Raw genomic sequence first — 71,624 nt, 5'->3', positions numbered from 1 at the left:
CATGGCCAATAATTAAATGACTAAATATCCCAAGCAACTATGCAAATGTACCAAAGAAGTTTAAGCGTTCAGGAATTTTAATGAAGCACCAATGAAGAACCCAAGTTCACAATATTTTAACTCCATTAAGGGACTTCTTGATTGGCTAGTCATGATATGGTTAGTAGTCATGATTTTCTCATCTCATATAGGGACTTCGAATATGGTCTTATATATTAGATCATATGCAAGGGGAAGCTACACTCAACTGTGCTACATAAAGTTTTGCTTAGTGCTTTTAATCTTCTAGTATATATATTATATATATATATATATAGAAAGTATTAGGATATATGGAAGTACTCACGTCTGCATTATAGTCACAAAAGAACTGGCATAAATAGGACTACTCCCCCATATATAAGACTACATAAAATCTTACATATTTTAAAATTGATGGCTGTTCAGTGTTGAAACTCCCAACTAGACAGAACCAGCTAGTAACATAATGGAAAATGATTATATAAAACTATGTAAAGTTGGCTTAATACATGATTAAGTCACAGAAATGGCATAAAGTTACTTTGTATTTAAAGTATTTCTCTATGGAAGAAATCATATTTAGGTGGGAGTCGTGGGACTCATTTTCCTGGTTTTTACTGGAGGTAGAAACAAGAAGGTTAGGTGCACGAAATTTAAGCAAAAGTAAGAAGCTGCATGCCAGTGCATGCATGAGTCATAGTCCAGTCAAATATTGCAATTCAATATTCCCATGGAGTATTCATTTATTATAGTTGTTGTCATTAAGTTGCTGTTCTTTAAACAACTTTCATAAGCATTAGATGATCAGGAAAATATTTTGGTCTTTTGCGCCTTGATCTTTAATTATGTTCTTGGTCAAGCCAATATTTGCAATTCCATTTAATGTCTTATAGCATTCTCATTGAATTGGCTAAATACAAATTTAAATTTTAGCTAAGATCACTCAGAGTTTGTCGGTGTCTATTCCATTCAAATCTAATCCCTATATTGGATTTACTCTCTATATAATAATAAAATAAAAATAATTTAATAGTTTTTTTATTGAATACCTATTTTTATCACATTTTGTAGTTCTACCAATTAAATTTTAATTTAATTATATTCTAATTAAATTAAATCTTAATATTCTAGTTAATATTAACTAATTAATTTATTTTTATCACATATTACCTTTAATAATAATAAATTAAAGGTATTTTCTTAATTACAAAAAGCACCTACATATTTGGTGAGAGGAGTTCGAAATGAATTATATAGTGTTTGGCTAAGTTACTATACGAAAAACAATTTAGTGAGTTACTGTAATTAATGTCTAAATTTATCCAAACATGCTTAATTCAATGTGGGGTGTTTTAAATGTCTTGTTAGCTAAATTTAGTTGAAGTTAGATTTTATCCAAACCAATGAGGATGTTCTAATTAAGTGGCTAGTACTTGACAGGTTGAATGACATGACTACACCTTACCAAATATAAGATTCAACTTTCTTTTTGGAATTCAATGAAAAAAAATTTTACTATAATAATGCTATCGTTAGATTCGGTACAACAAAGTCTAAAGCTGGAATTTCTATGCTCAATGTCATTTATAATTCCATTTTTATGACTGTACGCGTTTAAATATCACAATATTATAAATGGAAATTAAATAGTATCGATGGCTTTTTGTTACATACTCTATTAGGCAACAGAAATATACACATGATCAAGATATCCAGCAGCAGATCAGGGTCCCAAAATTAGCAGCATCACACAGAGTACACCAACCAAAACCAACTAGCAACACCTATATATGGACCAAGCACCTAGCTAATCGAGTACATGATACATATCAAGATCTTTTCAAGTTTTTATCTAAATTTGAAGATCGGAAAAAACATAGATATACAATTTATCTTACGTGTCTATCTTTTCCCTCTTCTACATAAAAAATCAAGGAAACCAGAAATTAATATATCCATTTCCCAACATCGATCAATCATTAGCTCCTAATGATTGGTTGTAGGGGAGAAAAAGGAAGCCAAAAAAATAAATGATAATACTGAATAAATTATAATTTAAATATGGGGGCCATATAAACATGAAAATATCCTTAAATTAATCTGCTCTCTTACCAATTGAGCATAGGACCAATGTCCATATATATATAAAGTCTATATATATATATATGAATATAGACTTTATAATTGAGTAATAGGATATGATCGATTTTCATATATGGGGGGGTCTACCAAGCCTATATAATGAGATGAACTACACAAAAAAGCTTGAAGATGTAATCATTATTTAATATTTCATGAATAACATGAGTAACTAGTCTTATAAGTCGGTGACAAAGTTAGGGAATCACATCCAAATGATTATTAATTGGATCACCCTACGTACCAAGAGAGAGGGGAGAGAGAACTCTTTGGAGTACTGAAGATGTCCAGCAAAATGACGCTGACAGCTGGACACAGTAACCAATGGCATACGTGGGTCCCAAGTATATAGTGGTTCGGATGGTGGCTGTTACGTGGAAGGAATCTAGTGGCTCTTTGTCTCTATATATATGTTAGTGAAAATGGGACAAATACCAGTCCAAATTGACAAGGTTTTCGTCCATGATCATGATGTCAAGAACCAAAAATCAGTCTATTAAGTAATATCTAAACAGAATATGGGGAGAACCAAATATATATATATATATTAATTCATGAATTTAATATTTGTTTTTCATTAGTACTAATTAATTAGGAGGATGATCTCCTTATCATTTAGAGATTTAATTGGTGAATTTTTTAATTAATCATGTACATGTGTATCACACAAGTACTCATCATGTGAAGTTAGATGGAGTAGAATATTAACGTGAAAACAAAATCCATATATTCAATAGTGATTATATTTCATGCATTTCGATCATTTAATCCATATATACACACACCATATATGTTGCAAGATAATCCCCAATATTATCCCTTAGTATATCATGAATCTCAAAAGAAATTTGCGATAATTGAGGGAAAAACAGAAAATAAATTAACTCGAAACGATATGAATGTAATTCGGGGTTCCATTATTGAATTATGAGCTTTCTATACAAAGAAATGAGAGGGCTGTGGACTAACAATCATCATGCATGTAAGAGATCATGCATAAACAATGGGGCTAACATGAAAACAAATAGTAATAATAAGAAAAAAAATACTCCAATAGCATGATCATATTGGAAGTGCACTTAATTGCTCAATTAATATTTCAGAATGGACTTGATTAATATTTAGGGAGTACTATATAATTGATACATATACCCAAATGGAAGATAAAATCTGTTGTGGTGATATTTTTCTCCAAAAAAGAAGTCATTGTAAGCAAGTTATCAAACTCTCGACAAGATAATGTATTTCTAATTTTAAGAAAAATCTGATTGCTTCAGTCATATAAGAGCGAGCTTCTTAGTTATACCAAAAGAACTAGTCAAAGTTATAATTAGAGTTCCAAGCTCAAAGTGTCTCATTATGATTTCTAACTTAATTCAAACTATAGTTTGAATCCAATATTTCCAAACCACCACAATAGCATGCACTTTGTAACAAAAGTGAGAGAAGATCAGACTCAATACTCGTTCATCATGATCAGCTAATTAAAAAGCTAAAATAAGCTGGACAAAAAAATTAAATTAATTTTTCTAATAATTTTCACCGGCTGCGTCTTCACTTCTTAATTTTGTGGTTCTCTCACTTTGTTAACAGTACGTACAGTCGCCGCTAATAAAACATTAGAGATCAGATATGAAGGGACGAAAGACACTTAGATTACACGTTTGAAGCCACTAAGGGAGAAGCAGACAAGAAAAATCTCTTTTAATTGGTTGGTTTTTGAGCAGTAGGCATTAAAGCTCCCGAAAAACTAATATGCAATTAATTTCAGCATCATGTTTCCAAAACATGATTTATATCCAATCCATTAATCACGGAAAGCCATTATACTCATGTCACAGAATTAGGAGTTTGTACCCCCCATTAAAATCAGTGCCCCTTCATGATCATATAGTTCAGTACTCAGTATCAAACTTTTTTACACTAGAAGGAAAAAGGGTTAATCCAGTGCAATGATAATGTGAGCAAGATTCTTAGATTCTACCAAAAGAACTAATCAAAGTTATAATCAAAAATCCTAGTTAAAGTGTCTCATTATCTGATCAAACTTAATTAAGGCTGACAAATGAGATAGGTCTGATTAATTTAGAAATAATTAGATATATCTCAATATCTATATATATATATATATAGCATAATTTATTAAATCACATCTTAACAAGCACGAGTCATCCCTGTTCTTGATCATTAGTAGCATTAGGACTACATGCACTCAAACCAGTAAAAAGAACTCATTCTAGCACACAAGATGTATATGAAGTCTGTTGTGGGTAAATGAGGCATTTTCTATCTACATTTGGGCAGCAAAGTTTGCCCAAGAGGATTAAAGAAAAGAGGCCCTAGCTAGCACAAATCCAATTTCAAGAGCACAGAAAAATGAGAATATGTTCAGTCTATCAAGACAACATTTTTATCAGTTCATGAGAATTGGAAACTTGCTCAAAAAAGAACCAAATTCGTACAGGGTCATGCTTGGGGATCATACTTCTGAAAAATTTCCTCAAGCCTTGTCACTTATCCTTAAAAAAGTCTTGTTGTGTTAGCCCCACGAAAAGACACACGCACACACACATATATGCCAATCCATATTGTGGATGTACAAATTGTTCCCTGTTCTCTTCAGAAGGGCTGGAAATTTTTTACTCTAATGTCACTCTCTTGGTGACTGCACCAGGGAATAGTCCCAGAAGAACACAGCGTTTACTAATTACCGAAACACTAATCAATTAATATCTGTACATTCTGTTATGAGAACAGGTACACTCCAAAAACAAGTAGGACTATAAACTTGAGATTATCTATAATTTAGTAACAACTAATTAGTATAAGATGTATTGGCAAAATAGCAATTTTTTACTGGGTCATTCAATGTTCAAGCCACGGACATGAGTTCTGTGAAATAAAAAATGCAGATATTGAACGCAAAATTCGTGAAAAGAAACCCTAATTACTGGTACATTTCACAACTGCACAGATAGAAATTAGTCTAGCAACAAAAAACTCCTAATTTTGTAAAGAAACCCGCGCGCAAAATCGATTCATTACCAAACTCCAACTGAGTTGCAGCCATACCTGTGGTGACAGAAGGACCCACGCTATCCCTCAATTGAATCTCGACCAAGCTCAGTTGGAAGCAGCTGACCCAAATCCCACAGGTTCAAAGAGACGAATCGCACGGCTCCTAATTAGCTTCGGGGGTACTATCTCGACCGTAGCTTCCGCGGGAGGAAAATGTGGTAAAGGAGCAAACTTTGGGTGGTCGGGCGAAAGTGGAGATGAAATCGTTCGGGGGACGTGGGTGGAGTAGCAGCTGATCTCTCGGAAAGGCAAATGGAGATGGAATATTGCGGAAGAACAGAGAGAAGTGGAGGGGGAAAGAAATCGGGGGGAAAAACAAAATATCTTTAGGGGAATGGCGCCACTTACTATATTACGGCGAAATCGAGCGTTGCAACAGGTTTTTTCATTTACCGGCGAAATAAATTGCTGTTAAAAAGACTATTTTCGCTGCAACTCGATAAGTAACTTGATGAATCAGTTTTCTCAACGGAATTAAGTGGCGATTAAAAAATCGCCGCAAAAACTACTATAATGCGGCGTTCTATTTTGCAACACTAGAAAAATCGCCGGCAAAACCCTTTTTTCTTGTAGTGTGTTTTCAGTTTGTCTCTAGCCATCGTTCTTTTTCAAATGTGAATCTTGGCTCTTGATACAAATTGTTGTAAAACACACACCAACGATGACAAACAAATAAAGAAAAATGATCAAGTAATCACACGACACACAATCTATGCGGTTCGACAACGTGCCTACGTTCACAAAACTGTAGAAATTTTATTAATTTAGAGGAAATTACAATCACATAATCTCAACTCACTCTTAGGACTTTTTCTCTCTCACAAAATGCACTCACACTTTGTCTCTTTTTGTTCACTGTTAAGCTGTTGAAAAACGTGTACAAGAGATCAAAATATTACATATTTATAGAAAACAGCGTTGAAGACTCTAATTGGAAAAAACATACGTTCTTCGCTCGAGCGAACAACCAATGAATATTGACTTGAGCAGTGTGTTGAGCGCAGCTCGAACAAACACTAGGATTTGTGTCTTACTCAAGCCCATTGTTGTGCAAGACTCGAGCTTTCTGTTCACGAACTAGACTTTACATGCAACCCAAACAGGTTAATCCCAACGTATGATGACTTTTACGAGTTCACAATGAAAACGAGGGAGAATTTTGTGTGGAGTTTGAAGTTCTTACTTAGTAGGCGAGAAATCGAGAAGCGATAGATATTTGGATAATGCTAGTCCTCCCGCTCCTAGCTCCCGCTGGGAGCTACTGTTGGCAATTTTTTTTTTTACTTCGTGATTAATGAAATGTTTTTTAATGATGTTGTAAATTTTTTTTTAAAAAATATTTAAAAGTGTTAAAAAAATACATGTAAAAAAATGCCAAAAAAACCACACCAAAATAACAAGCAGGAACCAGCAGTGGTTGTAGTGCCGCCCTAAAAATTAAGGAAAATGATATTCTCACCATTGGTTCTTATAGCTCAGTGTTACCATTGAAATTTTTTATTTTTTATTTTTAATTAGTGATTAAGGAAGTATTTTTTAATAATAGACAACAAAAAAAAAAAGAGGAAAATGATAGGCTTACTACCTTCTTACTTCTTATTTATTACTTGATATACCCCGTATTTTAGTATATTTTTTTAATTGAATTATTTTTTTATTTAATTTAAATATTGGTTCTCTTGTTTTAAATTTACCGGATTTCTCGTTGGATTTATTTTATAATTTTTAAGTTGTGAAATTTACTTTGATGTGCTTTCTTGATATTAATTATCGTTTTTGTATTTAAATTGTTATGTACTTTAAATCAGTTTAATATTGGACTTTAAAATTTTTGTATTGTTGGATAATATATTATTATTTTATTTTAACTAGTCATTGCGTCTAAGTTATTTTATTTAAATTTACTGTTTTGAAATCATTTTCGTTAGATCAATTTTGTGACCCAAGTTGTGAGGATTGGCTTCATTTCTTTCCCTCACTTTTTCTTTTTCCCTTTTTCTTTTTCTTTTTCTCATCTTTTTCTTTTTCTTATTCTCTTTCTTTTTCTCCTCATTTTCTCCTCTGCTTCTTTCTTCTCCCGCACGCGACTTCTCCCTCTCTTCCCCATCCGTGCGCCTTCCACCACAGCGTTGCCGTGCGCCACCCATTGTCGTCACCACTCCTCCCATTTTCTTCCACTCCGGCCAGCGACCATACCCTCAAGTTTCCAGCTCCTCTTGCGCCGCTGTGAGCTCCCACGCGCAGCCTCAAGCAACGGCATTCCTTGCGTCCTTAAACTGTCGTCGTGCCACCATCTCTTCACCACATCATCATTGACCTCCTAGCAACCTAAACCATCCATCCTTAGCTCCGATCCGTCACCGGTGAAGCTCTACCATCTACTTTTCTGATTTGAGCCTTTTGGCCTCCAAACACCTCCCACGCCGCCACCCACGGCCAACCACCACCATCAGCTTCACCGACATCCCTAAGCACTTTCTTAAGGACTTCCCTAGTAATCTCAAGTCTTCGTTTGTCCCCGTTCAAAAGTTGGATTTTTTAGACCCACGACCATAGTGCATTTTGCACAGTTACGTTGTTGTGCCGCCACTTCTAGCATCTCCGTGATCATTCGAAAATTATATTATAGCATTGTAAGTATTTTCCCAAAGAACTTTTGAGATTTAAATGTATTTTTACACTAACTCATTTTTTACTGTGATTGGTTGGTTGTGCCGAACTGAGTCCAATGAGTAAGGGGGTCGGTTGGATTGGATGATGAAGTTGTTTGTATAATTGGTTTATGCTGTGAGATTTGTTGGTTGTTTTGGGTTTAAATATGAGTGTTTTGAGTTTGACACTGATTATGGTAAATATTGATAATTTTAGAAAGTGATAATATATTTTGGGATTATGAGGGTTTTAAGTTTTGAGGAATTAAAATAGGCTATTTTAGAAGCTTATGCTTAAATATCGAAATACGTGATTGATTGTAAACTTACAAAAATTACGTGATTATTCTTATAGGTAACGATTAATGTTTGTTCGGCATTGTTGAAGAAATTCTGAAAAGCTAAGAAATTCAGGTAAGCGGGGTTCCTATACTAGATTTGCATAAAAATAAAATGAGCTGAGGTTGATTTTTGAAAATATGCATGTTTTGTTATGAAAAGATATTTGAACTACCTCTGTTATTTGTTCTGCATTACTCATGACATTCTGTTTAAGAATAAAGTATTTTCTGGCATGACTGGTGTAGAGATGGGCTATTTTACATTTTGCTTATAAACTATGCCAAAGAGACCGAATATGAAAGTTTGTGCATAAAATTATGTTTTGTGATCTGATTATGTTCTGTTTTGAAGATGTTCTGTACTATGATATGGTGTGATTTATGAAAACTTTTGGCATGACATTCTGAATCGGGATATGGTTTGTGGATGGTGATCTATTTGACCTGCCACGGGTGCTAATAGTGGCTTCTGTTTGGGTTGGTACCAATTGTTCTGTTTCTGGAACACTCACTTTGGAAACAAAGTGATTTTTTCTAGTGGTATTTCCTGTGTGCACACTCGGTGCTCCGAGAATAAATAAGGGGAAGATTCACATTCTGTTTCTGCTCGGTTAGCTACCGGGGTTTGTACAATCCCACCACAGGTGTTAAACATGGCCTCTGATGTGATGATGTTCTGGTATGATGGTGGTTAGTTATGCTATGCCAAAAGACTTTGAATAAAAATATTTTCCGAAACTTTTCGCTCTGATATTTTTTTATAACATGTTCTAACTCTGTATTCTGAAAATAAAGCAGTTTGTTCTGCACCTGAAATTTGTAAACTAGTATATATTCTCTACTTACTGAGTTGTTAATAACCCACTCCCTTTATCTTTACAATATTTTCAGATGATTTAGATTTTTCAGTTGAGGATCAAGATTATGAAGCATTGAGTGAGATGACTTAAGAATATTGGATTAAGAATAGAAAGTTTTCGATGAGTATTGGTGATTTATGTTAATTATATTGTTGAGATGTGAGGTTAAATAATATGTAGAGAATTTGATATTTTTGGAGCTACTTTATTGAGGATTTGATATATGAGTTTGTGTAGTTAATTAAAATTAAAGTGTTTACGTTTGATTTAGAGGTTTTGGAAGTATATTAACAATGTATGAGTTGATTACCAGGTAACATGAGTTAACTCTCTGGATCCTCGGGGTCGGGGCATTACACTACTCTTTACATTTGATTTTTTTTAAATTTTTATTTTACTTAATGGTTAAAGAAGTGATTATTAGTAAAATTATATATATTTTTAATTTTTTTAATGATTAAGGATATTAAAAAATTAATTAGAAAATGATAAAAAAATAAAAAATTTTAAATACACTATAAGTAATAAATAGAAGATAAAAAGATAATAATCTTAAAACTTAAAAAAAAAAAAAAAATCAATGGGTAGCGTGGACGTAGCACCGCGTCCCTGCTCTGTTTTTCTTGTCATCTAGGCCGTAGGTTTTGACGATACCGATACGTATTTTTCAAACATTTATTTGCGTAGGCTTTACAACTTGGGCGTAAATCATGCGGAAAACGAAACATTCCTGATTCCACGGTCTATTATGGGCGTCGGTCTGTGTTTCTACGTGACTATGTCCGGTCTTAGAGTATTAATATTGGACTCAATGAGTTAAATTTTTTAAATTTGATGATTTTAAATTTAAAATCTTGGCATTGAATTTAGAGGACCGGTCCGGTCCATATTTTAGAGGACCGAAATCATTCGGTCCGGTCCACGGTCCACAGTTTTTTCGGGACCGGACCGGACCGGACCGAATGAAAAATTAAAAAAAAATATATTTTTTATATATATTTTATATATAATAATTGTACAATTAACAATATAAATTTTTAAATATATTATTAATACTTGTTAATATTCTATAAATTAACAATATTTTATATATATCTTCATTTAACCTATCACTATTAACAATATAAAATTTTAAATATACTATTAACACTTGTTAATATTCTATGAATTAATAAATATATAATATCAATTAGTTAATTATATAGTAATTATATAAATTAATAATATAATTTTCATCTAATTTATTATTATTGACCATATAAAATATTTTTTTATTGAGTTTGTTACATAATCCACATTAATAAGTCACTTAATTTAATTTAGTATTTTAAATAAATTTTTTTATTAATTAAAAAAAAAAAAGGGCGGACCGACTGGACCGGACCGATAGCTATCGGTCCGGTCCGGTCTCTTTGGGTGTTCGGTCCGGTCCGGTCCAGAAAAATAATGGACCGAAAATTTTCGGTCCATCGCCGGACCGGACCGGACCGGCCCGTTTGCAGCCCTAGTTAAAATCAACTTTATAGAATTTATATCAATATGATTTTAATATATAAAAATTGTATTAAGTTAATAATATAAAATGGATGTTAATTATAAAATATATATAAAAAAATAATTTTAGGAAACAAATAAAAAATAAAAAAATAAAAATATTTTATTATTATTTAATTCAAATATGAATAAACCAATATGAAGTTTTTTTCATATGCAAAAAAAAATAATTTTACGTATAAACATGCATAAACCACTACCAATGCTTTTTGACTTTTTGTTTCTCTTTATTCCTTAACCTATCTATGAGATCGAATTCGTATACGAGTCCCACTTACAGGCTTCTCTGTCTTCTCATCTGCGTCTCAGGTACATCTATCACACCTCTTTGATCTGTTTTTTTCAGTTATCTTTTTCTTTTTAGAAATTATTTGCCATGATTTTGAAATGGGTATCCAAAATTTTAAGCCTTTTTTTGGTAATTCTCGTTGTATTTCATACTTTTGGATTCATGTTTGTATCGGTTCGTCAAAAGATTCATGGTGGACCATGATGGTGTGTATTTCTTTATATTTTGGTAATGGGATGTTGTAGTGCTTAGTGCTTTTTCTCTTGCAGTCTAAACTCATCTAAGCTTTGTGCTTTAATCCCATATAAATTGGAGTCTTCTACGGATCCTCGTCAGCTAATTGGGGGGGACTGGGTGGTTGGATCTGTGAATTGTCAAGTGGCCCCCTATTTTTTGAGTTTTCATGCTGTTGGTGAAGAAATCATTCTTGTAAAAAAACGCTGAATAAATATCGGTTTTGTGTTTGAAGGGGTAGTTGATGAATTCGTCTTGCTAAGTTACAAAACTCAAAAAGTTCGATGTGATTTATCAGATTGTAAAGTTACATTTGTTATAAAGTAGATTTAACGGATCAGATAAAACTACGTCAATTTATAAAATTATTTTTGTATAATTCTTTTATGGATATAGCAGTCTTCTTCTACGTTTTGCATAAAATAAAAATAAATGAACATTGCATTAACAGTATAATTTATTTTCGATACGAAATTCTTTCATTTTGTTATCATTAAAACACGAGTAATTCTATATACAACTGTGAAGTGCGTAAACGCCGCGTAAACGTTTTGAAAAAGAGTAGGGTTCATTATTAAAAAATTAATTTTTTCATGTAGGTCCTATATTTTATTCACTTTTTCAACGTGATTACACAACGCTTACACAATTCACGATTACAAATGTCTTTTCTTTTAAAACACAAAAGAATCAAAACACTGCCCTTCCTCGTCTCTGAAGCAAATGCATTTCTCCATAAGGAATATAAAAGCATTGAGGGTGAGTTTGGATCTCAAATTCATCTCAACTCATCATTACAACTTTTTCAAATTCCAACACAAAATATAATAAACAATTCAACTTTTTCAAATTTTAAAATAATAATAATATTAAAAAATAATATTCTAACAATATTTTATCATCTCAACTCAACTCACTTCAACATTCAAACACACTTTGAATCTCATGAGCTTGAACATTATAGGACCGATATCAATTACTTGAGAAAGTTATTTTTGGAAAATATTTTTATTGGTAACATTATAATATATATTCGTCTGTGACATATCTTGTGCAAATCTGAAATTTACAAACATTTATTTCTTTTCCAAATCAGAGACAAATATATTTAGTACCGTCAAATATCCTATATTATATATTGAAATTTTTATATATTATTGTTCTCGCAACATAATTTCTTGACTGACGTGACATTAAATTATCAATCTCCAAATAAAATATAACAAATAAATTTTAATTATTTAATAACACATTATGTAATGGCACGAGAATAATAACATATTATACCCTTAAACTACCAAAAAACGATATTTTTTATCATTTATTAACATTTCATGGTTGAGATTGTACTATCTCTTATATCTTTCGTCTCATAATTAAGATTGCAATTGAATATTGAGATAATCTTAGTTAATTTATAAATAATAATATTTTGTATGTTTATTGAGATGTATTTGAATATAAATATATTGAGATATGTGTTTAAATATACACAATAGATTCAAATAGATTTATTTTTTTTTATAGAAAGTTAAAAAAATAAGATCACATCAATGATTAGTTTTGAAATGGGTTGAACTTTAGATCACTTTAACAATCGTACGTTGAAGGTGTATGTTTTTTATAAATAATTGAAAGCTAACAATACATTTAATTTCGGCAGTTATTGCAACGTGTGAAACCATTTAGCAAAAATATACTAGACGATTAATTTTAAATATTTATTGTTCTCTAAAAAAACTTAAACTAACAATAATAAATATTATAGAATCCAATTATCGCATTTATCTCTCTTTTAACTGAGGACTCAAGCTTGAAGAAGAGCGCACAAATATATATTTTTCTGAAGATAAATGCTATGCATCAGTCATTATTCACTTTAACATCTCACACATATAATTTTTTTATAAGGTGTGGGCCTGTGTAGTATTGTTCATCTGGGTAGGATTTTTTCCTAGCCCGGTCCGGAACCTCACTTGGATCTTTTCTTTTTTATTTTACAGAAAAATAGGCAAGAGTAATTGATTTGGATATTAACTTGCTATTAAGCAGCATAATTGCATTTTTTATGCCCAGAATATATAAGAAATGAATAAATAAATTTGCAAATTAATGTTTAAAACTGTCATGCAAAATATCTCTTATGTATGTTTGGATCCACCAAGCACCGATCACCAAAACATTGAATAAGAGCAACTCTCAGTTATTGCATGCAGCATTGTTTTCCATGATGCCGTAATTTATTTTCGTAAATTATGCTGCATAATTTATGCTATAATTTAACATAATTTCCTAATTTCTGTAAAACAATAGAATTTTCGTGGAATTTTCTTTTATGCATATATATAAAATTACGTGAGATGAGATTTCTCAATCAAATGAAAAAGGAAATTAAAGCAATTTCCTAATTCTGTTAAGATACCGCATCCAAGTTTTAGCCATTTTTTAATTAGTCATAAACCTCCATTGAAACTAACTAAAAAAAAAATTGGGTTTAACCCGAAACCTGTTCCGGCCCGTGTCCCGGTCTGGGTATACCTGAATTCTCAGGTTGGAATCTGAATGAATACTCTTAGACTCGTGGGGTGTGAGATGATAAAGAATAATGAGAATAATTTTTCTTTCCTAAAAGAGCTATCAAGATCTACTTATATTGCCCAAAAAGGCAAAAACTGTAAAGCAGCAATTTAAGTAGTTACTAAGAATAGAAGATTGGTGAGTGGGATTGTAAGAGATTGATCCCCAATGTATCATCTCACGTGGTCTTGCTTTCATACAATCAAGTGGCAGGAGTAAACAAATTATTAAGTATCCTTAGAATATAAAAAGTGATGTAAGATTCGTAGAGTGTGTAAATATTGTGTAATTTTTTTTATAAAAGTCTCATATTTACTTATTTTTTTAAAAGAATTGCACGTTGTTTATGCACTCTACGATTGTAAATATTATTTTTCAAATATAAATGATGTAATACTTTTATCTTATTATAATATGTTATATAATTAAATTTGTTAATATAAATGAGTAATGTTGATATAATCTTAAGATGTTTTAAATTCTGTGTATTTTCATGGAAAAAAATAGAAAAATCTGAACCACATGAAAAAAAAAACAAACTTTTTTATGATGGATTTTATTTTTTTTAAAATGAGTGCACGAAATTTATATACTTTAATACTGTACGTAACATTATAAACGTTAATTTCATTCCTCTAAAGTCAATAGCTCAAAAAATCATGACAATGGAAGAGCGGTAGCCACCCACTAAATTCATTACTCCAAAGTCAATTGATTAATTTTACATTGACTTTATGCATTGGTTGAATTTGGTGTCAGGTGATAACCTTCTAAGTGGTTTACGATTAAGACAATAAAATTATTTTGCTAAATTATAAAATATTTTTACATCAATTTTTTATTCATTTTTTATTACTTAAATTGTAAACTAGTTTTCAATCATTATTCTTGGTTGAAAACACATATTTTAATATATTTTTAAATTATTTCATTATTTTTTATAAATTATTTTATTAACAGATTAATTTTTTACAATTTGATTTTTCAGTCAATCACCCATTAGAAAATTAATGGGAGGTATCGTGTCAGTTTTTGACTGACTGATAACAATATCAAAATCAGTCAATCGAAAGTTAAATTTTGAAGAAAAATGATAAACACACAACATTTTACACAACAATATTTTAAAATGAGGAGTATTTTTATAAAATACCTTATAAAACTAACATCATTTTATAAAAATACTCTTATTTTATAATATGTGTTGTGAAAAGTGTTGTATAAAGTGTTATGTATTTATCACTACTCAATTCTAAATAGGTTGGAAGAATAATTTGAACCTTTTTTTGTGCAAATATGGATTGGCTTATGTCAATATATAAGCTAAATTACTAAATTCAACTCTTCTCATCCTATTAAGTTTTTTTTTTTTTTTAGTTTCATTTAGATTTATTGGGTCCAATTACATTTATTAAAAGAAGAATTCGCATACCATCCTCTTATCTCGCATTCAATAACTGAATGATAATAGGCTTTGAGGGTGCTTAAATATGAAGATTCACTAGTCCATAAACTGCTCAAGACAAGATATTTCTCGAAGACTTCCTTTTTTTAGTCTCATTTGGGTCATAACTCATCTTATGCTTGGAAAGGAATTTGGGAAGCTAGAAGTTTATTGCTTAAGTTGTCAATGGAGGATTGGGGATGGGGTCACTGCTCGAATATGGCAAGATAATTGGGTGCCTGTCATCAATCTTTACTAATGGCGGAACATGGCAGTGAAGAGAAGGACCTCTCAGCAAGGGTAGCTTCCTAATGGATATTGAAACAGGCTGGTGGGATGTTTCAAGAGTTAGAGCTCTTTTTAATCCAAGAACAGCTTCAGATATTATGAAGATCCTTCTTAGCCCAAGTCAACATGAAGATGTGTGGATGTGGAGGTATGAGAAGAATGGGGTTTTTAGTGTGTGAAGTGGGTATAGATTTTTCAATTCTCTGCTCCATCAAGATACTGCTGAGAGTTCAAGTGCCAATGATGAGCAAAAAATGTGGAAAGCTATTTGGAAAATGAGGGTTTCCAACAAAGTTAAAGTGTTTGCTTGGAGAGTTTGTACGGATAACCTTCCATCAAAACAGAACCCGTTGAAGAGAAGAGTTGTTGAAAGTGCTGCATGTGATTTTTGTTATTATCCTGCCGAGGATGCATCTCATGTTGCGTTACATTGCTTTGACATTAGAGCCGCATGGGTGAAATTGTTGCTTGTCTTAACAAATTTGCATGACATGTGCTCAGTTATTGATGCAATCATGTTCTTATTACATGAAGGGGAGTAAGAGTTACTGGCCAGATTCTTCTTAATTGCATGAGCTTTTTGGTACAAGCGAAACAAGTGGACTATTGAACACTCTCTGTTGGACCCTATAAATATTGCAAACCATGCTATCAGTTTGAAGAAACTTGACTTCCCAGCGTTTGCAGAACCAAGCTTTGCTATGTAGAAAGTGGGTTGTTGGCAGGTTCCTCCACTAGGTTACTGCAAGCTGAATGTAGATGATGCACTGTTTTTTGACCTTCAAAAAACTAGGGTGGGTGCTATGCTCAAGGATGAGAAAGGGGAAGTACTTATGGTTGTGAGCAAGGCTGAGCATGAGATCATTTAACTAGAGTCAGTTGAATTTATTAGCCATGTTCCGAGGATTGCAATTCAACTTGCATCTGGGAATTAAGAAAGTTGTGCTGGAAAGTGATAGTTTACTCATGGTGGAAGCACTGTCTGCTAATGAAGATTCACTATCAACTCAAGGTAATTTACTAAAGGAAGTCAGAAATTTGCTGAGTCACTTTGAAGATTATCAAATTCAACACGTGCTCAGAGGTGGGAATCAAGTTGCTCATTTTCTGGCAAAACATGCATGGTCTATCTCAGACTTGGAAATATGGATAGGGTCTTTCCCTCATTTTCTATCTCAGTATATTTGGCTAGATCTCTCAAATTTGTAAGCACATTATTTTGATGTCTTGAATGAAGTTCTTATTATAAAAATAATAATAATAATAATTGAATGATAAATAATTTTGTAATAATTTAATGTCATATTAGAAGATTATGGTAGAAGGAATGGTGTATAACATTTCTCTTGTTAAAATGTGTTTTGTTGAGTCACACCGACTCATTGAAAAGTATATAATACCACAAACACCCCCACGCACATATTAATAACTAATATGTAGAGAAGTAAGTTTTTTATAAGTTTTTCTTAAGTACATTTAGCATTTTTCTATATATATATATATATATATATAACTATTTAGCACACTATTGATAATCTTTTCCTGAATTTTTAAATTAAATTTATTTTTCAATATGTGATTCAAAAATTTTGAAATTTAAAAATATAAAATCAACAAATTCGTTCAAATAGTTGTAATGTGTTACGGCCAATAGCATCATCCATAAAATACATATAGTTAATATCTTTTGTTCTCTTCTGTTTGTAGCACTTTTGGAATTCTTCTTAAAAAGTTTTTCTTTCTTCTAGTCTTTGTCCTTTGTTCTCTTCTGTTAGGAGCATTGCTCCGGTCGTCCATTATAATTTATATAAAGATTAAAGAGTGTTTTTTTTTTTTTCGTCTAGGGACCGACAAGCAGTCAACACGATGATGTTGAAATTCTCAATGTTTCTTAAAATAAAATAAAATAAAAATATTTTTTTCTTTATAAATTAACAAGAAAACGATGTCAGGAGAATTGTGTTATATTATAAAACATAGACTAACGATGACAAATAAATAAAGAACAATGATCAAACAATCACACGACACACAATTTACGTGGTTCGGTAACGTATCTACGTCTACAGAGCTGCAGAAATTTTATTAATTCAGAGGAGATTACAATCACGCAATCTTAACTCACACTCTCTAGAGCTTTTTTCTCTTTTACAATATGCACTCACACTTTGCCTCTCTTTGTCCACTCTGAAACTGCTGAAAAAAGTGTACAAGAGATCAAAATATTACATATTTATAGAAAACAACGTTAGAAAACCCGAATTGGAAAATAATTAATGAACACTGGCTCGAGCGAACACTAGGGTTTGTGTCTCACTCGAACACTAGGGTTTGTGTCTCACTCGAACCCATTGTCACGCGAGACTCGAGCAAACTCATGGGTTGCACCTTTTCTGCTCACGAACTAGGCTCCACATGCAACCCAACAATCTCTCACTTGGAGACTGGTTCTCCACATGCTAGCCATTGTTTCTTGCCAAATCTTATCACCTCTACAGTTCACAGCTCCCGTCTTCAAGCCAGAAGATGCATTGAAGTCAAGTCCAACTTAGTCTCTCACGAGCATCACCTTCAATCAGCACATCTATTGGACGACTCACTACTCCCACTACACTAGGAATATATAGTTTTGAACCGATCCTGGTAACCTTAGCCAACTTCTTCACGCTTACATTAGGAATGACAAAACTGACTCCATTTTGCTTTCTCATATGATTCATGCGACCAAGCCTGCCTTTTTGTACTTCTGTATTTTCTTGCATATTACTGGACCCTGATGTCAAATACAAAGAGTTGGATTTCTTATCACGTGCCAAGACCAGCACACCTTTAATGATCTTCCATGATCCTCCAGCAAACGCTACTGCATAACCGTTGTCATCAAGCTGTCCCACTGAAACAAGGTTTTTTTCAGATTTGAAACGTGTCTAACTTGCTACAAAGCCCACCCACCTCTGTTCAGAAGTGTGATGCGCACATTACCCACTTTCAATACATCTAGTGCCTCTCCATCAGTCGGGAACATTTTTCCAAAATCACCAGCAACGTAGTTCTAGATGATATTTCAATGTGAGATGCTATGGAACAAAGCCCCTTGAATCCAATACCCAATTATCAATCGGGTCGTGCACTATAAGGATTAAGGCATCCAATATTTCTCCAGTCACTGTATTCACAATGTCATTCTCAGCACCTTCACGATTCCAGCAGTCTCTCTAGTTGTGGCTTAGCTTTCCACAACTCCAACAAGTGATCTGCTGCCCAAATTTCGTCTTACTCTTGCCCTTGCTCTTGGAGCTTGACCTGTCATGTCTTCTATCCCGATTGTCAACGTTCAGAGTCAGTCTTGAACTAGAGAGCCCACTAGAGTCTCTTCTGCGTACCTCTTCAGTAAGGACCATGTCACATACGTCATCGTGACTCAGTTTCATCTTATTGGCTAAATTACTTACCGTCATCTTCATGGCCTCCCAACTATTTGGCAGCGATGGCAATAGAATCAATGCTCTGGTCTCATCATCAAACTCAATCTATACAGAATATAATTGATTTGTGATCATATTAAAGTCATTCAAATGTTAGGTCACAGACATATCTTCTGACATCTTTATATTGAACAACTTCTTCATTAGATACACCTTATTATTTATTGACGGCTTTTCATACATATCTGACAAAGCCGCCATGAGATCTACCGTGGTCTTCTCCTTACTAACATTATGAGCCACTGTTCTGGATAGAGTCAGCTGAATAACCCCGCAAAACCTGTCGATCCAACAGATTCCACTCAGCATCGTCCATGCTCTCCGGCTTCTTTCCCAAAAGTGGAAGATGGAGTCTCTTCCCACAGAGATAGTCATCAATCTGCATCCTCTAATATCTAAAGTCAGTGCTGTCAAACTTGTCGATATCGGGTGTTTTCAGTTTGTCTCTAGCCATCGTTCTTTTTCAGACGCGATTCTTGGCTCTTGATACCAATTGTTGTAAAACACACACCAACATGCTCTTCAGCTCTCCATTCAGGATCACCCATGCTCTCCGGCTTCTTTCCCAAAAGTAGAAGATGAAGTCTTTTCCCATAAAGATAGTCATCAATCTGCATCCTTTAATACCTAAAGTCAGTACTGTCAAACTTGTCGATCTCGGGTGTTTTCAGTTTGTCTCTAGCCATCGTTCTTTTTCAGACGCGAACATTGACTCTTGATACCAATTGTTGTAAAACACAAACCAATGATGATAAATAAATAAAGAACAAAGATCAAACAATCACATGACACACAATCTACGTGGTTTGGCAACGTGCCTACGTTCACACAACTGTAGAAATTTTATTAATTCAGAGGAGATTACAATCACACAACCTCAACTTACTCTTTAGGGCTTTTTCTCTCTCACAATATGCACTTACACTTTGTCTCTCTTTGTTCACTCTTAAACTGTTGAAAAACGTGTACAATATATCAAAATATTACATATTTATAGAAAACAACGTTAAAAACTCTAATTGGCAAAAACATATGTTCTTCGCTCGAGTGAACAACCAATGAATATTGACTTGAGCGGTGTGTCGAGTGCAGCTCGAGCAAACACTAGGATTTGTGTCTTGCTCAAGCCCATTGTTGCTCAAGACTTGAGTGAACTCACGGATTACGTCTTTTATGTTCATGAACCAGACTCTACATGCAACCCAAACAGGTTAATCCCAACGTATGATGACTTTTTATGAGTTCACAAAGGAAATGAGGGAGAATTTTGTGCGGAGTTTGAAGTTCTTACCTAGTAGGTGGGAAATCGAGAAGCGATAGATATTGGATAATGCTAGTCCTCCCGCTCCCAGCTCCCGCTAGGAGCTACCGTTGGCATTTTTTTGTTTTTTATTTTACTTCGTGATTAAGAAAGTATTTTTTAATGATGTTGTAATTTTTTTTTAAAAAAAATTTTAAGTGTTACAACAATACATGAAAAAAAAGCCAAAAAACCCACACCAAAATAACAAGCGGGAACCAACAGTGGCTGTAGTGCCGTCCTAAAAATTAAAAAAAATGATATTCTCACCACTATTTCTAATAGCTCGGTGTTACCTTTGAAAGTTTTTATTTTTTATTTTTATTTAGTGATTAAGGAAGTATTTTTTAAAATATTATGATTTTTTTAAAAAAAATATTTAAAAGTGTAAAAAAATACATGTAAAAAAGATAAAATAAAAGAGAAAAATGATAGGGTTACTACATTCCTACTACTTACTATTATTTTTATATTTGATTTTTTTTTAAATTTTTTTATTGTACTTAATAGTTAAAGAAGTGATTATTAGTAAAATTATATATTTTTTTAATTTTTTTAATGATTAAAGAAGTTAAAAAATTACTGAAAAGAAAATGATAAAAAAATAAAAAATTTCATAAACTATAAGTAATAAATAGATAATAAAAAGATAATAATCTTATAACTTAAAAAAAAAAAATCAATTATGCCGCGGTAGCGTGGACGTAGCACCGTCCCTGCTCTGTTTTTCTTGTCATCTAGGCCGTAGGTTTTGACGATACCGATACGTAGCTTTCCAACATTTATTTGCGTAGGCTTTACAACTTGGGCGTAGATCATGCGGAAAACGGAACATTCCAGACGGTCGAGTCTGGCGTCGGTCTGTGTTTCTATGTGACTATGTCTGGTCTTAGCCCGTTGATCCCGTTTGATTATTTCCATGTTGATCGTTTCATATAGACCTTAGACTTTTTGTTTCTCTTTATTCCTCAACCTATCTATGAGATCAATCAAATTCGTATACGAGTCCCCCTTACAGGCTTCTCTGTCTTCTCATCTGCTTCTCAGGTACATCTATCACACCTCTTTGATCTGTTTTTTTCTTTTTAGAAATTATTTGCTATGATTTTGAAATGGGTATCCAAAATTTTAAGCCTTTTTCTGGTAATTCTCGTTGTATTTCATACTTTTGGATTCATGTTTGTATTGGCTCGTCAAAAGATTCATAGCGGACCATGATGGTGTGTATTTCTTTATATTTCGGTAATGGGATGTTGTAGTGCTTAGTGCTTTTTCTCTTGCAGTCTAAACTCATCTAAGCTTTGTGCTTTAATCCCATATAAATTGGAGTCTTCTACGGATCCTCGTCAGCTAATTGGGGGGGACTGGGTGGTTGGATCTGTGAATTGTCAAGTGGCCCCCTATTTTTTGAGTTTTCATGCTGTTGGTGAAGAAATCATTCTTGTAAAAAAACGCTGAATAAATATCGGTTTTGTGTTTGAAGGGGTAGTTGATGAATTCGTCTTGCTAAGTTACAAAATTCGAAAATTTTGTAGCATTCAATGTTATTTTCTGGTTAGCTTTTGGATTCTTGATTGTATGCCTTCATTTGATTATGTTTGTACTTTGGATTAATTGTTTTTGGGTGGGAATGTGTAGATTATGCATAGTATTAGAGTTGTAGGACAAAGTGGAGGAAAGCTTGTATTCTGATGAATATTAGTCATCAAATTTAATTGGAAATTGCATGTACAGTTTACAACTTACAAGGCGAGGTATGTTCAATAGTATGAAAAGTTGGGCGGTTCACAAAATGAACGGAGTTTGAACAGTAATATCAGCATGAGAAGTGATACTAAAGAAGATGGAATGAGAAGTGTAGACATTCATAAGATGTTAGTGATAGCAGACTTCAGTACAGAATCTGGCAAGTCACCATTAGTTGTTAATCTCTCATATGAATTAATGACTAAGTCACTAGATGGTGAAGATAAAATTGATTAGGTTGCATTAGGTTCCACTAAAAGGACCAGAGGAGTTGAACGTGGGTGCACATTGTCAAGGTGAGAAAATGCATATTGACATATGATATCACAAAGGTGCATGACCATAGATAGAGTCAAACAACGAAAAGGATCTCAGTATGCATGACAGAATGTAAAAGAGATTTTGAAATAAAAACTCTGCATTGTGGTTTGCTCAATCCCATTGCGTTACGTCAACTTTTAGCGTGATTAAAGCTTGCAGAAACCTTTCTATTTTAATTAAGATCTTTTGATGTTCTAGATAGAGTCGAATAACGAATAGGATCTCAGTATGCATGGCAGAATGTAAAAGAGATTTTTATATATTTTAGAGAAATACTACCAGTGCACTTAGCCAAAGCCTTTTATATCAATAGAACTTTACTTTTACCTATAAAAAAATATATATTAGAAAGAGCTGGTGAGTTATTATGTATGACAGAATGTAAAGTCCAGATGTTTTATGAGCTCGGGATCATATTTCTCTTCCCATTAAAAGAGATTTTGAAATACAAAACTCTGCATTGTGGTTTGCTCAATCTCATAGCGTTACGTCAACTTTTAGCACGATTAAAGCTTGCAGAAACCCTTATTTTAATTAAGATCTTTTGATGTTCTAGGATAGATTTTGGGACAGGGACACTTGCATGACATACAATAGGGCTGCATAGACTCTGGTGGACTTGATAAAAAAAAGGTAATATGGTCCAAATTCCAGTCTTCAACTTATCACAAGTTCATAAACTGTCATCATGATTTCTTCTGCGTTCGTATCCAAGCCTCTGATCTTAGCCGACTTCATCAATTGGATCTGGTCATGTATTAGAAGCTGCCTAACATATAGAAGTCTCCTTTTTCAGCTATGGTTAAAAAAGCACTGGCTGATCTCTAGCGGTCCTTTTCTTTTCCTCATTTTTAATATTCCGTTTGAAGTCATTTGGTTGGTAGCCTTAAGAATGACATATTTCTAGTGTGTGAAGCTAATTAATGAAATTATTGAGTCTAATTGTTTGCATTTAATGTATTTCTTTCGCAAAATTAACCCGTCTGTTTTTTTTGAAGCAGATGGAGCAAGTGGAATTGCTCATCTTGAGAACAAATTCCCAGGCGGAAATTGAGATTCCAGAAGTTTCTGAAAAAAATGATGTCCACTCCCTGCCACAGAGTTTATCTTGCAAACATCTTTGTGCTTTCTCCAGACAAGAAAATAGTACTTTGGAGTCAGAACAACGATCAAAGTCGGTGGTAAAACTATGTGGACTTATCATTTTTTATATAATAGTAATAATAGTAGAGATTTTTGGTGGTGTGAAAGCCAACAGCCTTGCAGTTATCACAGATGCAGCCCACTTGCTCTCTGATGTTGCTGGATTGTCCATTTCTCTTTTCACTGTATGGGCTTCAGGTTGGGCGGCAACATCTCACCATTCTTTTGGATACAATCGTCTTGAAGTTTTGGGTGCCCTTCTATCTGTGCAGCTTATATGGTTGATCTCTGGGATTTTAATTTATGAAGCCATTGACAGAATTCTTCACAAAAACGCAAAGGTGAATGGGATGCTTATGTTTGCGATTGCAGCATTTGGATTTATCATTAACTGTCTGATGGTCGCATGGCTTGGTCACAATCATGACCACAGCCACACTCATCATGCCTGTGGACACATGGATCATAATCATGATCATGAAAAGGAGGAACTATGTGCAAAAACCGAAGAGGAGACTAACTTGGTGTCAGATTCTCCAGAAAAGTCCAAAATATTAAACATAAATGTCCAAGGTGCCTACCTGCATGTCTTGACTGATCTGATTCAGTCTGTGGGGGTGATGATTGCTGGAGCCATCATATGGGCAAAACCAGATTGGTTAGTGGTTGATCTGATCTGTACTCTTATATTTGCAGTTCTTGCTTTAAGCACTACTGTGTCTATGCTTAGAAATATATGCGGCATACTGATGGAGAGGACTCCAATAGAGATTGATATTGATAAGCTAGAAAATGGCCTCAAGTGTATCAAAGGAGTTCAGGATGTTCATGACCTACATGTTTGGGCAATAACTGCAGGGAAAATTGTGTTATCTTGCCATGTAACAGCTGATCCTCTAGTTTCCTCAAGTGAATTGATTTGCAAGATCAGAGATTTCTGTGAAAGAACATACAGAATACATCATGTAACCGTGCAAATTGAATAGCAACTTATACATTTAACATTCCTTCTTTCTTGTTCAACTTTCTTCAGTTCTTACTCTTTAAGTTATGAGGAAGAGAGTCGTGAAATAAAAAAGCAAGGCCATTGTCTACCAAGTTAGCAGTTATTAATTTTCCAATAATGTGTAGCAAGTAGTTCAATTGGATCTGTTTTGATCTAGTTCATGCGTCATCCATCTGCTTCTCTTATGATAATTGAACCTTGAGTTGCTGCTGATGAAGATATATATTTATATATATATATATATATTTCAAGTTTTTAATCTGATTAGCAAGTTATGCCACTGTGTTTGATATCACTCTCAGCATTTTATCCCTAACCCCTTGTGTTTAGAAGTTTATCTAAGGATAGAATAGAAAGAAAATCATGATGGAGAGATAAATAGAAAGCATATGGTTTGTTTATACTGGAAGATATAAAACAGAAGGAAACACATTTATTTAGTGTTTGGTTGGAGGAAATCTTACATTTTCTTCACATCTAATTCTTAAAGATGTGATGCTTGAGATATAGATTTTATATAGAGGTTCTGCAAAGGGTCTCAATCAAACAAAAAGGTAGTATCAAAGAAGAAAATTTTCATGTAGCTTTACTTTTTTTCTGTTACCATAACCAGAAGCAACATCATCAAAAAGTCCATTAAGTAGTGGTTAGGGAGAAGAATCTTTTAGTCGGCACACGGATTTTGAGATAGAGGGTTCTAATCAACCGAGAGAGCTTTTTTGTTTTGTTTTGTTTTTTTTTTTGGCCTTTCACTTTTCATTTTTTGGAAACCTGTGTCTTGTAAATGGCCCTTTTAAGTTTTCCTCTCTTCCCCTCAGTTATTTTCACTGCAAAAAAACAATACATGATATCTGTTGCTGAATTGTATGATGCGTGTTGTGTAGGAGATCTTTCAAATGTGTTTTCGAGGAAAGATTGGAAATTATTTAGACAGCTGCTTCAGTTGCAGTTATGCCATTGTTGCCATTCTCTATGATTTCAGGCTAAGAACTCAATTCTTCCTGCAGTTGGATGGTAGAATTTAGTGTGTTTGGATGTTAAATTGAGTTGAGATGATAAAATATTATTAGAATATTATTTATTATTATTATTATTATTTTAAGATTTAAAAAAATTGAATTGTTTATTATATTTTGTGTTAGGATTTAAAAAAATTGTAATGATGAGTTGAGATAAGTTTAATTTCCAGTTTTGAGAGTTAAATTCAACATCTTTTGTGTTCCATCGTTGAGAGTTTGAGAATCTGAACTGGTTGGATTGCTTTGATCAACTCCAAATATCTGAGAGGAAAGGTAAAAAATGAGAATTTTGCGAAAAAAAAGAGTAGTGTTACACCCACCGGAGGATAGGTCTCGAGAAGGCCAAATTTTTCTTTTTTTCTTTTATAGATTTTTTTTATATCTTTAAAAAAAATTTTAAAAATAAAAAATTTACAACATCATTAAAAAAATATATCTTTAATCTAAGTAAAAAAAAAAAAATTGTCGGGACCCAACTCTCTCGGTAGCTCCATCATTTTCCAAAAAAAATCATGAGGACCAACCAACATTTCCTATTCCAACGAAATTGAATCTGAAAGGGTCCCATTTAATGCTTCATTAGGACATTATTAACAAAAGAGAATGCTATTTTTTTCAAGGCAATTATTGTTTTCAACGTGGATTCCCATCACAACTAGAGATATGATTAATAATTTGACATCGAAATCGGATTATCTCTTGAGATTCCTTTACTGTCAACCAAGCCCCACATTAGTGACACTATGCACTCTGAATTTGGATGGAACACATGAAAAGGGAAGTCCACTCTCACCATTCCATTACCAAGACAAGAAAGAAAAAACAAAAAACACTGCACAAAGTGTAATTAGTGCCTACAAAAACAGTTGGAAGATGGTGACCTCCCTAAACTTTTTAAGACATACTGCCACGGGATACAATGAACAGAGAAACTAAAAATCAATTCATGAATGAATATACATATTTTGACCCCAAAGGGATAGTGGTGGTGATTGGTGGAAGGAAAGGCAAGATAGATGGGCTTTGTGTTGTAAGGATATGACATAAAGGAGGCAAGCTTTTCTTGCAACTTAAGAGTTGGGAAGTAACTAAAGCAAGCAAAGTCTAAAGGGAGCATGAGTCATGATCGACCCAACAGACCAAATTTCAATGGAACTTCGAATTTAGGGTAATGTATAAGAATAGAGCAAAAGGAAAGCAGACACTCCAAAAGTACTAACCATTCTGTTGTTTACAACGTTCACAATCTCTCTTATCATTACTACATGAAGTGAAAATTTACTCTACATGTCTCTCTCTCATCCAAAAATAGAAAAAGAAAAAAAGAGAAAAAAAGGGGGAAATTTATAAATGAAAAATGAAAAAAGAAGCATTGTCCGCTTGCAAATGTTTTCCCTCCCTCAAATGCCACCTTAAGTAGAGCAGCAAGCTTTCTTGTTCGCATTCCCTGATGTATCAGAAACATTGATGGTGGTTCCTTGGCCAGGAACAGTGGTACTGGCAGCGGCTTCCTGAGCTGCCAATGCTTTTTTGCTTATGATTTGGTAGATCTCTGTCAAAATGGTCTGGAATGCTTTCTCGATGTTTGTCGCTTCCAAAGCTGATGTCTCAAGAAATGAGAGGCCTTCCTTTTCAGCCAAGGCCTGACCATCATCCTCTGTAACAGCTCTAAGATGGCTCAAGTCGGATTTATTTCCCACCATCATGATGACAATATTAGAATCTGCATGGTCCCTCAATTCCCGAAGCCACCTTTGGACATTGTCAAAAGTTTGCCTCTTAGTTATGTCATAGACAAGCAGTGCCCCGACAGCTCCTCTATAGTAAGCACTGGTGATAGCACGGTATCGCTCCTGACCTGCCGTATCCCATATCTGTGCCTTCACCGTTTTTCCCTCCACCTATATCTCAGAATATAGATAACAAGTGTTATGTCAGAACCGAACAATTCAGAAAAATGCCCCATGCCGTAGTGATTAAATGACCACTCAAAAATATAGTAATATCAATCTAATTCTCTAATTCGCAAGAAGAAAACTTCTAGCAGTAGTGAAACCCATGGAACTTCTCCAGTACAAGTTTTAGCCCCCATGATCCATAAAAAAGGTTCAACTTTCATCTGAATCACCAAAAATTTCTTTAAGCATATTAATAATCTCATTGATGAGCGACCGTCAAAATAACCTCTTATAGAAGTAATCTGATACCCATCAATCAGCCGTTTGATTGGCCAATACATGAAGTGTTCAATACTTGGGTCAGGGTCTCTAACCAACCAACAGTCTATATATTGGACAATACTTGTTCACCAATTTCACACCATTTTATCGAATAGTTTATCACTTCAAGCACTCATGAGGAACTTTTCACCAAAAAGAAAAAAAATCAGACGAGAACAATTAATATCAACAAAGAAAATTCCCATCTCAGCATGATATGACAAAAATAGAGCTAAGACTTAACAAGTCATTTTTTCTCCCAAAAGAAGGGAGAAAGAAAGAGGGCATGTGAGGAATGCAGTCTCTTGTACATTCCAAAAAGTACATGTAACATCCTATTTGCCCCTTATTAATGAAACTGGGTAACTCGTTAAGCAAATAACTAATCACAAAGATATTATCTACATAATCGTGGTTATTACTTAGTGTATAGGAACTACTTTATTGACTTATAAAAAAAGCTTTCATAGGAACTTCTGAAACAAGTCTATAGAAAAATATGATTTGAAACAGAAGCTCACATGGGCTGACACAGCTTAGTGCTCATCAGCAAGATGATCTTATAAATTTCCAACAACAACCTTCCTATTATCCTATATCATTAAAAAGACGGTGTTTTTCTGCATTAGATAGCACAGAAAAGTGAGGACAATAAATACCCCTCTAAATTATGAATATGAAACCAATCTTGAATTACACAAGCCAGTATTTAAGCACAAGGTCTCATCGATGGAAACTGCCACCCAAACGTACGCCAAAAACTTAGTTTAACATGCATCCGATCCCCGCCTCACACAAGTTTTGAGGCTTCAGACACACATACACCTAGATTGCTAATAAAATTCCTAACCATTTAAAAACAAACTTTTTTAAAGCTTCCCAGAAACTTGAAACTCTCATAATCCAATAACCATTTCTGCATCACAACAACGAGAATCAAAGAGCAACGGAATAATATCACTGAAATCTATTTCCACACTACTACTGCTTTAGCAAATGATTAGCCAATAATTAAAACTAAAGCCCCAAAAACACAGATCGAGCCGTAAAGTGCCACAATTGTCCGTGAGAATAAAAAATAGGCCGTGAAGGCTTGCCTGGAGAGTTCTGGTAGCGAACTCGACGCCGATGGTGGACTTGGACTCCAGGCAGAACTCGTTGCGCGTGAATCTGGAAAGAATGTTAGACTTTCCGACCCCGGAGTCGCCGATCAAGACGATCTTGAAAAGGTAGTCGTACTCGTGGTCCACCCTATGCGCCATAGCCCCCTCTTTTCGTCCCCGATCTCTCTGAACCACCAAAACCCCACCCCCAAGCCCAAAATTCAGATCCACATACAAATAAACAAAATAGACATAATATAAACTAAACAGAGATCCGGCGGGACATACCGGAAGAAAGATAGATCCACTAAGAGATTGAGATCGAGGTGATGGTTTAAGTCTCCGACTGAGCTTTTCGAATTAGGAAAATGAAGTTCCTCCCTCTCTCTGTCTCTGTGAGGGTAAGAGCAAGTAACTGCAGGAAATACAGGGGAGTCTTGTAACTTGTAAGAGCAGAGGGAACGGAGAAACCGATAGGAGGGATTTCGGGAAACGGACAGATATATATATAGTGCAGGGAAGCTGGGTGGCTAAAACGGCGTCGTGTTAGGTGGGAAAACTGACGAATCTGGTGCAAGTCAGTCTGGGGGCCTGGTTGGGTGGTGTAACAGCGGATGTTCTTTTATTTTTTATTTTATTTTTATTATTATATTTTTATTATTATTTTAAAGAATACATTGGTTGTTGGTTGTATTATTAATGATTTTTTTTTTGGAACAAGGTTGTATTATTAATGTTAAATGGTGGTGTTTTCACTAAATTCCACACATTTCATTCTATTCTAACATCCAATGTACCTACTTTTGACAGTTGGATGTATTATATTTTAATTTTAAAACAACATAAAAAAAAAAATCATACGAATAAAGTGATTTGTGCAAAACAATTAGGACCAGTTTAGATAGTAAGATGAGATGAGTTGAATAAAATATTATTTTTTAATATTATTATTATTTTAAAATTTTAAAAAAATTGAATTGTTTAATATATTTTATATGATGATATGAGATGGGTTGAAAGTATTTTTATATCCAAACGAGACCTTAATAAATACTATAATGTTTGTTGTTTGGAAAAATATTGGAAACATCTCAACAAGCTTAATTTTCTTATGAATTAATAAAACTCATAATGTTTAGTTAAAACTAAAAATAAATAAATAAAATTAGATGTTATCCATTGAATTTACGGCTTAAAAAGTATGCTTAAATAGATTTGTAGGGATTTTTTTAAAGAAAATGATATACATATAACAATTTTTTATATAACTCTATTTTAAATTTGGGGAATCTTTATAAAATAACTTATAAAATTAATATCGTTTTATAGAAATAACCTCAATTTAAAATATAATTATATAAAAAATTATAAAAATAATTGTACCTATATTTTTCAAAACACTAATAATATATTTTTCAAAATAAAACTATTTTTAATATATTCCAATCAATCATTTTCTTGAAAACGGACAACGTTGAAACAAAGGAGCATGTGCAGAAAATCAATTTATTATGCGGGCAATAATGAAAATAAATGAGTTTCTATTTCTGGTGCTTCCTTTGGTATTGTGGCCGAAGAAAATAGATGTTTTCTACCTATTTAGAATCTGATCCGAAGTCTGCCCATAACGTCTCGTTTGTTTTCGTAGATGAGATGAAATGAGTTTAAATTAAAGTTAATAAATAAAATATTATTAGAATATATTTTTTTAAGATTATTTTTATTTTGACATTTGAAAAAATTGATTGTTTATTTTATTTTGTATGAAAATTTGAAAAAATTATAATGATTAGATGAGATGGGATAAAATTAGCTAAAACTTTGATCATTTAGTCTGATTTGCTTTGCAGAAGATTACATAATCATTTATGAATAACACATGGTTAATTCTTGACTCCCCTCGAGTCACTATCGCACTTTGATGATCATGATACCCTGCTTCTCATACTGTTGGAAAGGAATCCAAACCCTTCGCACATAATATAAAAAGGTATGGAGAGAATGTATCACCTTCTCTAATTCCCGTAGCTAGTAGTATCTTCTCACTTGGCTTTCCATTTACCAACACTAAATAAGTAACATCACTTACACTTTTTATGATCAGTGAGATCCATTTTTCTTAAAATCTTAAGTTTCTCGCCATAACCTCCAAGTATAGCCATTCAATTCGATCGTAAGCTTCTGGTTGGAAGCTATGAAACATACCTAGGACTACTTGCTTTGGATGGAAGGTTGAAATATAACACATTCAAAAAATTAAAGGACAGAATATGGTCAAAGATTAAAGAGATGGAAAAACTCTTTACTCACAAATGAGTTTCTATTTCATATAATAAGAATCTTCTTTTTCTCTATCCATAGGATTAGGACTTAATAAATTTATGATAATTTTGTTTATTCAAAAGATTAAAGATGAAGAAAACCATATAGCGTATTGAAGTTGTTCTCATTGAATCTCTCTCTTGGGATAATACATAAATGATAAATAGTAAGATATTTTCAAAGAGTAATGATAGATACGATATTAAGGTGTGTAAGTTCTGTTCACTATTCAAAATAAGTTTTTCATATCGATTATAGAAGTATATGAAACTTGGTTATCTTAAAAATATATAAATTATTTTCCATTTTCAAATTAAGAAAAGTAATTTGTCCATAAAATATTAGGAAAAGTGGAGAGGGAGGAAAAATTCAAATTTAAAAACGGTATATCTATTATATGCATCCACGTATTGGATAAATGGTGGGCGTGCCGGAGTGGTTATCGGGCATGACTAGAAATCATGTGGGCTTTGCCCGCGCAGGTTCGAATCCTGCCGCCCACGTTTTTATATTTTTCTTTTCCTTTTCTATGTAGCCTAAATACTATTCCCTCCACGTAGCAATGCATTACCGACTGCAATAGCTGTTTTTTTTTTTTTTTTTAAAGGACTAACGTTAGATACATGTATAGAGTGTTTAAGGTTACACAAATGAGATAATATAAAAATTAAAAATTAAATAAAATATTATTAAAATATTTTTATTGTTTTCGAATTGAAAAAATGTGAATTATTTATTATATTTTGTGTAAAAATTTAAAAAAATTATAAGGATGAGATAAAACTGTTTTTATATCCAAACAGGTCCTATATAAATCAATGTAATGTATCACACAATCATATTAGTTTGTGATTGTTCAATATTTCTCACACGTTTGTCAAGCGGCACCTTTCAGTTTAGTCGACAAGGAATTGAACCGCTTACTGGGAAAGGAATTTGATATTCCTAGTAAGGAGTTAGGGTAGAATTAAGGTGCAGATTCAGATCACTGTTCTAATTTCATGTTAAACCATGGCATAATCCAAAAGCTTAAAATTAACAGGATAGGAACTATGAAATTACTCATTTGAATTATATTCACTAATAATTTAATTTATATTAAAAAAAAACTAAGTAAATTATTCTTTTGAAAACTCTTTAGAGCTGTTTAGATTTGATACTAAAGTATCTCAGATGATCTGTGATTAGTTAATTTATGAATAATAATAAATTAATATAAAAATATCTGAAAATAATTGTGTTACAAACAAGTTTAGTAGTGTTGTACAAATATTCAAGTATTTTCTCCTTGCTCGTGGATAGATGGATTGCCTTTGTTACATGGCATCACAGACAGACAGACAGACAGACAGACTTGCCGGAATCAGTTGCCTGAAACATGCAGTATGATCCCAGACTTGTATGATATTTTGAGAATAGGGACAGGTATTTGGACAGTGGGTATACAACCTTATCTTGTTTATCTTCTTGTGGGATCAGAAACATTTGAGGTTTCTTTCACTTTCAGTTCTTTTGGAACCAGTATCCAGGAAGATCAGAGGTGAGGGGCTGCAATTATCTGTGGGGACACGTGTCAACGTATTCTCATCCTACTTGGGTTAGATATGTAGCCCACTGAACCATTATTTCTTCGATTTTAAATTTTCAAACAATGGTAGTTTTTTGTACCGATACATTTTAACTGATTTTATTGGTCAACTGAAAAATTATTTAAAGATTCATATTCATCTAGCATTACGCTGATCTTTCATGAGAACTGTTTTCACTATTGTTAACGTTATGTTTTGCATGCGTTTAGGCTATGCTCTGACAACTCGAGTTTTTAGAGTTGGGATTCGATCGGTATTATGTGGAGCTCTCGATTGTTGTTTGGTACGACTGTACGGTATCGATTCGTACAACCATAGTGATGAATAATATTTAAATGCAGAAAAATAAAGAAATGAACATATAGATTTACGTAGTTAAGCATTAAGCCTATATCCACGAAGGTTTGTGAATGAGAGTTTCTACTATAATAAACTTATTTATAGTCTCTTATAGCTTCTCTGTTCTCACTGTATAATGGAAGCTACAGATTTATTCGCTGAGAAGTTCTCTTTAAAGCCCTCAGGTTGAAGAAGAAATCGAAGTTGTCCCAAATAAAAATGTCCTCAATCAGTAATTTCTTCTTGCATTTTATCTCTTACTCCCATTTATTTTAAGTCACTTTTTTATTTTTTCTTCCTGACACATTATTTTTCTTTACTTTAGGTCAAATCCCTCATTTTTCTTCTCCCCATTACTTTTCCTCATGACACTTTCATATCTTAATTTCTTCTTGGTCCTCATTATTCTCTAATATTTTGTCTTTTAGTGAGTCTCTCCCAATAGCGGGCCTAGGAAATTCTATGGGCCGGTGAAAAATCCTCTAACAACTATGTTTTCTGTTTTCTGCAAATCTTAGCTTGTTTTCGGACGTGGCTTTTTAGTTGGATTGGAGAGGAAAGTCTTAAAGATAATGGAAATGGAGGGCAACAAGCAGGAGAGTTCACCTTCCTCAATCACTGCTGATCTTTTTGGTGCCAAAGAGTCACCACCATCCTCGTCATCAGGAATTTTTGCCTCCATTTTTCCACCTCCATTAACGGTTGAAGCTTCTATTCATGTTACAATAATTGTTGAACTAGATATGATGTTCTAGTATTGGAAAAAAGGCAGGGAAAATACTTGTTTTTTACCTGTCAAACTGACAGTTCTTGAAGTAAAAGGAAGAAGAAAAAAGTCCATATTGTAATTGGGAAGTTATGGACAGAATGGTTATCTGTCTAATTTGTGTACTGTGTGCTCCAGAAAATTCTGGGCCAAACATCCCCTGCTTGTTCCAATATGTTTAGAATGTTTGGTGGAGGAACTTTTAACAAAATCAAGAGATTTCATGGAAAAAAAATTGATTATCTTTGAAATATACACAGATTTCCTTCTTCCATGCTATAGTTCGTGGATTTCATTTTCTCTCTCGTTCCTGTACTTTCTGTTTGTTTTTGAAATTACGAGATAAGTCAAGTTAGGTGTGTGATAGCAAAAATAGGACTTATGGAGCAAGGATCAAATGAAATGGAGTTGTTGAGCTTGGAATTCCAGCATTTTTCTCACTCGAAAATCATATGAACTTGATGATGGGGTTCTGTTGGCTAATATCTAAATTCTTTATTGGTGCAAGTTCAGCTGGTTGGGAGGAACTCCTTGGGCACTGAGATAATGGGATCTTCGCAAAAACAACCTTCAGGAAATCAAGCATGGAACATGAAACAAGGAACTCCAGGTTCATGATCAAGGCTCATTCAGCTTCTTTTTCTGTTACTTCATTCTTGTTAGAGTGAAAGTTTTCTTTGACAGCAACTGTTGTTTAGTTGTGTTATGGACGTGTTTCACTGCCACCGCCTCACGATCACCTGCAACCAAAAAATAAGACAGTTTGGGGGTTCGAGGGAACGTCTCTAATACCTAAGTCAGTGACTGAAAATAACTTTTTAATACTAATGAATCAGATCCTCTTTACATACCTGAGTTCTTCTCTTATATAGAGCCTTTAAACCGTTCTGTTGTTAAATGATAATGATCTTATCTGTTATTCAAATTCAAACCTGGAGATGAGGGTTCATCTCTTAATAAATTTGAATGATAACCGTTTTGACCCCATGCCACCGTTGGTTAATTATCCAGTCGGTATTAGCTGTGGGCTGGATCCTCTTGATATTGAGCTAGGCTTTAGGTAGTTAGGTAGGCTTCGGGCTTGAGTAATGGCCCAGGCCCATATGGGACTAACCGGTTGGAATATCCTCTCCAAGTTGAATGCCATTTAAGCTCAATTTACTCTCTTTCTTTCTCTCTCTGAGGCGGTAAGCTAAAACTTGTCACTTGAAATTTGTAATCTTCCCGTTTTTCCCCTTGTGCAAATTTTACCAATTCTGGTATCCTATACTTAGAAGAGCTAAACTTCTTAGAACCTTCATTTACTAAGCAAGCAACAATAAGGATGCATTTTAACAGTTTTTGAACTTCTAGTTATAGGTTATGCTTCCCTATAATCATATGCTTGTAACAAAATCCTTGGTTCCTTAATGTAAAAGTATATGCATGGAAAATATTGCCTCAAAATTTTGATTTTTCTCAAACTATATAGCTATCAGTAGTGGTGCTGCACGCTGTAGCATACCCAACAAGGACAGGAGTTCAATTTTCCAAGAAAGAGTGGAACCATGTCATCTAAGTTCATCTCTTTATTATGGTGGACAAGACATCTGTTCCCAGTTCCTAAGTACCCAATCCTCTGAATCATACCCTCAAGTGAGTCTTGATTACTTGAAAATTGATATACCTCTATGCTGCTGTGCATTGTTGGCTTCATTATCAAATCAATGATATGTAAAACTAATTTTGCTCATATCGAATTAGTTGAACCAAAATCCGGGAGAAGATGATCCAAATGGAAACAACTCACACAGTGTGTCTCGAGGAAACTGGTGGCAAGGTATTGATGTTGTTAATGAAAATTCGGCTGCGAATCAGCAGAGATTATATATGGTTGCAGACTAAACTAAGGTACTAACAAACTTTAGCTGATCTTCATTTTGTAGGTTCACTTTACTATTAGGGCCTTGTCTTCCTTGGCAAAAGAGTTCCCCATCCGTTCTCAAGGTGTGTAAGTGGATAAATATGTACAGCTGGAGCAAGACTTATGTTTATTACTGTTTTAAAGTATATCCTTGGACTGAAGGCAACATGGCATATTGTGGTGGAATTTCTGATTACTGGCAATGAAAACCTGCAAACTGGTTTATTAGTTGGAGTCACTTCTATCTCAAAAAACCTTTCCAGTAATCAATTTATCAAATGGGACTTGTTTTCTGCTTGCTATTATACTTTCAAAGATCCTAATTTGCACCCCTACTTGTTACAGTATCTCTCAACTTGACTACTTGTAATTTCTCTGTTCTTTATGCAGGAATTCATGGAGATTTGGTCGCCAAGTATGGCAGACAATCTGCAATATAAAGAATACCCGAAATAGCTTTAAATCAAAAAAGAGCAGCTAATGCGGTTGAACAATGTTTATCGAGTAATTTTACGTATAACCGTGAAATGTGTAAACCGTAATTGCTTTGAAAAAGAGTAAGGTCTACTATTAAAAAATTAATTTTTTTATGTGGGTCTTACGTGGGCCATTGCACAATTTACAATTACAAATATATTTTCTCACGTCACTATAAATGCTTGAATTGCAGATATTTCATGGCATAGTAAAGAATAATATAACTTCTTACCAACTGTCCAATGGCGGACTCTGTAATGCTGGCCACCCTTGTTAGCCCCATCACTTGCTTACCAGAAATCATTGCTTCCAACGGAGAATGAACCAACCCCTGAGCTCCAAGAGTTCAGATCTACAAAACCATCGATAGCTAGCATAAATGAAAAGGCCAAAAGGGACAAGAATCACCAGTGGCCCGCTTGCTGCGAAAAAGTACACAAACTCTCACAAGCCAATACCCCCAGCATGATCTGAACCAAATCCACCAGCTTCATCGACATGAACACGCACCCGAATGGTGGGGACCCGATCATCGAGACGTGTATCCCAACAACACGCAAAGTGGCCGCGTTCTGGCGGCTCCTTGGTGACAGAAGCATCTCACCTCGCCTCCAATCCAAGGTTCACCGCCAGCTTTCGGGACTTTGATGGCTTGTTAGAGACTTGAGAGGCCAAGACGATGAGACTGGAGAAGAAGAAGTCGCCGAAGGAGAGGGAGTAGTCGTGGATGGAAGTCGGCAAGGTCGCATGGCAAAAACGTTCGAGAAAAATTGAAAAATAAACGCCGTTGCCGGGGATCGAACCCGGGTCACCCGCGTGACAGGCGGGAATACTTACCACTATACAACAACGACTTGTTGGCAATAGGCTAGAAATTATTAATTTTATTGTTAATATTAATTTTAACCATATAATATGCAACATGGCTTTATATATGTATTAAGATTAAAGATGCATTCTTATCCCAATTTTAGAATCTAAGTTGAGAATAAAAGATACATGATGTGAGACTCAGCTCATTTGCAACTGTATAATTTTCGAATAACATTAAGGCCTCGTTTGTTTTCAGAAATCATATCAACCCATCTTATCTAATTATTATAATTTTTTCAAAATTTCAAACAAAATACGATAAACAATTTAACTTTTTCAAATCTCAAAATAAAAATAATATTAAAAATAATATTTTTATTCAACTTTCATCTCAATTCACTATCCAAACCAAACCTAAATGCTTAATAGAGAAGCTTCACCAACTGTGCCTTAATAAATCAAGCTTCCATCTTAATGTACTTCCGATTATGAGGACATATTTGCATGAAAGTTAGAGAATTGTTATCTTCAAGAGTTCAATATGTTCACCAAGTAGTTTAACTAAAGTTAATACAAGGATCTTGGAGGAGAAGTGGTAGATGATGATGATGAAGAAGAAGAAGAATGTGCTTAGGGGGCATTTATTGGTGTTACTTCTTTTTTTTTTTGGTCAAAGCTCACATTATGGCAAAGCAAAAATTTTATACACAGTTCGACTTAAGGTCTGTTTGGAAACATAATTATTCTCAGATATTATCAGATTATTTTATTACTATTCACAAACTATTTACTACTATATTCACTATCATTTACAGATCATCTGAGATACTCTTAGTATTCAAACCAAGCCTAAGATTGAGTATTCACTTCATTTAGAACATAAGTAAGCAGAAACAGCTTTGTCCAAAGTTAAACATCCATTAGCTATACAAGGAAGATCTAAACTACACATTAGGCTGCATTATGGGCTGCTTGGCTGGAGTTTCAGTTTCAGGGAAAGAAAGAAAAGGGCATGTAGAAATAGCATTTCCTCTGGACAGTCTGCACCACCTCTCACTGCCCCTTTCTCTCCCAATGGCCAGTGAATGGGCAATGGGTCTCTCTCTCCTCCCACAAGGCCACAACATTCTTATCTTTCCCAATTTTTTTTTTATCCCTGTGGGTGGTTGAAGCTGTGAATAGAGCAGGCTGAACCCATACCATGTTTGTAATTTGGGCGTAAATCCGAAAAGGTCACCCTTTCAAGTACACCAACAGCATGAGATCTTCTACATTTTATTCATATTTAGTTTAATATTTCATATGTTGAGTCCATTTATTAAGAGAAAACTCGAAGGGTTTTTTCTTATCAACATAACTATTAACATAACCGAGGAGAAATCTCTCCCCCAAGGACCCCAAAATTGCGGCTATGCAAAGATTAAACCACCAAACATGTAATTTCAAATGCATTAAGGGATAACAGAAGTCCATGATGGAGTTTATACGCATATGATGCTCTTGAAATTTAGAAGAATGACAATCATCTTTGGATTTGATCCTAAAGTTTGGATTGTCTACTTGGTCATTGATAAAGAGGACTTTCCCTTATGCTTGCAATCGATGCCCAATGCTTTGCTCCAACATTCAAAGAAAGAATAATGTTATATATAGTCATGGAGTGCGCGCTAGTGTTGCGCAATTTTTTTGTAAAAGAGTGAGGTATACTATTAAAAAACTAAATTTTTATCATGTGTATTCCGTATTTACTCATTTTTTCAAAGAGATTAAGCAGCACTTACGGATTTCACGACTGTAAATATCATTTTTCTAAAAAAAAATCCTCTTTATCTTGTGAAACTGGAAATCATTAACCAACTAGAAAACAGCTTATCCATAGAATTGCTAGACATTGGAACCTTAGCACATCTTGAATTACAAATGCCAATCAGTTTCAGTCTGCTACCTGCAATCTTTAACCAAACTCAACTCCAAGAGATTTGGAAAACCCTTTTCCAAGAAATCAAAAGAAGTTAGCATCATTTTTTTTACAGGCACAACATATGCATAAATTCTCCTTTCGGTATTTCTCACATCCATGGTTTACAAGTATTGAAACTGACCAAAACACAAGCAAAAGTGAAAGACATGAATCCCTGTACAAATAACCGATACAAAGGTATGAAAAGCAGGCATAATAAAACATTCATCATTCAGAAACTTCTGCAATTGCTCACACACCTCTAAGTTTAACCACCCTTTATTATGAGAATACAGAAATAGGGCACCATTTTTTCAAACCAAACAATCACTTGCAAAGTCCAGATTTGCTGAATCAAATCAAAAGCCATGAGCAGAGGAATCCTTGACGACAGAAACAGGGCAATTCGCATTCGCCACAACATAACTGGTCACACTACCCAAGAGTACCCTATATTCAAACAGTTGAAAAGATCACAAGTATAGTACTATTGGTAGTAAATTCTTCAATGGTGATCATAATTTCAAAGACAAAAAATAAAAAATAAAAGGAAAGACTTGAGTACCTCTGGATGCTACCAAGGCCTCTGCTACCCATGACCAGACAGTCAAGCTTTAGATCTGCAACTGCCCCACAGAGTTTGTCTCTGGCATCGCCCCAGTAAAGTTTTGCCACCACTTTTACCTACAAAACATAACAATAAAAGGGTGTAAAAAGCAGAATAAACTAGCCTAAATAACACGAAAATGTAAAAGAAAACACATACCTGTTTTTCCCTAGAAACAGAGTCGAGCAAGCCCAGAGCTTCAGGATCAAGTTCTACCTGGTACTTCTGCATCACCTCCTGTTCACGGAACTCCACCAGTGGAATCGGAGCTGCATCCATCCAACATCAGAGGAAAACCCAGATCGAAACATTGGAATCAGTAAATTCCCATCTCAAAAATTAGCAAAAAAGAAAACTACAAACTCTTGAATAAGATCAATATAGAGCTTTTTACATACGGGAACCGGAGGTGGACCAAAGGAGATTGCGAGACTCGTCGCCCTGAGAGTGCTTGACGTTGATGACATAGAGGGTGTCACCTTTATCGAGCAGATTATCAATGGCCCATTTCAGAGCAACTTTGCTTCCTTTCGAGAAGTCCAAGGCCACGGCTATATTCCTGTCTTTCGCCATGATATTCACTCCTCTCTGTTTAGGGTTCAATCACAGAAAGAAAAACACAAGATCCATAAAAATCAGAGGGATTAATTATATGTTGAAGTTTGAGATAATAGCATAAATGTGGAGATCATGAAACTATAGAATGGTACTGTTGTAGTCGTTGAATATTAGTTAGGCTTTATGTAATATTAAATTGACCCAAGTCTTCTACTATGGTACGTACGTTCGTTTGTCTTTTTATCGAGATATTTGCGTGATGGTCGGAAATATCTTCTCTCTTTTATTGATGACTTCGGAAAGATATTATTAATAGTTTTATCTTCTCGATTAGAAGTTAAAAATTAAATTAAATATTATTATAATATTATTTTTTAATATTATTATTATTTTAAAAATTAAAAAAATTAAATTTTTTATTATATTTTATATAAAAATTTGTAAAAATTATAATAATGAGATGAAATGAATTGAGAGTTTTCTCAATCTAAATTGAGCCTAACATTACTTTAACAAAGAGATTTCATAAACATTAACTCACAAATAGATATCGTTCTATTTTATACATTTGGTCTATTTTACAATTTGATATATCATATCAAGTTATGTTAATTTATGAGGTTATTTTTATGAATTCTCGACTAAAATATTTCTCATATTACTATGCATCTTTAATGTTATCATCTCAAATTTTACTAAATGACGTGATATATTTTAAGTGATTTTATTAGTTAAATAGAAAATTAATTAAAATGTACTTGAGTTAATGTGACTAACAATAACAAAACTGAGAATGAATAATAATATTTAAATATTTGATCTTACTATGATAAGTTGAGGTTATGTTTGGATGTCAAGATCACTTCAATTCATGATCTCAAATTAATTATTGATAAAATTTATTACTTTTTCAACTTCTTATAAAAAGTTAAACTCATATCAACATATTCCATACAATCAAACACATATATCAATCTATTTACATTCAAACACATCTCAATGCAAGGGCAAAACTAGGATTTGGTGCATACGGAACGATTAACAAAGTATGTCGTATGTAGAGTGAACGAAAATTGAAATTTAAGGTAGCAAAGTATATCACCGATATTTAACAATAACCATATAAGATATTTAATAACAAAGTAGATTATTAAATCCGTTAATCTAAACCTCTCACTTGAGCTCCATCGGACTCAAGTGAACGATAAAAATTAAGATAGAAATAGTTATGAGAGATTTGTTGAAACAAACGATAAAAATTAGCTATGTGGTTTTATCTTTGCCTTCACTCCTAATTGTTAATTCCATGGTAGTTATATGTACTTACTAACAAAACTAATCCAAAACAATAAGTTAGCTAGTGGAAGACTTGAAAAGAAAAATGTAAATAAATAGGAAAAATAAGGTTGTAAATTTACCAAATAGCTTATAAAAAGAGATCAAGATATTTTCTTGCCTCTTATGAGATGTGAAAAAAAAATGAGAATGTGAGATTTTATTAATGACAAAAAATAGGTGTAAGTATGAAAAAATTGTTAAAAAATTAAAAGAAACCTAGACAACTAAGTACTAACTACTAATTGAGATTTTGGAAAAAAAAGAATTATCTTTATATTAGGACATCTTTAAACAAAATCATATACTAAAACATGTTTTTAAAAAGATTTTTTTTTTGGGGGGGGTGTTGGCCCCCCAACCATCAATGTAGGTTTGCTGCTGTCTTATTGGGATCTACAAAATATTATTATTTACAGATCAACTTAGATAATTTAAGATCATCTTAATATCCAAATGCAACCTATTTTTATCCATTTATGAGTGATAAAAAGTAGCACATTTATAAAACGACATAATATATTGTCGTTTGGTTGACAATTGTGATGAGATTTTCTCTAAATTGTTGAAGATAGAATCCACCTTGAGAGAGTTCCTTAACTAATTATCCTATACTATGAGTGAGATGACATGTCATCCTTATCTTCCTCTACCATAACCGTGATTAATTATTTTAATGAGGTTGAAGTCCCACCAACCAGTCCATTGTTTAACAACCAGTCCATTCAACTTCCCAAATTATCGTGTTGACCCAAGAATCTTAACAAGGAAAGGTTCGGGAAGGAGTTTGGCTTACATCCTTTTTTAATTTTATTAATACATTCTATTAAAAAATGAATGGACAGTATTACTTTTAAGTAAAAAAATAAGTAAACTTTTTGATCAATTTTTCGATCTTGTCTATTCATTTTTAATCATGATGGATTTTTTAACATAGCTTCAAGATCAAGTTCTACCTTGCAATATGCAATATTCACGAATATATTTAGGTATCTTCATGTGTGATATTATCAACTATAGCTATATATAGAAACAAAAAGAAGGCATGTGTGAGGGTGGTAAAAATATTTAGGACCAGCCCAGCCATAAGGTCTAGCAGGAAACAAGAAGAGACGAGGGGTGATGAAGCATGGAGTGTTAGGGGGCAGGAGCCATGCGGTCAAGGAGTAGGGTGCACTGTCAGGGGAAAGGGACGTCAGGAGGCATACTGTCAGGGGAAAGGGACGTCAGGAGGCATGGGGCTGTCAGGGAGCATTATTAGACACGCAAGACGTGCTTGGCCTTACCACTGCAGAGGCGCAAGCGAGAAAAAGAATCAGATAAATAGAGGGGCTTCTTCTTCCTCGTTGATGTCTCCTTCAATCTCAGAACAGGGAGCTCCAGCGAAAACTTTCTCTCCAATAAATATATATTCAGGATCACCATTATACAAAGAGAAATGATTGATCTTGAAAGACTGTAAACAAGAATATTATAGTAGATTTCTCTTCCTCAAATGCATGTGGATGTAAGCGTTAGGTCATATCATGTAAACTCATCTATCATCTTCTCTTATTTTGTCTACACATGTTTTCTATTTACTGTCATGGACGTACATATCGACACCGTATAGCCGTACCAGATCACTGTTGAGGGCACCAGACCACACCAAATGAGGCCCAAGTTGCCCCAATGGGCCGGAAATAACTCTTTTTTTCTCTTATGGCCTGTTGTGCAATTTTTAGAGCATTAACAGTATGAATATTGCATAGTTAAAAATGCAAAAAACTGTCTTCTAAAGTTAATAATTTATGCAATATTCTACATATATTTATATAAATGTAACTTTTAAATTAATATAATTACTCAAATCTTCATGATTCCATAAACTTATTATCCACTTGTACGAAATTTTTAAAAATATTATAAATTTATACAGTTTTGTCTCTATCCAGTCTTTGCTACTTATCTAATTAGGTTTACCGCGGAATTATATTTTTTTGGTGATTAGAAAAGCATTGCTATATATCTCATTCGGGGATATATATATATATATAATATATATATATATATATATATATATATATATTATTTTCATGTGAAATAGAGTTGTAAAATAATGGAGTTGTAAAATATTTACAAGATCGACCAAAAAATTTTACTCATCATTCTTACACCATACACCAAACATGATTTTATTTTATTTTATCTTTTCTCTTACCAAATGTATAGTATATGGATGATGAGTAGAATAACTCAATTAGTTTGGTAAAAAAAAAGATAAATAAATAAATTAAAAATTAAAACATGAGTGGTTTGTGGTGTAGAATTATGTGTAGCAAAACCCAAATAACAACTATTTTACACTTATTTTACAATTCATTCAATAACCAACAAATGTAATTGTTTCACTTTGTTAAAAATAATTTTAATTGAGTACTACTAGATACAATTATGGGTTATACAAGCGTTGTGCATTCTTTTTGAAAAAAAATAGGATCTATTATTAAAAAATTAATTTTTTTGTATAGATCCCATATCTATTCACTTTTTTTAAAAGGAGTGTGTGACATTTACACACTCTATAACTGTAAATATCATTTCTCTTTTCATAAATAATATGAGAAGTACAATTATATCAGACTTTTCTAGATTTTAATTTAATATTGGTTTTACTATAACAGATTTAATAGTTGATAGATAATGTCAAATGAGTAATGAATGCTTTAGAACTCATTTAACGTGTCTATTTTTTTTTTGTTCATTTGAAGTTATCAAGTTTGAACAAAAAGCTAAAAATACCTTGATCCTTCATCCTAGGATATGAGTATACTTTGACAAATTTCCGAATGAGCATTTTTTTTTTAAGCAAAAAGTGGAGGCAGGGGTAACCTACATAGCAACTCTTCCTGATCGTGACAATGAGAGCCCATTTCAACTACAAAATATCCAATTTGAGCCATAATTACTGTTCAAAAGGCGAGCTCATCACCACAACACCACCAAAATATCGAACTGGTCCAAAGCTCATCTCATGACCCAATTTATGTTTAATTGGGCCATGAGATGGGCTAATTAGGCCCTATTTAGCTAATACTTGATAACTAATTTATGTTTAAGTGAGCAAATATATTTCTCTCATAAAGTGTGCAATATGTCCCTTTTTTTTTTCTTTTTCTTCAAATCTTTCTTCTTTAATTTAGTATTTGCTAAGAGCACTAACATCAGCTTTGCTATCATATTAGTAAGATTTTGCCTAATATCATATTTTTTTGCCTTTTACTTATCCCACTCAAAGTCCAATCTTATATTAGATTATCCATCTAAACTCGATATAATAAAAAAATATTATTTATTTTCAACTTTTATTATTATTATTTTAACTATTTTTTTTATAAATATTTTACAAATCCATTAGTCATATTTTATTTTTTAATATTATATATTAATTATTATAGTTTATAACATTCGGTACTTTTTCGATGGTGTTTGGCCGAACGGAATCAATGGCGGAGGAAGCTTTTTATCAACAGTTCCTCTTTGGAACAATAACTCCTATTTTTGTGAGTTTATTGAAACCCAATAAAGAACTGACAGATCAGAAGTCCTCATAGAAATTATTGTACCTCATCACAGGATGGTAAAAATAAAGCGCCTACCCGTGTATCTATTTGCTGCTGTGAAGAGAAACAAGTTTCTTTCGACAAACCAAACTTTGCACCCACTCCACCACCAAACGCCCTACGACCGTCACACCGGCGGAGGAGGTCCAGACCAGACCGGCGCACCCCTTCAAACCGTCGCATTTTACATCAACGTCTCTCATTTACAATTTACATTGACCGTCAGTCTTCACATCTGCAATTTACATGGTATGCAAATAACAGTCTCTCATTTTTTTACATACCAAACCTGCGTCTCTACTCTGTGTCCATACCCAACTGAGTGGTTTGTTATGGGTTTTCTTACCCAACTGAGTGATTTGTTTTCAAGGGTTTATTGAGAGTGCCGTAATCGATAATCAACTAATTTGTTTTACTGTTTGTTGTGAGCAGAGGCATAATGATGGATTTTTGGGGAAGGGCTGGGGCGGTGGGTATTACAAAGACATGCTCTTAGTTAATCACCTTTACGTTGAGGTACAAATAAATTTGTATTAGGAAAGAACTACTCATAACAATATGAACAATTAATTTATAACCAATCTTTATTATCTTTTCGTAATGCTCTATACTTGTCTTTTAATCTTGAAGACTTCATTGCTAAGCAAGTTTCATGCTGAAATTAAATGACTGCTAGCAAATTCCACATTGTCAAAATTGTAATCTTTGTATTTCTTAAACTTAATTTTTACAATGGAAGAATAATCAAATAAATAGATACAAAGTCTAGGCTATCTATGGTAACGAATGAAGTATGGAAATAAGTTACAAATACAATTTTATGACTAATTTCCTAAAATCAAGATGATTTGATTTGGTAGTGATTTTTATGATTTTGTGCAATGGTGATTCTGTCAGTACTCCCCCTCGAGTTGGTGCATAGAGGTCCGTAATGCTCAACTTGCGCAGAAAATGATGGAAGAGCTCATGTCCCAATGCTTTAGTGAAAATGTCGGCAACTTGCTTATGCGAGGAAGTGTGAACGGCAGTAATGAGTCTTGACCGAATTTTATCATGAATAATGTGACAGTCAATCTCAATCATGTGTTTGGTGTGCTCATGAAATACAGGTTTGTGAGTGATGTGGAAAGCATATTGACTGTCACAATATAGGCTGATGGACTCAGAATGAGGAACACTAAGATTAGCAAGGAGCTGTTTTAACCATGTGAGTTCGCAAGTGGTGACAGCCATGGCGCGATATTCAACTTCAGCAGATGAATGAGCCACTGTCGTCTATTTTTTTGTATGCCAAGAGATAGGACTGGTGCCAAGAGGAATGAGCCACTGTCGTCTGTTTTTTTGTGTGCCAAGAGATAGGACTGGTGCCAAGTTGAATGAAGTAGCCTGTAGTAGATCGACGAGTGGTGAGACATCTGGCCCAATCTGAATCCATGTAAGTAGTAACATGCAAAGTGCTAGAGGAAGAGAAAAAAATTGCCTTGTCCTGGACTGCCTTTGATGTAGAGGAGAACACAGGTGATAGCTTGCATGTGAGGAACACAAGGAGCATGCATGAACTGACTGAGAATATTCTCTGCAAAGACAATATCAGGACGAGTGATAGTTTGATAAATGAGATGCCCAACGAGTCGGCGATAGGTGTAAGGGTCGGTGAGAAGAGTGCCATCACGATCGGTGAGCTTTAAATTTTGTTCCATGGGAAAACGAGCAATCCGATCACCAAGTTGGCCACTATCAGAAAGAATATCAAGGACATATTTGTGCTGATTGAGAAAGATGTTTATCTGAGAAGGAGCAACTTTGAGGCCAAGAAAATATTTGAGAGGACCGAGATCTTTTGTTTTGAAATGGGTGGATAGAATGCTCTTGAAAATCTCGATCTGAGAGATGTCATTGCCAGCAACCAAGATGTCATCAACATAAATAAGAACAATGGTGATGCTGGTCTGGGTGACAAGAGTAAATAAAGAATGATCTGCCTGAAACTGATGAAAACCTGCATCAAGAAGCACAATGATTAGTTTAAAAAATAGTTTCGGGAGGCTTGCTTGAGGGCATAGAGGGATTTTCTGAGCCAAAAGACACGAGTCTCCCCCTTAGGGAAGTATCCAGGAGGTGGGGTCATGTAAACTTCTTCAACAAGATCGCCATGCAGAAAAGTATTGTTGACGTCGAGTTGATGAATAATCCAATTGTTGGTAGCAACGATTGCCAATAAGCAACAGACAATGGTCATTTTGGCAATCGGGAAAAATGTCTCATGATAGTCAAGGCCTTTAACCTGAGTGTAGCCCTTGATAACTAGCCGAGTTTTGTACCTCTCGATAGAACCATCAGCCTTGAGTTTAGTTTTAAAAACCCATTTACGGCCAATGAGTTTAGGAAGGAGTGGCTCAAGCATCCAAGTAGAATTTTTTTCAAGAGTATGAAGTTCAGCAGACATGGCTTCACACCAATGAAGGTGGCGAACAACAGTGGAATAACATGAGGGTTCAACAGAAGTGGTGTTGGCAGTTAAAAAACAAGATAAGAAGGTGAAAAGTGAGAATAAGAAAGAAAATCAGATAAAGGGTGGGCAGTACCTGAGGTTGAAGCAGCCGGTGAGGATGCAGTGGGCTCCATGTGTATGGTTGGGCAAACATAATCCTGAAGATATACGTGGTGAGTAGTGGTGCGACGGGGATGGAGAGAGAGAGAGAGAAGGTGGCTAAGGGGTGGGTCGGTAATAATAGTGAAGGTAGGAGGAGAATATGATGGTAATATGGGTTCGGGAACAAGGAGATGAATAACAGGAAGAGATGTATTTGTGAGATCAGGGGTATCATGGAATGAAGATATTTGTTTATGAAAAGTGACATCACGGGAATAGAAGACGGTTTGAGTGTCGAGATTGTAAAGCTTGTATGCCTTATGGGTACCGGGATAGCCGAGAAAGACACATTTAGAGGCACGTGGAGAAAAGTTATTGTGAGAAGCATGGAGGGTTTGAGGATAACAAAGACACCCGAACACGCGTAAGTGAGCGTAGCGTGGTGGAGTGTCAAAAAGGAGTTCAAAATGAGATTTATTTTGGAGAATGTGAGTCGAGGTGCGATTAATGAGATAAGCAGCGGTGAGAACACAATCACCCCAAGATTTTAGAGGTAAGTGTGCATGAAATTGGAGGCTACGAGCGACATTCAGGAGATGCCAGTGTTTACGCTCCGCAACACCATTTTATTGTGGAGTTTCAACAAAAGTACGCTCGTAAATGATGTCGTGGTCAGGGAGATAATTTTAAAATTTGTGGGAAAGAAATTCTTGCGCATTATCAGTTCTTATTATTTTAATCATGGTGTTGAACTAATTTTGGATAAGTGCAAAAAAATGCATGAGATGAGTATAAGCTTCAGATTTATGTCGCATGAGATATATCAAAGTGGTGCGAGAAAAATCATCAACTATTATAAGAAAATAATGAGCATTGCAAATTGAAGAAGTATGATAACCACCCCATATATCACAAAAAATGCGATTAAACCCAAAAAGTATTTTTATTAGCATGTGAAAGAAAAGGAAGTCTAGTGTGTTTAGAATGAGCACAAACATCACTATCAGAAATAATACAAGGATTATTGTTAAAAAGACTAGGAATATTTAAGTGGGAAGAGTGACCTAGGCGTTGGTGCCATAGGATCTTATTGGCAGTGATTTGAGTAGAAAGAGTCGTAGTGGATTCGGACTGGTACACATAAAGTCCATTGCAAAGCTCACCTGCTCCAATCATCCTCGACGAGTGTGGGTTCTGAAAAAAAAAATTAGTAGAAAAAAAAGAAATAAGGCAAGAATGATTAGTGGTAAGCTAAGGGATAGAAAGGAGATTAAAAGTAAATTGAGGGACAAAATAGACATTGTGTAAAACTAGGGGGTCAAGGGACATGTACTGACTCCTTCTATTTGGAGAGTTTGACCAGTGGTTAAACTAACGTGCTGCATATGAGAGGGGTGGGGTGGGGTGACCTGCATGAACAAGGTCCGATCATAACACATGTGATGGCTTGCCCCACTATCAATCACCCATAGTCGGCAGCTAGCAGAAGAAAAGGGTGAAGAAACATTACCCACAAAGTTAGCCGATGTGTTTTCGGGCTGAGTAAATCTAATAATTTTTAGTAGAGATCGGGTGAGAGGCCAAGGACCGGCGACGAAAGATCGGAGGAGGAAGCTTGATGAGCCATCGGCAGCAACCCATTGGGAGGCTTGTCGAGAAGAGAGGGCTGCTGTCGGTTGTGGGAATGGCCATTTCTGCTGCACTCGGTGCATCGCAGAGGGCCTTTCGTGGATCCAGTGGACTAGGCAACAAGGATAGGAGCATCTAATGGTGGTGGCCGGACATGGAGGAGGTGTTACTGCTCTTCCTGAAAAAGAATGGAAATTTTTTTTGTGATGGTAAGGGTTCCACAGCTAGGATTTGGGTTCTAAGTTGGGAAAAAGAATCGTTGTGGCCAAGCAAAAATTGGTAAACTCTTTCATCTTCAGCTTGTTGTTGCAACTCTTTGAGATCGTTGCTTTTCTGTAAATGATTGAGTTCATCCCAGAGTTGTCTGATATGGTTGTAATATTGATGGACAAAGTGGGTGTGTTGTTGTGGGAAAGCTAACTCTCGTTTGAGGTGATAAATGCGGGCATTGTTGCTATGGCAAAAACGTGACTGAAGATCAAGCCACACTTCTTGAAGATCGATATGAAATTCAAGGGAATTGGCAATAGAGGGACTAATGCAATTAAGAAGCCAGGTAAGAACCGTATCTTTTGTTTGGTTCCATTGTGTATAATCTGTAGAGGTGGGTTCGGGTGGGGAGAGAGTGTCATCAACAAAATTGAGTTTGTTTTGGGTGTTAAGGGCACGGGTCATGACTTTTTGCCATTTGGGAAAATTGTCCCCTGTAAGAAGGCCAAAGACAAGGATAATGTTAGGTGAGTCTGAGGGGTGAAGGAGATATAGGGAGGAAGGAGGGTTTGAAGAGGAGGCCATTTGGGCTTGAGAAAGATGACCGGTTTGGCTGATACTATGTCAAAATTGTAATTTTTGTATTTCTAAAACTTAATTTTTACAATGGAAGAATAATCAAATAAATAGATACAAAGTCTAGGCTATCTATGGTAATTGATCAAGTATGGAAATAAGTTACAAATACAATTTTATGACTAATTTCCTAAAATCAAGATGATGCTGATTTGGTAGTGATTTTCTTAATTTTGTGCAATGGTGATTCTGTCAATACACACACACACATTATAATCTTATGAGGTACCCCTTCGTTTGTAACATTAAATTGATGAAGAATATGATCTTTGATTTTGCAGAATAATCCAGAACACCTTCATGGCTTGGATGCTCAAGTGGTGAAGCAAGCAATGCTAGCTGGAAGCTATGCAAGAATTGGAGTGAAATAAGTGGGCATCACAGATAAGTTTAACAGATATAATTTGCATCATAGTTCAACAGGCATCACAGATAAATTCAAAACCCATAGATAAATTCACATATAGCCATGAAAAATTTACATTTGAAAGCATAACCAAAGTGTAGCATGACCAAGCAAGTTCACAAATATAACTTGCATCACTCATATATAATTTGCGGTGGAGAAGAAGGCAGAGAATGTTGTGGAGGCATGGACTCCTGTGGCGTCTGCTTCTATAACTAATGTTGATATGAGGGAGGGAGGGTTTTGGTCAAGGGCCTTTCATGGAGGAGGGAGGGAGGGAGGGATACAATTACGATGAAGACTGTCAAAATCAGTTCTTGGCTCAGAGAGGAGAGGGAGATAGTAAGGGTTTCGGTCAAGGGGTTCTCATGAGGAGGGAGGGAGATAGGGGCGTAACCAGAAAAACCAGAAAATCTGGTTTGGGGGGCCAAGTTACAAAAAAATGATTTTGGGGAGTCAAAATTCAAATACTAATTTTCATATAGTCCAATTTATAAAAACACTTTTTAAAATTTAATTTTCATCAAAATCTTTAGTAGTTTCACCCCTGGAGGGAGAGGAGAGAGAGAGAGGGAAGGGGCTTCGGTGGAGGCTGTCGAAGTCTTTACTGGGAAGGGCAGAGAGAGAGGGAGGGAGGGAGGGAGGGAGGGAGGATTAGGAGTGAGGAAAACAGAATGCGGTGCGGTGCAAGATTGAGGGAATGTGGTGTATACGTGGCAGATCACCATTGAAGGCGCTATTATTTGTAGGAAAAAAAACCTGTGGGAAGATATTCTCTTTTATCAAATTTGAAGGAAATGAGTTTGGGAAGTCACTTCCACGGGAAAGAGAAAGGGAACAAATTAGGAAAATGAAATAAACATGAGGGAAGGAATGTCCAGGATGATTAGGACTATTTATCCAGATTTTGGCTCGGAAATTTGGATATATCCAGACTGAAACTCGAGTTTTAAATTCGGGCCGAAATCTGGATTAATTAGGTTAATCCCCGTATCCAGATTTTTTATTTATTTATTTATTTTTTCTAGTTTGAATCTTCTTTTTCATTTTTCTTGTTTTTTTTCACATTTCGGATAAGCAACGTTTGCATGTGACGTTGGTGTCATGGTGATGTTGCTAAGAAGCCCTCTTTTAATAAAAAAAAAATATAAATAAATAAGGGAAATGATACTTGTAGTTGTGAGTATGTAAGTGATGTGCAGTCGTTTTGAAAAAAATAAATAAATATGACATTCACATGAAAAGAAATTTATTTTTTAATAGTAGACCCAATTATTTTTCAATGCGATTATACGATGTTTACGCACTCCACAATTATATATAACATTACTCAATAAATAAAGCTTTCTTTCTGACTCTTTTTGTCGTCTAATTGGCTAATAGCCAATGCCCTTGTAATCTTATCACACCTTTTTGCTATAATCTTATCTAGGGGTGTAAATTCAAATTGGAAAACCGGAAAACCGGTCCAGACCGGACCGAACCAAACCGGACCGATTTTATCGGTTTTGAACCAGTCTGGTCCGGAACCGATTTTTAAAATATAAAAACCGGCCGGTTCCGGTTCCGGGATTTTTTGGCCGGGACCAAACCGAACCGGACCGGTTGATTAAAAAAATAAAAAATAATATTTTTATATATAAGTTTTATACAAAATATTTTTTATATATTAAATATTAATATATATATATAAGTTTTATATATAATGTATAATTATAAATTTTAATGTGAAATTTTATATATAATATATATATTCATATATGAAATAATTTTTAATTATAATTTATAAATTATTACATAAAATGTTAATACTAAATCACTAAAAGTTTATAACTAATACTAATATATAACTTATAACTATACCAATAGTCTAATATTAATACTATTATATAGTCTAATATATTAATAAAAGTATAAAACAATTTTTTTTAAATCAAAATTTTTTTTTATAAACAAATTTTTAATGAAAAGTTGTGAAACTTACATTTTAAAAAAATCAGAAAATTAGAAAACTGGACCGGACCAGACCGGAAACCGGTAAAACCGAAAGTACCGGTTTAGGAGGGTAACAAGTGCGTAATCGGTTTTGAAAAATACAAAACTTGTACATATCAATTCGATCTTAGATTTTATTCAAAACCGGACTAGACCGGACCGGTTACACCCCTAATCTTACCACAGTGGTCAAAACTTCCCGACTTTTGTCATAGATGTTCTTGGAAGTTGGAACAATGTGGCAAAAGCAGCAATGTCAGATTCTATATGGATGATCATGCATAAATCCAACGGCTATAAATGATATGGATAATATCATCTTAGTCATATTTACACAAGAAAAGTAATTACATAGCACCATAGGTAAAGAATGCATGAACGATTTACAAGCTTATCCGAAATGTGAAAAAAAAAAAAAAAAAGAAGAAGAAAGAAGGAAGATTCAAGCTAAAAAAAGAAAAAATCCAGTTACCGGGTTGTATATCCGGATTTCGGATTTACAATCCGGTATTCAATTTGGTGTATCCAAATTTTACAACTCGGATTTCAGTCCAGATTTATTCTAGGCCGAAATCTAAAACCGAAATTTAATTTTTCAGATTTCGAATTGAGTCGAAAAGTTTTGAATAGTTATAGGAATAATAATTATAAAAAGTAAAATGAAGAATAAATAGTACTAGCCAAATATGTTGAGCTTGGTTAGGTCGTTTGGATTCGAAAATGAATTGAGATAAGTTATGAATAATAATGAGATGGGTTGTGAATAGTAATGAGATTTGTGAATTAAAATTGATGAATAGTAGTGAATAATAATGAATAGTGTTGATATGAGTTGCAAATCCAAACCATCAGGCTACATTTGGTTTTCAAATTCAGTTGAGCTTCGTTAAATTCAGTCTAATTTTAAACTGAGTTTAACATTTAAACACCAAACTCTTAAATTATTAAATTCATTACAACTCAAAACCTTCTTACATGTGGAATCCACAATATTTTTCAATTTAAAACATTTTTATATATGTGACTCACGACCTTTTTCAATTTCTCATAAAAAATATTAAACTAATTTTAACATCTAAATACACTTTAAACTCAGTTTCGATAGGTTTCACATAATTTCATCCACTACTCAGCTCACTATTATTCACGAGTTGAGTTCAACTCAACATCAAAACACAGCCTTACCCGAGCTAAAAGGTTGGATGGTACTAGAAAGTCTTAGGTCGTTTGGAAGATAGGATGATTTCATTTTATTTTTAAACATCATTAAATAAAAATATTTTTTAATTTTTAATTTTCAACTTTTAACTTTTTTCATCTAATTATTACCTAATCATTACAACTTTTTTCAAACCCAAAAACAAAACATAAAAAATAATTTAACTTTTTCAAATCTCAAAATAAAAATCATATTAAAAAATTATATTATAACAATATTTTAATTTTATAATATTTTTATTCAATTTTTTCTCTCATACTTTTCAAAATCTCATAAAACATCATAACTCAAACCATTTTACCACTATTAATAAATTTATCGTCCTCAAACATTCCTCAAACATTCCTAAGTAAATTATTTTAGTTCATATTAAGCATTTAAGAGACTGAACCCACTTTTGGATAAGCTAAAATTTCCAATTCTCCATGCATACTTGAGTAATGAGATTAAATGAATATTTTGTAAATAGTAATAAAATGCTTTGTTAATAATAATAATAAAATAGTTTGAATTAAAATATTTTATTAGATTTTGAAAAATGAAAGAAAAAATTGAATAAAAATATTATAAAACTAAAAAATTTGTTTGAGTATAATTTTTTAATATAATATTTGTTTTAAAATTTAAAAAAATGGTATTATTTTTTATATTTTATTTAGAAGTTTATGACAGTTGTAATGATTATATCTAAAAATTAAAAATTAAAAATTAAAAATTGAAAAATATTTTATGTTTAAATTATACTTTAGAAGGAAAAAAAATTATTCTATTCATTATCTATATATTATATATCTGCTAAGTAAAAAAATTAAAATAAAATAAAAGTAACTATATAGTATAGAGATAATGAGTAAAATTTTTTATAATAAGATAAGATATTCTAAATCTACCTCAATTCAAAAATAGGGCCTAAGTTGCTAATATCTCTCACTTCAGTGTCCTCTTGGAGAATACTGAAAAGTCAAATTTAGTAAAAAAAATCAATCATACAGTAGATGAACTAAATGGCCACCATGCATCCTTCCACCTAAAAAAAGCGAAACTAGAACAAGACACAGCTTCGGCGGCTCGCCCGTGCCAGTGGGACCCAACCGCACATCTTTGGTAAATATAAATTTAAAAATTTTGTACGTCATACTATTATCTTATTTTTATTTAATTAAATAAAATAAATAATTATTTATTATATATTTTTTTATCATTTAATAATAATAAATATATCACATATTATTTAATATGATCAAAATAAGATGAGAGTGTAGTATATAATATTATTCATATAAATTTAGAGTAATATATATACTACACTCTCATTCTATTTTGATCATATTAAATAATATGTGACACATTCATCATTATTAAATGATAAAAAAAATATACAATAAATGATCATTTAATGATAATAAATGTGTCACATATTTCTTAATGGGATGATAGTATGATGTATAGAAGTTTTCATAAACTTAAAGATAATGATAGGGCTGGTTTGGACAGTGAGATGAGACGAGATGATTTTAAATGAAAGTTAAAAGTTAAATAAAATATTGTTAGAATATTATTTTTTAATATTATTATTGTTTTAAGATTTGAAAAAATTAAATTATTTATTATATTTTGTGTAGAAATTTAGAAAAGTCATAATGATAAGATGAAACACTTTCTGAATCCAAACAACCTCTTTTTTTATTATTATTTTAATAATAATAATAATAAGTGTAAAAATATCATTATCTAAATTTAAAATAAATGTTATGAGGATAAAAAAATATTATAAAAATGAATTTATAAATTGATGACATTTCACATAATATGTTATATTTCTTTTATAATTTAACGTACTGTATCATTTTATAGAATCTCTTTAGTTAAAATATTTCTCAAATTTAGAATGATAAATTTGTTATATCTTCTGAAGAATATAAGATTTATTATAAGAATAAAGAAAATGTTTAGGCGACCGAGAAAGGTAACTCCTTAAAGTGACTGATGTTATCTTTTTTATTTTATTATTATAATTTTTTACAAAAATATTTTTTAATAAATTTATAATTTTCTTTAAAAAAATGTTTAAAGAGATTTAAAAAATGAAAAATACTACTTTCCTCACTCAATTTGTCCTCTAATTTTGACATCTCATGTATTTTAATTTTTTTAATTTTTTAATTTAATAATTAAGGAATTGACTATTAATGTATTGATATTTTTTTTATATTTTTTTAAAATATTTTAATTTAAAATACAAAAAAAAATATAAAAAAAAAAAGAAAAAAACAAAAAGAAAAGAAAAGGCCAATTTGGCCTAGTGGTCAAATGTAGCGGTCTTAAAAAATATATATTTTACACTATGGGTACAACGCTGGGGTCATTGTCCAAAAGATAATAGAATCTGACTAGTGGATATGTAAGGGACTTGCACGTAGTTAGCTTAGCTTGCACAAATCATTTTTCTGGTGTTACTTCGATTGTTCTCCTTTAAAACGGATATGACATCTAACCTAAAGCCCTCCATTAATCAAAATAGTGTTCATAGATAAAGTTTAAAGAGTATTTTCAATTAAAAAAACTATATTAATTAATCAAATCTTCTCACATGTAGAGAATCATGTGTCCTTTATTTATTTCAACCTACTTTTTTTTAAAAAAAAAAAAAAAAGAAATTTCATTAAAAAGAGCTTACAACATCTCTAGATTTACAATTGATTGAATGCAGATCAAAGGACATTCTTCAATATCATATAAATCTTCTGAGAAATTTAGAGCAGACTTGGCTAGATGATGAGCAGCCATGCATGCATGTTGGCCTCCGGCCTATAAGCATGAGAAGCTGTCCACTGACTGCAAGAATCCATTAGTTGCCGTGCATCTTCAATCAGTAATCCCCCCATGCTCCAATTAGAACACTGTCTCTGTAGCAGATCTATCACTTGCTTGGAATCGCCTTCTAAAACGACCTGCTTTAATCCTAGCTCCTTGCAGATCAAAACTGTTGCCAGTAGGAGGCCATGAGCTTCAACATCAAATGAGCTCTGCCTTCAGACATCTGGAGGCCCTGAGTACTCCTATAATCTGGCCTTGGTGGTCTCTAATTATCACTCCCACCCCAATTTTGTATGTACCAACCCTCAAAGCAGCATCCCAGTTTGCTTTATTGGAGCCACCTCTACTGGTTTTTTATGTCAACCTACTTAAACTATATTCATAATGACCATTGAGCTGAGTAAAAAATCGAAGACAATTTTTAATTATAACTTATCTAAATGACTTATTTTATTTTTAAATCAATATATAAAATACATTTAAATGATTATATAAATTAAATTATATCATTAAGCAATTTATAGAATCTTTTCACGTACTAATAATAGTCTATCCAAAAATGGAAGGAAACGTTAAAAATTAATAATTTAATTACATTTTAATACCAAGTAACTCTCTCTCTCTCTCTCATGACTGAAGTGAGTACTCTGTGACAAAGCAGCAAGTACTCTGGCTTATATATAGAGAGAGAGAGAGAGGTATCTCAACCGGCAACAACCAGAATTACAGCGAACAAATCATCAAGAACTCCACCTGATTTTTCTCTGATCGAAGTTGGTGCAACAAGTAACAAGTTCACAGTATTGACGATGGCTGTTGACCGACACACTCCAGATTTACTTCTTCCCTCTCAGTTTGATCCCTACGACGAGCAAGATCTCTTTCCAGAGAATATTCTCAAACCTTCCCACCTGCACAAAGACTTCTCGAGCAATTCTAAACCCTGGGAAGCTGATCCCCACGGTCACGGAAATGAATCGGTTTTCAGTAATTCCCCTGTTGAGTCGGACCTCGGTTCGGCCGATACGGAGAGTGACAGGGACGACGATTACATTGCCGAGTTAACTCGCCAGATGTCTCACTACATGCTCCAAGAAGATCATGACCAAAACTCCCTCCCATGCACTGAAAAAATGGAAAAGGTATGTTATTTTTTGCCCAACAAAATTGAATATTTTTCCCCCTTTTTGGAGCTGGGGAAGTACAACTACTACTGGAATTCGTGGTTTACTTATTGTTATGGTCTTTTAGACATGGGGTTTGGCTGGCTCGCCACAGTCAACGCTATGGCCACCGCTGGGCTCGAGCCATGGAAGCCCACATATTGGTTCTTCTCAAGAAGATCCCTTTCGGTATGGCACCTATGATGAGGGGCTTCGGAGCTCTTCATTCAAACCAGGTGTTGGGTTGAACTCAAATCCAGCTCTCACTGACGATCAACTTCGTGCTATTCAAGTAGTAAAAACTTCTCATTTTCATCTGCTATACCTTTTATTTTTACTTATTTTACTGGGTATTAATTTATGCTTGGTTTGTATTTGTATAAAGTTCTATACGCTTAAACAGCGTGCTATGAAGCAACAAGACTCTCCAAACTGGCCGGGAAGACAAGCTAAAGCGCCTACTCGCCAACCAGAGCAATTAAGAGATCAACAGCCAGATCAGCAGGTTCATGAGCAGAAAGGTGGATTATGTATTAATTTTGGCCGGTCACTTGATGGAGGAAAGTCTCGTACAACAAACCCCTGGACTCAGTCTCCGACTCAGAGAGAGCCACAGGTGAAGTGTAACCAGCAAAAAGGGTTGTCGGCTATGAGGATGTTTGTACTGGGAGGCGAGTCAAGCAGTGAGTCATCATGTAATGGGACAGGTGTTTTCCTGCCTCGAGGAATCTGGTACTCTTCGGAACCACGCAAGAAACCAGGTACTCCGTTTATGTTTGTTACTTCGGCTAGCTTTGATTTGTTGGGTTTCAGCCCGAAATTCGATTTTCTCCTTTTGGGGTTCTTTCTTTTTGGTTCCATGGTTAAATGATTCCCTTATGTTCTGAAAATTTTCTTTTGGATGGTTGTGGTTCTGATCTGAATGTTTTCAGTATTGTTAGGATTCCTTTTCCTTCTGATCTCGGCCTGATAACAAGTTTGGTTTGTGACCAAAATTTTATTCTAACAACGTGTGAACTGGAATCTTCCTCTCTGGTCCATTTTGTTTGGTTCAAAATTGCATACCTGGAACTTTACTGAAAAAAGAAACAAGTGATGGCGGCGGAGGAAGCCTATTAACTAGTGCTTGAATTATTGATTCCGAAACGTGTCATGAGGAATAAGACACATCCAACTTCAACTTGGGGCATCTTTATCCAGACTAATTTAGATAGTGGGATTAGATAAAATAAATTTAATTAAATTGAATAAAATATTATTAAAATAATATTAATATTATTTTAAAATTTAAAAAAATTAAATTATTTATTATATTTTATGTAAAAATTTAAAAAAATTATAATAATAAAATAAAGTGAGATAGTTTCTGAATCCAAATAAGACCTAAGACTTGAAATTTTGATGCTAGAATTAAATGAGGGAATTTGTTGGATACAGATCATAGAATTATCTAATTTCAAATATAGATGAATATATTATATGCATCTTATAATATTAAATACTATCCATTAATAATTTTTGAATAAAAAATATTTTAACTATAAAAAGATTATATAAAAGTAATTTTACAGACTGATGTGATTTGATATGATTCGTTAAATTGTGAAGTTATTTTTTTGTAAAATAGATTTGACGAATCATGTGAAATTATATTAATTTATAAAATTATTTTTATATAATCTATTTATGAATTTATCACTGATCCTACTAGTTGGGATTGATCTTGATTAGAATTGGTTGAAATCTCAATAGATTGATGTATTGGGTTTTATGGGATTTGGGCAGGTTGCTCCAATGTTTTTATACCAGCAAGAGTAGTGCAGGCCCTGCAACTCCACTTTGACCAGATGGGAGTGAAGCCTCGAACCAAAGCTGGTGGTTGCCCTCTGCAGCTAGGTACCTAATATTTTACCAAAAACAAAACTTCTATACACTATGCTAAGTACGTCTCACCTTTTTAAATTATTATTAAAAAATAATCCAAAATATGATAAAAGTACTGATTAATTCAAAGAATTTACTGATCTCTACTTTTCTTGTTCATTTCCATTATGCTGGCTTACTAGCAGCAGATGGTTGGATGGGAAGGAGAAACGATTCAAAGCAGAAACGACAGCAGCGGACCGCACCAGCTATGAGCCATCATCACATGGGGCTGCCTCAAGAATGGAAGTACTGATTTTTGACGCTCCAACGTTGGTTTCTCCCTCCTACTCCTAGAATGAGTAAATTTAATTTTATCATAATTTTTCTTATCATCTTTTCATCGATATTAAATAATAGATTTATAAATAAAATATAATAAATAATATTAAATTATTTAATAAAATATAATAAAAATATAAATATGTTTGCTTGCTGGAGGAGGAAATGAGAAAAAAAAAAGGTGTGTTGAAGTCAGAAGAAGAGGAAAAGTGAATGACACATGTTGGGTTAATACAGAGAATATTCCATGATGATGGGACAGAGACAAATCATTAGAGAATGTGATTGTTTTTCTCTTCTGTATTCTCTTGATTTGATTGGGGTTTTTTTTTTTTTATAATATAAAGAGGAGAAAGTACTCAATAAAACCATGATGTTCTGGTCGTTTTTGTTGCTGTGTCTTGTCAAACGAAAATGATGTTGGAAAATGATGCTACCGAGAGTTGGTCCGACATGGATCCGTTATTTTCAACTTCTAAAAATGTTTTATGGATATATATATAAAAAAAAGAAAAAGAATTAGATTTATCCTCGGACTACACATTCGGTGGGTTTATTAACACTACTCAAATGATATTTGGTCCTCTTAAAATTATCATTTAAAATTATTCTTCGAATATTTTATTTTATTTATTTTATTATTTTAATATTTTTTAAAAATAACTATTAATGAAATTATATCTATTTCTATTTTTTTTAATGAATTATACTAATAATGCGTGTCCAACGACTAGCACTGTCAACCGGTAAATTTGCAATGTCAAGGATGTCTTTTAGTAGTAAGGCAGCTTTCGGGTAGACAACTGAGCCACGGCTTGAATGGGAATAAATAAAAATAAAGAAAACATCGAGCCCACAGCCCACAGCTTATAACACTCTTTTTAGATTAATTAAAATTAAAGTATATTTTTTTATGAAAAATTCTAAACATAAACCTCACACCCTGCACACTCATTTAAAAATATATCATTTTACTTTTTTATCCACATAATGAAAATGATTCTAAACATATTTGTAAGTAAAATAGGATAAAAAAAGTAAAATGACATATTTTTAAGTGGGTGTGCAGGGTGTGAGGCTTATGGGTAGCACTGCTATTTTTTTATAAATGTAAGATGAATTTAATTATTAGTTATTTTATTCATATAAATTTTTATATTGAAATAGTCATTTTTTTATTATATGATAATAAAATAATAAAAGTTGAATTTGGTTTTGACTATTCACATTAAATCTCTATATTGGATTATCCATTTATTCATGAGTAATTAATAATTTCAGAAATATTTTAAATTTCTTAATTATGAAATTATTTTATTTTATCATATTTTGCTATTCATAATATTATGTATTAATTAATAATTATATTCTAATTAAATTATGGGTTAAAAAAATTATATTTTTTCAATTGTCAGTAAATGCTATAACCACAAACATCTAATTAAACTTATCTAAAATTCTATATAAATGTCTTAATTTACAAACCAATCCAATATTTCCCATCCAACTATATTTTTTTTTTTACCAAATTTTCTTTTACCATATAGTTTTTTAACCAAACTTTTTTCTATCTAAAATAGAAGTTACTGTGGGAAGGGGAAATATAAACCGTGAAAGGGAAATAGAAACTACCGTGAGTGGGAAGGGGGTCTGGTTTCTGAGAGGGAAGGGAGAAAACCGTGGGAAGGAGAAATAGAAACTACAGTAGTTGATGGAGACTTCAGGAGAGAGAAACAGATGATATAAAATAGATTTGATAAATAAACAATGTCTTCTAAATTTGAAAATTACTTTAAAAGTTACTGTAGCTATATGCCAAATATTTGGAATATAACTATTCCAATGTGATACATTTTATGGCTCAATAGCTAAATTTTCATTGGATTTAGCTTTTAGCTAATCCAATGAGAGTGCTCTTAAAAGGCTAAGATTTCGTTTGGATGGTAAGATGGTCTTATTTCATCACATTTTATCTCAACATTCAAACATCATAAAATATTAATATTTTTTAATTTTTAATTTTTTAACTTTTTAATCTTATCGTTACAAATTTTCAAAACTTTCAAACAAAATACAAAGAAATAATATAATTTTTTCAAATTTCAAAACAAAATTATATTCAAAAATTATATTAAAAAAATATTTAACTTTATAATATTTTTATTTAACTTTTGTTCTCTAATTTTTCTAAAATCTAATAAAATATCTTAACTTAAATAAATTCACTACTACTCACAAATCATTTTACAGAATTCTCATATCATCTCATTACACAAGCATGTCCTAAGAGCCTGTTTGAGAACACAATTGTTTTCAGATATTTTCAGACTACTTCACTATTATTTTTAAACTATTTCACTACTATTAATTTATAGATGATTTGATATACGCTTAACATTCAAACGAAGTCTCCTTTGTAAGTCTGAAAAAAAATTATGAGATTTGTTTTCGTTTTCGTTTTCGTTTTTTCAGTGTAAATGTAGAGAATATAATACTAATACTTTGATATATATCATGTTAACCTATGGTACTGATATTCTTAAATGTAGTTATTACATTAATTTTTGAAATAATAGAATAAAGAAAGAGCTAGTAGCTAGGCTAAACCAAATAGGCAAATATACAATTTGGTGAAAAGGGCACATAGGCTTTTTTAAGAAAACATTAATTGCTTGGGAGGAGTACTTAAATATATTAAAAAAGTAAGGCTAACCAATTTATAATTAGGTGGTCTTTCATTATAGTGATGAATAAATAGTCAAATTGGTGTAGCTAAATATTTAAGATTGAAAAAGACACATTTTGTACCAAAGACTATTATCATTAGAGGATTTGACATATTTTACCAACTCTTTAATGCAAATTAGCCATACAATTAAAAGGATATATATATTTATATATATACACCAATATCCAATTTGATGCTGATATGGCAAATATTTCTTTTTTATCTTTATGCATGTCAGCGTTTAAAGATTTTGATCTGATTTTTTTTAAAAATAAAAATAAAAAAGAAGGTAAAAAAATTATACAATAATGAGATATATTAAAGATAAAGAATTTTATATATATCCGCTAGGGTTATAGGTTTAGGGTTTTTCTTAGCAGAATGGCCTGAGAAGTTTTAGATTAGATGTAGGAGCTGAAGTAGAGTAGGTAGATAAAAGAATGTAGGCCCCATTAATGGTAAACCAACGAATTGGCAAAACTAACCCATGGCAATAAATTGATAATCAAAAGATGTAGACTAGAGCAACCATATATAGTCCAAGAATTAAGACCATAATTATAAGCTGCATATTAGGGGTGGACTCCAACTTCGGAGGTAATTTCAGACTCTGACTCTGATTGGAGTTGTTGGAATCGGAGTTGGAGGGTTGGAGAGAGAGAGAGAGAGAGAGAGAGAGAGAGAGAGATGGATCAATCGGCACATTTGTGATGCCGTGCATCCTCAACGTTGCCAAAGGCTTAAAGCCATCGTGCATTTGTCCGTCTGGAAGATGCCTTGACAAAAATAGAATTTGAAAATTGAAAATTGAGGAGACAAATAGAGGAGATCGAATACTTATATATGTGTACTGTATCTAAAATTTAAAAAAAAAAAAAAAAAGCAAGTTATTGATGAAAAGGAGCGAGCGGTGGGAATTTGTACCTAGAACCAAAAATTAAAAACTAAAACAACAGTGAATTTTGAACCCAAAACAAAGAAAGCAATTTGTGACAGATGGCTGGCACACAGACTGACAGATTGATACAGATTGAGATAGACATAGACTAACAGACTGATGAGATAGACATATAGACTTAGACAGACACACATCTGAGTCAGACAAAAAATGAAGGCTTTCTTTGTTTGGAGAAGGAAATCGCAACATATATTATTTTGTTTAGTGGGAGTTCGGATATTGGAAGTTGGAGGAATTTTTTCTCTGACTTTGACTCAGATTCTGACTATTTCTTTCACAATAACTCCGAATCTAACTTCGAACTCTGTTTTTTTAACTTTGATAGAGTTGGAATCGGAGCGGACGTCAATCAGAGGAGGCAGCATAGCTTTTGCCCACCCCTACCGCATACAAAGACAAATTAAAAGGAAGTAGACCAAGGACACATGCATGATGCTCCAATCCCTTGATCGAAATTGAAAAGGAAGAAGATCATGCTTGACATCCTCATTGGCTACCTTGAAACGATGTGTTATAGTTCACTCAGTGATTCAATCTCCAAGCAAAACTGAAACGTGCATAGGCTTGAACTGATGATGTTTAAGATACTCCATTTGCCACCATCCTAAGCGTGCGAACTCAATCGTGTATTTGACATTAGGCTTCTAAAATACTTGATATAAAAGGATGAGATTGAGGATGATACACAAAGCAATCCCCTAGTTCAAAACTATGAAGAATGGGATATCTAATAATATTCGATGCGCGCCCTGACCAGTGTCCTTGATCGTTGCCTTACCCTAGCCTCCAACCAAAGTGTATGACAAAAAGTGCAAGACATGATGGCTAGTTAAGAATAGCATGCAACACAATCCAAATCAACATGCCCATCCAAGAAATTAACGAGGTAAGTGCTCAGATTTGTTAGTCACTTGAAGAGTTTGCAGTTCATGTGCGTCAAATACAAGTAACTAGAACATACCTGAAATAAAAAGATACCGCTAATCATGAATTTTCACTACATATGACAGTACACATGATTGTACAAATATTTTTCATAGGATGAAAAATATACAAAGTACATACGTTCCCAAAAGATTCGATAAACTCTATTATATTAGTAACTTCCTTTTATGATCTTAACAAAAAATGGTTTTGGTCTTATTATATAGAAAGAAATATTTTTATATAAGTGGGCTAAAATTGGGCTTATCATCCAACCCAACCCAAGACTGAGATAGCCCATATACATATTTTATATGGCTAAACGTATTTGTTTCTCTTTTACTTTGAAGAGATACGTATCTTAAAATCACGTGAGAGTAGAACAGCTATGTTTGGTTGTCCTTCTCAAATCAATTATTCATGAGATCCATTACTTTTTTTAATTTTTCATAAAAAATTAAACTCATCTCAATATACTTCATATATTCAAACACATATATTAACATATTTACATTTAAATACATCTCAATGAGACCCACAAACTACTATTATTTACGTATAAACTCAAATCATCTCAACATCCAAACGTCGCTAAGTGATATCCTAATGAAGATGATTTTGTATAAAAAAAAAAAAAAAAAACACATTAATTTTGTGCTATTATGGAAATAATATTCATCTCGGATATTTGCATGGGTTGTTAACTTCTGAATATATGATTTAAAATTTTTTGTTTTACGTACCTTCTTAAATTATGCATGATGGGGTTTGGATCTTTTAGGAATTTAGCTCCTATTTTAACAAAACCCTTATGTATTATCGGAATAGTTAAAAAAATGTCTGTACTTCGATTCCTTTCGGATTAGAAAAAGGCATTAATAATGTGATTTTTTTAGAAATGAAAATACTAATCCAACACAGAATCGGCGTGTAGAATACATTATCCATATTACTTATACAATAAAACTAGATTTGTAAGATTTAAATTTTAATATTTCTCGTTCAAATCAAATTATATCATATATTTCTTTTTAATTTAGAGCAATGCTAGGTACAGTCCTCAAATGGGGACTGCAATGCAAGCCTAGACTATTTTAATTTTAAAATTTTTTCAAATTACAAAATTATCCTTCCTAAAATGATGTTTTCTCTCATTTAATAATGTGCATGTACATACAGTCTCCACTTAAGAATTGTAAATAGAATTTCTTTTTAATTTATTAGATATATTATCCACGCAGGCTTATAAATAAAATCTTCATTCTGCATATATACATGCATTAGTTGACATCCATGCACAATCCAAATAAGATGTTGATCTGCCCCTCCTAATTGAGACTTTAGCCCGAGCTGGTTCTGTGCAACAGAACCTCAGACCAACAGAAGGGAAGCTCTTTAAGATCATTTGCAACATCTCAATCTAATCTTTTTCACTTTGAGTAACGAAAGTTATTTTACTTACTGACGATGTTAAACCAAAAAGAATTAAAATTTCTTACAATTTTCGATCTAATCCAAACATCCGAATTGTAGAAAGTGTTAAGAGTAAAGAAATTATAAGAAATCCTTATATTAATTATGTATTTTCATGCAAATTATGCAATGAAAAGGAAGGCTTTGCATTAAGTCCTGAACATACATACATACATACATACATACATACATACATACTAAGCAATAAAGAAATTTCACATCTATTAAGGCATGATTATGGCCTTCAACTTATAATGATCAATATATTATAATTATTATACATAGAAGGCATTGAAGGGATTGATGAATTGTTTTTAAAAACTAATGAATAATTTGACATTTTAGGATTGACATCGATGATCAGCTCATTATATTGTAGCTATTTGTTTTATCTATTTATTTTATGGTTTTGATACGACAATCCTTGCCCACAATGGATGGCATGACCACAAACATGGAGATTTTTCCAAATAATGATCTTCAACCTTATGATAACATATTTAAATATCAATCATCTTGTTGGAAAGCTAATTATTTATATTTCATGTAATGATTGTGTTCACAACTTCTTTCTCTTTTTTATTTTTGTATATAGAAGACGTCTGATTTGTGAGATAAGATAAGTATTGTTATAGTCACAAAGAAATCTTATAAATTTATATATATATGACTTTATATAATATGTTAGATATACTTTCTAATAAAAATAATTTTACAATTTAATGTATCATATCAAATCACGTCAATTTATAAATTTATCTCTTTGTTTAAGCTAAATGATTTGTCTTGGTATAATATTTTCCATCTCAACGAACTTTTTTTTTTTTTTTTTTTTTGGGGAAACAAGTTGATTTGGATAAGGTATATTGGGCCTATTCTTGAAAATATCTTCTCTGTTTTGGATCAGAATCGATCGTCCACCAATTAATATTACAGCTCCCTGCATTACTGTTGTCAGGTCGACGGACGTACGCGTACGTAGCTACTAGCTAGCAGGCCACCCTCAGATCCAATCGCTAATTTGGTCTTTGCTTTAATCATCTCTCACCGAACCGGCCGAGACGTCGCTTCCGAGAGATCAATTTCAGGCATTTAATTTGGGTGCATAAAAATATCTTTTTAATAAATTAAAAATAGTTTTTTTTCTGATTTTCTTATATATGGAACAATTCTAGCCCTTAATAAAGACTAGAAAAATACAAATTTATCTCAACATATATATAAGAAAAATGATAGTTACAGTATTATTAAAATGTGTAAATTTTATCAGACTGTATCTAATATTACTCTAAATTTAATTCTAATTTCGAGCATTAATTCCTCCACTAGACCCATAATACATTATGAATCTCGGAGGAAAAGAAGTACATACAAGATTCATACAAGTTTTTTTTTGTTTTGGTGGGAGAAAAGCAATACACAAAACCCAAATTCCAAATCCCCTATACAATTATAGGTATAGGGTTCTTTAGAGTGAGATTAACAGGCGCTAATTGTAACTGAAAAAGGAAGACAAAACACATGATGCACATGAGATGCAGTCTCAATCCCAGCTTGTTTGATCTTTTCCTGCGTGTCGATCATCATGATCAACAGCTTGAGGGAAGAACATCACCGCGCTTTCCAGTATCAGAGTCCTTGAAAACCCTACTGTGAAACAACAAGAACCCCACACTATGCCCAGCAACAGCAACCAAAAACACACCAACGTTGAAAGACATCACTGCCAGCATAACCATGAAACCCAGCCCCACCTTTAAGCCATGCAACAGTGTCTGCAGCAGACCGGCCGTCACATGCTTTGGCCCGGTTTTGATCAGTGGGTAACGAGACAGCCACTCGACGATGATGCAGAGGACAAAGACAAATATCAAGGCCAACACATACATGCCTGTGCTTGTGCCGGGCCACCCGGAGAAGAGTATGTAGGCGTTTTTGCTCCAGAAGAAGGTCATGTGCATCATGGCCATCTCATGATGCCCGTCCATCATCCCCATGGGGGTGGTATTCGTCGATGATGATGTTGGTGCCATCCCATCCATGCCGTGCGTATCATGAGCTCCATGATCCATACCATCCATGGCTTGCTCCTCTTTGTGTTTCTAGGACAAAGTCTTTGGCCTGATCCTGAAAATTTAATTTGCGGTTGAATTTGGTGGTTGTGTGCTTGAGACTTGAGAGTCCTCTATTTATAAAAGAGGCTTAATTTCTATGCTAGCTGTTTGATGGCCTGGATCGTACAATGAAAGTAATGAGATTGTACTACACAAAAATGCTGAAATTGATATCCTCACGTGGCTCCGCCACAATATCATCAAGTTGTGTAGTATATACGTTTGTAGTCATCCATAGGATTAATAATTATGAAAAAGTCTCATTTTGCGTACCAAATTACGTATAAATATTAAATATAACGTATTCGTTTAATAAAATAATATAAATTAAACTATATAATTAGAATAAGTAGTTTTATATACTGTACTTTCATTTTATTTTTATCTTATTATGTAAGATGTGACACTTTAATTATAATTGATTAATAAAAAACCATTTAATAAAAGATTATTCATTCGTGATAAATGTGTCATATCTTATATAGTAAAATGAAAGTGGGACAGTAATGTGGTGAATAATTTTCCAATTAGAAGTAATAAGAAGACAGGAAATATCACGTACTCTCACGTTACAGACACGTAGTACATTCATCATATTATAAGATGCAATACCCATAAAAATAAATATTTATATAATATATGTGCTAGGTCCAAAATTTTTTTTATAAAAGTATGTTTACAAATTTACGTGTCTTGATCATGTGGCATATCAAATTTTCTATATATATGGTAAAAAAAAAATTATAATTAGATGTATCACATCAAATTATATGAATTTATAAATTTATTTTTATGAAATACTTCAATTAATAATAAAACATGAAACAAATTATTTAAAGTGGTCTACACCCTTCAGCTTTAATTATTTAAATTCAGTTTAGGAGTAAAAATAATAATAAAATGAGTTCACTACGCTTATATAACCTATAACTATACGTAGATGATGCGATTGTTTCATCCATCCAATAAAAAAAAATATTATGCTATGAAAAATATTTGCATAAACACAAATGTCTAATGATATACCATCCTCTAAATAAATAGAAATGTCACGTGTCCGTTTTCAAGGACCACCTAATAATTGTTGATTCATGAACTTGAAAAGTCGTGGTTGACGGCATTTATCGATGAATGGCAGTACATGAGTGACATGTAACTCTCAAGATATGGGAATACTACGTACAAGTCAAATAGTAGTTTAAGTTTTTGATCTTTTGCTCGTAAAACTCCTTAATATCATATTCACTTCCAAATTTTATTTAAATATATTTTATTTTATTTTAAATTTTAATTTCAATTCAACTGATCTCATCTGTAAAAATAAAAAACAAACGGGAAATTTTTCTTATCATATTCATAGAGATTATAATCAACATAAAATCTAAACTTGAACACCCCATATCAATTTGAGTTTGGATGCATCATGCATACAGCTTTCAGGTATAAAATTTGATGATCATGATCACAAAACTGCAAAGGTAGCTAATCATGCACGTACGTGCATAAATATTTCCTGATCATGATGATCAGCAATTGAAAGGAGGAAGATCGGGATCATCGTGGAAAGGCAGCTGCATCGACGTCGACGACATCTTAGCATTATAATTGATCACAAAAACACAACTGCCAAAGATCAAGAACCCTACTGTATATCCTGCAATCGCAGCAAGCAGCACCCCAACATTCATTGACATGACAGCCAGCATTGCCAAATACGCCATTCCCACCCGAATCCCATGCATGCCTGTTTGCAGAAGTCCCGCCGTGATCTTATCTGTGCTGCAGCTGGATTTAATGATCTTCGTGTGCGAAAGCCACTCTACCGCAAAACCAAGCACAAAGACTAAAACCAAGGCTAATATGTAGGAGCTGAAGCTTTGTCCTGGCCAACCTGAGAAGATCACTTGAGTGTAATTGCCCCAGAAAAATGTAATTTTCTGGGTTTTCATTTTTCAGTGTATAATTTTGATTTATACCCTCTCATGAGCTCTTTTTTTCCCTATATTAATGATGGGTAGAGAGGAGATTAGGAATATAAGGAGGTCATGATGGGGGTGGGTTTTGGGCGGTGGCTTGTAGTACCAAAAGCTAATATCTCTGTACTTACTTGCTGAGATGTACTGCTTATGCATTGTTACTTGCTTGGATGTACTTCAAACTTCAATATCCAGTTTATATGTAGCAAAATTCTATATAAAATGGATAGCCAATACTCACACACTATACATAATTTTTTAATTTTTAATTTTTTTCTCTTACCAAATCTATACAGATAATTTTTCGTTTTATCGACCACTTTTTTCTCTGCAGTAAGCCCAGTACTCTCATAGTGTTGAGGATCGTGGTGCCGTCTGCATGTGTTGTACTACCCAAGAAATCCAGTCTTTATACAGTACACATTCAAATTTTCAATGTCATTTTTCTGTTTTTCTAGATCTTTTATTTTTAATTTTTGTGGAGTAAGAAAACCGATATTGGGTTAGACAAATTAGTCCAATATTACCTTCTCATTTTCTCCTTTTATTTTGTTTAAAAATAATGTTTTTTTTTTTCCGTTAAAGAGTGGGAGGGGGCAGACAGTATAGCTTCCTCATCTGGACGTGACCATAAGGGCCTCCACTCACTCTGGCATATTCGGTTTGAACCATAACTATCACTACAACAGAATGTGTATTTTGTGACAAAGGAAACTGTCACAAAAAAATGGCAAACCGTCACTAAACATATTTGGTGACGGTTTGAAACCGTCACCATGACCGTCACGTAAAGTGCGTCACAGAAAACATTTGTTGACGGTTTACTGTTCAACCGTCACAAAAAATATTTTTAGTGACGGTTGGAAGTGTTCCGTTCGGTACAACGTTCGAACGTTCCTTTTTTTGTGACGGTTATGAACTGTCACAGAAAATCACGTTCGGACGTACAATTAAACGTTCGGACGTTATACCCGACCCGATTGGCGTTCGAATGAGAGAAGTTGACGTTTGTTGTATATCGTTCGAACGTATCATATTTACGTTCGCATGTTAATGCGTCCGAACGTTAATTACAATAAACGTTCGAATATTTGTTCGAACATAAACGTAAATGTTCAAACGTAGCGCGTTTAATGTTCAGACGTTATTTCGAATGTAAACGAAGGAGCGTCCGAATGCAAGTTCTTTGTTCGAACGTTAGTCGGTTTAACGTTCGAACGATTCAATTGTATTTACGTTCGAACGTTTGTTACAGTGTGAACCAACGTTCGAACGATTTTTATTTACATTCGAACGTACAGATCAGAAATACTAATTTCATAAAATTTAAAAACAAAATACCAATGGTATCATATTACATACCCAATTAACAAGTAACAATGTCTTATAAAAGTACAAAATTAGATATTAAAACTAGTCAGAAATATTGATAAAATTTATTTCTTCTTTTTCCCTCGCCCACGGGGATTCTGTTGCAACGACATAACAC

At 33.3% G+C, this 71,624-nt stretch overlaps 7 protein-coding genes and 2 non-coding genes across 17 annotated transcripts; 4 read left to right on the top strand and 5 right to left on the bottom strand.

Annotated features, from left to right (window-relative positions):
• Positions 1–21,020: 21,020 nt before the first annotated feature.
• On the top strand, positions 21,021–24,633 carry LOC109020645 (metal tolerance protein B). Of its 4 annotated transcripts, none has more exons than XM_019003155.2 (3): positions 21,056–21,308; positions 22,890–22,961; positions 23,330–24,633. In XM_019003155.2, the coding sequence occupies exon 3, from the start codon at positions 23,330–23,332 to the stop codon at positions 24,455–24,457; it is 1,128 nt and encodes a 375-aa protein (XP_018858700.1). In that variant the 5' UTR covers positions 21,056–21,308; positions 22,890–22,961; the 3' UTR covers positions 24,458–24,633. The 4 variants fall into 4 exon arrangements, with proteins under 4 accessions (XP_018858698.1, XP_018858700.1, XP_018858699.1 ...); XM_019003154.2 differs by having other exon boundaries at positions 22,885–22,961; XM_019003153.2 differs by lacking the exon at positions 22,890–22,961 and having other exon boundaries at positions 21,021–21,308.
• Positions 24,634–26,658: 2,025 nt separating this feature from the next.
• On the bottom strand, positions 26,659–29,302 carry LOC109020643 (ras-related protein Rab11C). The gene is made up of 3 exons (XM_019003150.2): positions 29,107–29,302; positions 28,813–29,004; positions 26,659–27,397 (listed from the first exon to the last, which is right to left on the bottom strand). Exons 2-3 carry the CDS (start codon positions 28,975–28,977, stop codon positions 26,909–26,911), a joined length of 654 nt encoding a protein of 217 aa, XP_018858695.1. The 5' UTR covers positions 28,978–29,004; positions 29,107–29,302; the 3' UTR covers positions 26,659–26,908.
• Positions 29,303–31,561: 2,259 nt separating this feature from the next.
• On the top strand, positions 31,562–31,643 carry TRNAS-AGA. Its single transcript has one exon. It is a non-coding gene; the product is annotated as a tRNA-Ser (tRNA).
• Positions 31,644–33,512: 1,869 nt separating this feature from the next.
• On the top strand, positions 33,513–37,056 carry LOC109020644. 3 transcript variants are annotated; one of them, XR_004801566.1, is made up of 6 exons: positions 33,513–33,769; positions 34,348–34,444; positions 35,306–35,469; positions 35,578–35,724; positions 36,128–36,294; positions 36,408–37,056. XR_004801566.1 is itself a non-coding variant. In XM_019003152.2 (6 exons), the coding sequence occupies exons 1-5, from the start codon at positions 33,641–33,643 to the stop codon at positions 35,774–35,776; spliced, it is 483 nt and encodes a 160-aa protein (XP_018858697.2). In that variant the 5' UTR covers positions 33,518–33,640; the 3' UTR covers positions 35,777–35,820; positions 36,128–36,327. The 3 variants fall into 3 exon arrangements, 2 of the variants coding, with proteins under 2 accessions (XP_035546193.1, XP_018858697.2); XM_019003152.2 differs by lacking the exon at positions 36,408–37,056 and adding an exon at positions 35,760–35,820 and having other exon boundaries at positions 33,518–33,769; positions 35,578–35,653; positions 36,128–36,327; XM_035690300.1 differs by lacking the exon at positions 36,408–37,056 and having other exon boundaries at positions 36,128–36,327.
• Positions 36,997–37,068, bottom strand: TRNAD-GUC. Its single transcript has one exon. It is a non-coding gene; the product is annotated as a tRNA-Asp (tRNA).
• A 1,937-nt stretch (positions 37,069–39,005) lies between these two features.
• Positions 39,006–40,364, bottom strand: LOC108985227 (universal stress protein PHOS32-like). The gene is made up of 4 exons (XM_018957434.2): positions 39,993–40,364; positions 39,754–39,863; positions 39,553–39,671; positions 39,006–39,437 (listed from the first exon to the last, which is right to left on the bottom strand). The coding sequence occupies exons 1-4, from the start codon at positions 40,165–40,167 to the stop codon at positions 39,347–39,349; spliced, it is 495 nt and encodes a 164-aa protein (XP_018812979.1). The 5' UTR covers positions 40,168–40,364; the 3' UTR covers positions 39,006–39,346.
• A 16,874-nt stretch (positions 40,365–57,238) lies between these two features.
• Positions 57,239–60,044, top strand: LOC108985232. 4 transcript variants are annotated; one of them, XM_018957441.2, is made up of 5 exons: positions 57,239–57,736; positions 57,846–58,052; positions 58,143–58,518; positions 59,543–59,653; positions 59,830–60,044. In XM_018957441.2, exons 1-5 carry the CDS (start codon positions 57,404–57,406, stop codon positions 59,934–59,936), a joined length of 1,134 nt encoding a protein of 377 aa, XP_018812986.2. In that variant the 5' UTR covers positions 57,239–57,403; the 3' UTR covers positions 59,937–60,044. The 4 variants fall into 4 exon arrangements, with proteins under 4 accessions (XP_018812986.2, XP_018812982.2, XP_018812983.2 ...); XM_018957437.2 differs by having other exon boundaries at positions 59,824–60,044; XM_018957438.2 differs by having other exon boundaries at positions 57,846–58,049; positions 59,824–60,043.
• Positions 60,045–67,317: 7,273 nt separating this feature from the next.
• LOC108985228 (copper transporter 1-like) lies at positions 67,318–68,430 on the bottom strand. The gene has a single exon (XM_018957435.2). It carries the CDS (start codon positions 68,124–68,126, stop codon positions 67,635–67,637), a length of 492 nt encoding a protein of 163 aa, XP_018812980.1. The 5' UTR covers positions 68,127–68,430; the 3' UTR covers positions 67,318–67,634.
• Positions 68,431–69,489: 1,059 nt separating this feature from the next.
• On the bottom strand, positions 69,490–70,183 carry LOC109015685 (copper transporter 6-like). The gene has a single exon (XM_018998151.2). It carries the CDS (start codon positions 70,106–70,108, stop codon positions 69,686–69,688), a length of 423 nt encoding a protein of 140 aa, XP_018853696.1. The 5' UTR covers positions 70,109–70,183; the 3' UTR covers positions 69,490–69,685.
• Between the last annotated feature and the right edge of the window lie 1,441 nt (positions 70,184–71,624).

This window comes from Juglans regia, chromosome 5 (assembly GCF_001411555.2).
Source record: "Juglans regia cultivar Chandler chromosome 5, Walnut 2.0, whole genome shotgun sequence".
NCBI classification, from domain to species: domain Eukaryota; kingdom Viridiplantae; phylum Streptophyta; class Magnoliopsida; order Fagales; family Juglandaceae; genus Juglans; species Juglans regia.
Note: the sequence above shows the minus strand (reverse complement) of the source record. Positions and strands in the feature narration are given on the sequence as shown.

Excerpts from the sequence above, each read along its gene's own strand:
- LOC109020645 (XM_019003153.2), top strand. The coding sequence starts at position 23,330 with ATGGAGCAAGTGGAATTGCTCATCTTGAGAACAAATTCCCAGGCGGAA.
- LOC109020643 (XM_019003150.2), bottom strand. The coding sequence starts at position 28,977 with ATGGCGCATAGGGTGGACCACGAGTACGACTACCTTTTCAAGATCGTC. Across the intron at positions 27,398-28,812 it reads TCGCTACCAGAACTCTCCAG|GTGGAGGGAAAAACGGTGAA; the intron begins GCAAGCCTTCAC and ends TCTGAGATATAG.
- LOC108985228 (XM_018957435.2), bottom strand. The coding sequence starts at position 68,126 with ATGGATGGTATGGATCATGGAGCTCATGATACGCACGGCATGGATGGG.
- LOC109020644 (XM_035690300.1), top strand. The coding sequence starts at position 33,641 with ATGGAAATGGAGGGCAACAAGCAGGAGAGTTCACCTTCCTCAATCACT. Across the intron at positions 33,770-34,347 it reads TTTTTCCACCTCCATTAACG|CTGGTTGGGAGGAACTCCTT; the intron begins GTTGAAGCTTCT and ends GTGCAAGTTCAG. Across the intron at positions 35,470-35,577 it reads CCTCTGAATCATACCCTCAA|TTGAACCAAAATCCGGGAGA; the intron begins GTGAGTCTTGAT and ends ATATCGAATTAG.
- LOC108985227 (XM_018957434.2), bottom strand. The coding sequence starts at position 40,167 with ATGGCGAAAGACAGGAATATAGCCGTGGCCTTGGACTTCTCGAAAGGA. Across the intron at positions 39,864-39,992 it reads TTGGTCCACCTCCGGTTCCC|CTCCGATTCCACTGGTGGAG; the intron begins GTATGTAAAAAG and ends GGATGGATGCAG. Across the intron at positions 39,672-39,753 it reads CTGTTTCTAGGGAAAAACAG|GTAAAAGTGGTGGCAAAACT; the intron begins GTATGTGTTTTC and ends TATGTTTTGTAG.
- LOC109015685 (XM_018998151.2), bottom strand. The coding sequence starts at position 70,108 with ATGAAAACCCAGAAAATTACATTTTTCTGGGGCAATTACACTCAAGTG.
- LOC108985232 (XM_018957437.2), top strand. The coding sequence starts at position 57,404 with ATGGCTGTTGACCGACACACTCCAGATTTACTTCTTCCCTCTCAGTTT. Across the intron at positions 58,053-58,142 it reads AACTTCGTGCTATTCAAGTA|TTCTATACGCTTAAACAGCG; the intron begins GTAAAAACTTCT and ends ATTTGTATAAAG. Across the intron at positions 59,654-59,823 it reads TGGTTGCCCTCTGCAGCTAG|CAGCAGATGGTTGGATGGGA; the intron begins GTACCTAATATT and ends CTGGCTTACTAG.